At 55.9% G+C, this 66,436-nt stretch overlaps 7 protein-coding genes across 19 annotated transcripts in view; 4 read left to right on the top strand and 3 right to left on the bottom strand.

Annotated features, from left to right (window-relative positions):
* The first annotated feature begins 26,762 nt into the window (after window positions 1-26,762).
* LOC118174537 (TBC1 domain family member 24-like) lies at window positions 26,763-34,923 on the top strand. 5 transcript variants are annotated; one of them, XM_035339921.1, is made up of 3 exons: window positions 26,766-26,816; window positions 31,420-31,620; window positions 33,367-34,923. In XM_035339921.1, exon 3 carries the CDS (start codon window positions 33,444-33,446, stop codon window positions 34,401-34,403), a length of 960 nt encoding a protein of 319 aa, XP_035195812.1. In that variant the 5' UTR covers window positions 26,766-26,816; window positions 31,420-31,620; window positions 33,367-33,443; the 3' UTR covers window positions 34,404-34,923. The 5 variants fall into 5 exon arrangements, with proteins under 5 accessions (XP_035195813.1, XP_035195812.1, XP_035195809.1 ...); XM_035339918.1 differs by having other exon boundaries at window positions 31,420-31,647; window positions 33,370-34,923; XM_035339920.1 differs by lacking the exon at window positions 26,766-26,816 and adding an exon at window positions 30,496-30,612 and having other exon boundaries at window positions 31,420-31,647; window positions 33,370-34,923.
* Window positions 34,924-36,602: 1,679 nt separating this feature from the next.
* Window positions 36,603-39,702, bottom strand: NME3 (NME/NM23 nucleoside diphosphate kinase 3). 2 transcript variants are annotated; one of them, XM_035339542.1, is made up of 6 exons: window positions 39,617-39,702; window positions 39,234-39,364; window positions 39,041-39,142; window positions 38,619-38,731; window positions 37,618-37,753; window positions 36,603-37,111 (listed from the first exon to the last, which is right to left on the bottom strand). In XM_035339542.1, the coding sequence occupies exons 1-5, from the start codon at window positions 39,660-39,662 to the stop codon at window positions 37,636-37,638; spliced, it is 510 nt and encodes a 169-aa protein (XP_035195433.1). In that variant the 5' UTR covers window positions 39,663-39,702; the 3' UTR covers window positions 36,603-37,111; window positions 37,618-37,635. The 2 variants fall into 2 exon arrangements, with proteins under 2 accessions (XP_035195433.1, XP_035195432.1); XM_035339541.1 differs by having other exon boundaries at window positions 36,603-37,753.
* NUBP2 (nucleotide binding protein 2) lies at window positions 39,335-57,912 on the top strand. Of its 2 annotated transcripts, none has more exons than XM_035339536.1 (7): window positions 39,335-39,339; window positions 54,490-54,522; window positions 55,213-55,411; window positions 55,578-55,732; window positions 55,973-56,083; window positions 56,346-56,415; window positions 56,983-57,912. In XM_035339536.1, exons 3-7 carry the CDS (start codon window positions 55,258-55,260, stop codon window positions 57,126-57,128), a joined length of 636 nt encoding a protein of 211 aa, XP_035195427.1. In that variant the 5' UTR covers window positions 39,335-39,339; window positions 54,490-54,522; window positions 55,213-55,257; the 3' UTR covers window positions 57,129-57,912. The 2 variants fall into 2 exon arrangements, with proteins under 2 accessions (XP_035195427.1, XP_035195426.1); XM_035339535.1 differs by lacking the exon at window positions 39,335-39,339 and adding an exon at window positions 53,662-53,704 and having other exon boundaries at window positions 54,404-54,522.
* EME2 (essential meiotic structure-specific endonuclease subunit 2) lies at window positions 40,896-44,919 on the top strand. The gene is given in 9 exon segments (XM_035339816.1): window positions 40,896-40,914; window positions 41,031-41,084; window positions 41,191-41,290; window positions 41,922-41,994; window positions 41,996-42,028; window positions 42,718-42,772; window positions 42,775-42,826; window positions 43,257-43,446; window positions 44,573-44,919. Coding segments are annotated over 9 exon segments (750 nt in total). The 3' UTR covers window positions 44,747-44,919.
* On the bottom strand, window positions 47,107-54,110 carry SPSB3 (splA/ryanodine receptor domain and SOCS box containing 3). Of its 3 annotated transcripts, none has more exons than XM_035339528.1 (7): window positions 53,991-54,110; window positions 52,646-52,794; window positions 50,665-50,842; window positions 49,700-49,887; window positions 48,957-49,059; window positions 48,310-48,435; window positions 47,107-48,146 (listed from the first exon to the last, which is right to left on the bottom strand). In XM_035339528.1, exons 1-7 carry the CDS (start codon window positions 54,037-54,039, stop codon window positions 47,803-47,805), a joined length of 1,137 nt encoding a protein of 378 aa, XP_035195419.1. In that variant the 5' UTR covers window positions 54,040-54,110; the 3' UTR covers window positions 47,107-47,802. The 3 variants fall into 3 exon arrangements, with proteins under 3 accessions (XP_035195419.1, XP_035195418.1, XP_035195420.1); XM_035339527.1 differs by lacking the exon at window positions 53,991-54,110 and adding an exon at window positions 53,306-53,438; XM_035339529.1 differs by lacking the exon at window positions 53,991-54,110 and adding an exon at window positions 52,930-52,951 and having other exon boundaries at window positions 52,646-52,796.
* A 1,341-nt stretch (window positions 57,913-59,253) lies between the features above and the next one.
* On the bottom strand, window positions 59,254-61,833 carry IGFALS (insulin like growth factor binding protein acid labile subunit). The gene is made up of 2 exons (XM_035339517.1): window positions 61,705-61,833; window positions 59,254-61,133 (listed from the first exon to the last, which is right to left on the bottom strand). Exons 1-2 carry the CDS (start codon window positions 61,718-61,720, stop codon window positions 59,323-59,325), a joined length of 1,827 nt encoding a protein of 608 aa, XP_035195408.1. The 5' UTR covers window positions 61,721-61,833; the 3' UTR covers window positions 59,254-59,322.
* The window catches only part of CCDC78 (coiled-coil domain containing 78), a 17,428-nt gene continuing 12,819 nt past the window's right edge, over window positions 61,828-66,436 (top strand). For 4 of the 5 annotated variants that reach the window (XR_004754595.1, XM_035339519.1, XM_035339518.1 and 1 more), the window contains exons 1-2: window positions 61,833-61,951; window positions 66,310-66,436. The exon at window positions 66,310-66,436 is cut by the window's right edge and continues 163 nt beyond it. The gene's annotated coding sequence lies outside the window, so the exon portion shown is untranslated. Of the gene's footprint in view, window positions 61,952-66,309 lie in introns of all 5 variants that reach the window. The other variant, XM_035339520.1, reaches the window with a different exon arrangement.

Below are 66,436 nucleotides of genomic sequence, written 5' to 3'. Positions count from 1 at the left end.
TTTTCCTCTTCCATAAACATTTTCTGAGCCAATTCTACACTTTCCAGATACTGCTGAGACTTGTACCAGGTTCTGCAGGGGACTTTTGCCTTTTCGGTGGTTCTGGTGATCAAGATTGAAGCAGACAACACAATGCACCACGCACGTAGGGCAGCCGTGCTGGGCCTTCAGGGAGCAAAATGCTGAAGGAGAATGAGAGGAGGAAGAGGAGGCAGGGTGGTGTCCAGGCCATGAGAGCCAAGCATGAATCCAGGAACAAGGGTGCAAGGACACGGCAGACAGACACAGGGCTGCAGCAGGGGAGCAAGGGCTGGTGCAGTCCCTGTGCCCCCCTGCTCTTGCCCCATTTGGGCTGCGAGTGTGGGGGTCTCACCCACAGCCCCCTCCAGCAGGGTCCCCGTCCCCAGCCGAGCTCCGCACCCCTGGCCCGCAGGGCTCTGGCCCCTCCTGAGGATTCCCCCAGCCCCACTCCGATCCGAGCCAGCTCCAAGCAAGCTGCTCCCAAGCTGGCCTGGCCAAGACCTGAGTGTCCCCAAGGACAGAGGTTCCGACCCCTCTCCAGGCCCTTACTCCAATATTTGACCACCCTCACGATGTCCTCACAATTTATCCTTGCATTTACTGTGAATTTCCTTTGTTCCAGCTCATGCTGCTACCTCTCTCCCTCTCTCTTTTCCTCTCCTTCACCAGCTCCACCCCTGGGATCCCATGAATCTGCAGAGCCACGGCCTGGGCACTGCACTTGCTTGGTGCCCACAGATGGGGCATGCAGACGGAGCCAGCCCTGTGCTGCTCTCCTCTCAGACCAGATGTTTGCAGCTTTGTCCCCACATGGATGGACACATCCCGGGGACCGGGGCAGCCTGGGGGGGCTAGGTTTCCCGTGCTTCACCACAGCTGAGCAGGGGAGCATGCGACAAAGAGGAAAAGAGCCCCTGGCCCTCCCTGTTGTGCCACTGCAGGTTGCTCCCATACAAAGACAAAGGCAGGAGCTCAGGAGATCTGGGCAAGGAGCGACCCCCAGGCAGCCTCTGGTGCCCTTCAGCAGCTCGGGGCATGAGCTTGCGGGAATTGTTGCTAGAGCATCCCTGCTGACGGCAGGAGGACGGAGGGATTAAACCAATGTTTGTGTGGCCTTTTACTCCCAGCAGCCTCTTGGCAGCTCTCTCCATTGCTCGGGCCGATGAGTCCCATTTGTTTTGGAAGAGCTGTTTGTTTTCTAACCCTCTGCTGCAAACGGAACATTTTAGCTGCGAATGATCCGGCGCCTGCGTGTGCTGACACGGCGTCAGCTCCACGAGATGAGCGCAGAGGCAGCCACGGGGGCTGAGTGCTTTTGGGAAAAGACGCCAGCGCCAGCATGGCTCCTGCCCAGCCGGTGCCGTGGCCCCCAGGAGTCCACCCAAGCACACATACGGCAGCACCCTGGGACTGCAAGGGGCTGCTCTGTGCGCGGGGCTGTGCCAGGATGGACTGGGGGCAGCAGGATGTCCCCCACCGGCACCCAGCCTCCTCCCATCACTCATTCCCATGACATTCTCTGGGGCTCCGCTTGGCCCTGCCTCCCCCGGGGCTGGCCACCTGCACACACAGAGGTGCAGAATCCTACAGCCACCCCCAGCTCCCCCCCAGCACCCGGCAGGACTCCTGGCTGCCAAAGGCTTCATCCGGGAGGACCCAGGGAAGGCGCTGTCTTTCTCCTCCAGACAGCACTGAGGGCATGCCGTCCAACACCAGAGCACCTCACTGGCACACAGCACCACACGAGACTGGGCTGCTTCCATAGGATGCTTTCACCTCAGCTGTTCTTTTCCTTTTCTTTTGTCTTTCTCTCTTTTTTATCTTCTTCTCTTCTCTTCTCTTTTCTCTTCTCTTCCTCTTCCCCTTTTTCATTCTCTCCCTCCTTTCTGGTCCAGCTGCATGCAATCCATGCAAAGCACATTTGACTTTCACACACACGTTAATCATTTGCCAGCTCACTTTGTGAGCAGGGCTCCAGCACGTGAGCGGAGCACCACGGGGCTGGGGAGGAGGGGCAGCAGTACCAGCCTCAGCTCCTGGTACCTCACAGCTCTCGAAGCAACATTGAGGCTGGGACCTGTGGCTGGGAAATGCTGGCAGATGCCCCCATGTAATGAGCAAAAACCCTCCACAAAAGAAGCTCCTGCAGATAGCATCACAATGGGATGAATTCAACTGCCTTGTCAAAATGCTCTTTGCCGGGAGGGGGGCCACCAACAGCCACCGCCTTGGCAGTGCTGCTGAAGCAGCACCCAGCAGGCAGCTCTGCCCACACAGCTCTGCCCAGGATTGCTGCCCCCCAGCACAGCCCCGGCTCCCTGCCGGCAATCTTCACATCGCTGCGGATAAAACACCCTCGGAGCAAAAGAGGATTAACCTAGGAGAAAGGTGGCCCTAACTCTGGAGCTAGGAGATCGGAGGGGCTCTGGGTACAAGGGGAAAGGAGCCGTGAGGGTGCTCCCTGACCAGCCCTCCCTGAGCGGGGGCTGTGCCCTGCAGCCAGTGTGGGATGGGGAGACATCAGCGGGTCCTGCCCAGCCTGCATGAGCAGCGGCTTCTGGCAGCAAGCCCTGACCCTGAGAGCAGCACAGCAAGGGTCAGGCAGTATTTTCTAGAGTGTTTCTGGGCAAAGCTCCTGGGGTTCACAAAGGAGGAGGGCAGCTTGGTACCTGCATCACTGCAGAGGGCACATCTTTTCCCCAGGGAGGTCCAACAAGCGTTCAGGTCCCTCTTCCTTGGTCTCCATGAAGCCCCTTGTCTTTGCACAGCCTCTGCCCCGCTCACGTCAGTGCACCGCTCCGTGGCACCATGGGCAGCCTTTTGGGAAGCAGCAGAGCCCTGGGGAGGAGAACCTCTACCCCCGGACCGTGGCACCAGGGCAGCACCAGGCATAGGCATGGTGCTGCCAGCTCCCCTGGGCCCCAGCCCTCTCCGAAGGTCCCAGCCCTTGTCCTTCCTTCTCCCAGCACAAGGAGTCTTCAGAAATGGTGCAGAGCATCCACTTTGGAGAGGAGCTGCAGCCAGCAGCCTCGGGCGGGCCACGAGGATGCTGAGGCATTTCTGAGAGCGGGGGCAGGCCAGTGGGACCTGGCAGGCGATGAGACAGGAGGACAATACAACAGCCCATTTGTGCTCCCAGCTCCCAGCCCCCCCTGCCCTGCCCCATGCCATAGTAAGGCTGGTATTCAGGAATTAATTGATGTAATTAAAGTGTGGCACGACTTTGCCACGGTCTCCAAACAGAGTGGCGGCGGGCCAGGGTCTGTGGGTGGAGGAGGAGCCTCTTGCGTGCTATTCTCCATATAGAAACAGGGCAGATCCTGGGCAGATCCAAGGCATGAAATTGGTACAAAGAGATTGTTGGGGAAGCATAACGATGCTGGTCTTGCCACCACCAGCAGCTGCAGGGTGATAACTCATCCCAGCGAGCTGCTGTACCCCACCCTGCCACGGCAGCACCTCTGACAGGTGGTGCTGGGCCCTACACCAGGTCATGCCCAGCTGGCTGGGCTCTGCGGGTCCACACCACACCTCCTGAGCATGGGCAGGGCTCACGCATGGGGCTGAGGGCTGCACGTGCAGGACAGGGACCCCTCACCTCATCCCAGAGCACGCGTGGCAGGACAGGGGCACCCTCCGGACTTCCCCTCTTCCCCTGCCCATCGTGAGAGGCAATTTAAGCAGCGGCAGTAACAATATCCCGATACTGAGAGCACCCAGGGTGAGCGAACAGAGCCTGGCCCTGATTTCTGACTGCTTGCCCGTGTGGGAATAATTCTCCCACTGGGGTTCCAGTGTCAGAGGACTGCTGAGCCCTGGGCTAACTGCGGCACGCCAGCTGGAGCCCTCCCAGCTCAGTCCCGGCCTGGCAAAGTTATTAGCAGCCCCCCTGGTGTTTTCAGCAGGCGGGGGAGAACTGAGCGCTGCAGCCCGGGGGGAGTGGGATCCCACGCAGGGCTCTGTGGCAAGCTGGTGACAGGGGACGCCTTGTTGTTAATGAGGTGCAGAAGAGGATGCAGACATCCGCCCCCTGCCTCCCCAAGGGCGCTGGCTCCACAGCCGCCCCAGCAGCTTTCTCTGGGTATTGGAGCAGCAGCAGACTGGCCCAGGGCTCCTCCGTGGCTCGGAGCCACTGCCCGACAGCCAGCCGGAGGAACCAGGCACCTGAAGGGGACATGCTCCCAGCGGGGTGCCTGGGGTGTCCACCAGGCGGGGCGGCAGGGATGGTATCAGGTGCTGGCAGCACCGGAGCCCTCGCGCTTCCTCACAGCTCTGCGTGCTCAGCACATCAGTGCCTGCCAAAGGGGTGCAGGTAGGGTGCCCGTCCAGAGCAGGCCTCCATCCCCGCCTCCTCAGGACAAGGTCTGCGCTTTGCTTTCACCAGGGAAAGGAAGGTGGTGGCACATCGTCTCCTTCGAGGGAACCGCCAGGCTGGGCACGTGCAAGCTCATTTCCCGTGGGGACGCAGAGGGGTTAGTGCTGTCCACCTGCTGGCTTGGCTTCTCCAGCCGAGCAATCCATCCCACGCAGACCTTGGGGTCACAAGCAGGATCACTGAGCCAGCAAGGCTGCAGCCTCTGGGCTCTCTGAGCTGAGACAGCAGCACCTCCTCACACCCCCTGAGCCCTTGCCCGGAGCAGCAGGAGCCGCCAGGACAGGCTCCCACCACCACGGTACAGGAAAGAGAGTAGATGTGCGACCAACCTCCACAGCAGCCGATGGGAACCCAAACAGCCACAGAGGGCCGGGGCTCTCCCCATCTCCTCCATGCTGCCGCCAGAGCCGTGCACCAGCTCCACTGCCTGCAGAAACCACAGCTCCCATGTCCTGCGCGCTCCAGCCCCTCGCATTTGCTCGCCAGACACTGCGGCTTGGCCCATGCCCCACAGACTCCGCACGAGCGCGCCTGTGGCCCTGGGTAAACAAACAGCCTTTCCACGGGGGCCGTTGCCGCTTGCCACGGCAGCCGCCTCGGTTGGCCCGGCCACGCCAGCAGCACGGCTGCGAGGTTTAGCAAGGTCCACCCCTGTGGTCGCTGTGGGCTTGGCTGCAGGCGCTGCCTGCCACCACGGCTGGCGGAGTGTAGGGCTGAAACAACAAACAAACAAGAAACATGCACAACTTGGCTGAGCCCGCACATTGGAAACAGAGATAAGCTGCTCTGAAAGGCGAATCCCAGCAAGGCAGCAGAGCTGGGTGGAAAGGGCAGCAGGGCTGCCGCACGTGGGACAGGAGAGCGGCCAGCCCGGCACATCCCAGCTCCCACCCCTGGGTGCTGCGATGGTGAGGGTGGGAGAGAAGGAGATGGGGATGAAGAAGTAGAAGGAGGAGAAGGAGAAGGATCACGTCTCCAGTGCATTTCCCTAGGCAGCCCTGGCTGTCAGGCTTCAGCCCACAGCAGGGCGGCATGGCCAGATGCTGGGGGGCAGAGCAAGCTGCGCACCCCCAGGGCTGGCATGGACAGGGTGCAGGCAGGAGCTCTGCTGGCCTGGGCAGGCTTCGTCTGCTGGCTGTGCGGTGCAGAACCCAGCTGCAGTGCATCAGGGGGAGAGGATGAGCCTGGCTGGGCTGGAGGGAGCAGCCCCATCCCCTCTCACTGCAGCCAGCTGCACCAGAGGCTGTGCAGACGAGGGTGCACAGGGACAGTGGCAAAAGGAAGGGCAGTAAATCATTAAGCTGCTGTGGCTGAGCTGTTAGAACCCATGCTAGAAGTCCCTAGGCACCTCAGACTCACCTGAGACTGCACAGTCGCTGAAGCCAGGGTCTCTGTACCCAGCTCACTGCACTCTCCCTTGCCCAAATACCTTCGTGCTACACCCTGGCAGGAGCAGCAGCCTCGTTACTTGGGCTCATTATGTTTTTCTAAACAACTGATCTCACAAGTGCAGTTTGGAGCAGAGTTTCTGCTGAGAAGCTGGGACTGGATTATTTCCACAGCCCTGATTCTTTGGAAACTGCTGAAACAGGCGAGAGAATAGTTCATGGTCCCCTTGAACGCACCCGACCTCCCTGGAGGAGCTGGCTGAGTTCGTGGTTTGAGCAGGAGAAGACTTGTGCTTTATTCCCGGTCCTGCCACTGACTCACTGGGTGGCTTTGAGTGAATCACTTCCCTCCGCCTGTGCTCTCAGCTGGGAAGTGCCAGCTGGGGCAGCGGCCGCTCCCGAGCACCATGAGGATGTACCTGGCAGGCCATGACCCCTCACAGGGGGACAGGACGGCGGGCTGATGCCCTGCGCCGTACCCAGCCTGTCCGAAGTGCTGCCTGCTGCAGGCAGAGCAGGGACAACGCTGCAGGCACCACTTCTCTCCCCTGCATCCTGTGCACCCCTCTGCTGTCCCCATGGCCCCAGAGCTCACCTCTGCCTCCAGCAGCCTCATGTGCTCCATCAATCACAGGCAGCCTGGGCTCTCTTATCCCCTTCCCTGTGCCAGGTGCGTCAGGTGGAAGATTCGGGTCAGACTCAGCAGCGGTGTCTCCAGGACTACAGATGCTTTGGGAAAAAATAATAATAATAATAAATATTCTGGACCATCATAATGAGTATATGCTGCTACCACTGCACAAGCCCTTCATCTCCTGGGCTTACAACAGTGTGGATGCCCACCTGGCAGGGGGCTGCACCCACAGGCCTGGGGGGTGCTGCTCCTTGGCACCTTGTGGCACTGTGCTGGGCACATGCGGCCCTCGAGCATTTGGGATCGGGATCACAAGGTTCCCAGAAGAACTTCCAGAAGAGCGGCTGCTGGGGTGGTACAAGGAGATAGTGTGAATGTCAGAAATGGTGAGGCTGGGGGGCTGCTGTGGATGGGTGCCCCAGGCCTGGGAGGTCCCTTGCAGGTGTTTGGAGGAGTGTGAGGGCCCGTCTGTGGACAAGAACCCCCTTGACACTTTCCATTCAGGTGGCGTTACCCAGGGACGTGATGTACTCTGCATTTCACCGAAATTGTGGCAGTGAGGGGTGGAGGAGAACAACTCGATCCAGTACAGAGCTCAACAACAGGCTGAACGCAGAGAGCACACGCAGAGCACCCTGCCCAGCACCTCCGCCCTGCACAGCCATCCCAGCACAGCACTGCTCCCCTCGGCAGGGTGCAGGATGCCAAGGAACATGCTACACGTGAGCCCCTCCGTGGTGCAGGATGAATGGTCATGGAGCCAGAGAAGAGATGAGTACCTAGGTGTCCTCCCTGGGCTTTGTGGATCACAGAATCACAGAACCATCTAGGTTGGAAGAGACCTCCAAGATCACCTGGTCCAACTTCTGCCAGGGTCCCGGGTCCTGGGCGAGAAACAGAGAGAAAGGGACGAGGCCTGCCCAAGGGAACCCGCAGAAGCCCCCAGCAGCCAGGCATGTTCCCAAGGGCAGGGAGGTTTGAGATCAGCTCTCCTCTGCCACAGACTGCAGCGTGGTCCTGGGCACATCCCCACTCCCCAGGATGGTCCCGCAGGCCGTGGTGACCACGCTGTCCGCAGCGACCCTGCGGGCACTGCCAGCGCGGCTGGGAGGAGGTGCGGGGAGGCACGAGCAGCCTCCCCGAGCAGGGCTCCGTGGGCCTCCCCTGCTGCCTCCACCAGATCTGCTTGGGGAGCCCTGCCAGTTTGTTCCCGTCCACTTTCCAGCTGGCTCCGGGCACGGAGAGCTGCGTGTCTTCTGGGCAGGCAGTGCTGCCTGGCTGCCTGCGGCCAGCTCCGGGCTGGGGAAGAGCACCCTCTGCCGCTGCTCCGGCAGGCACCGCTGCAACGGCAGCACCCAGCTCCCAGTCTGGAAGACGAGGGGAACTCCAAGGCCCTGGCTTGTCACCGGTTTAATAGGCACAGCAAAAGGAAGTTTATAAATCCGGTTTGCATCTCTAAATGGATTTGCATTTGGCATCTCTTTCAGCAAGGGCAATGAAAACAAAGTTTGATATCATACGCTATCATATTACTAATAAAAACAGACCAGTTGCCAGATCCATCTGAGCATCTTAAATGCTCTTTGAATTAAAGAGGCATTGCCAAATGTAAAGTGCATGTTCTTAGTTTAGAAACTAGACTGCATCAAGTAAACACGAGTATACCAGCAGGGACGAAGGAGGCAGGCTGAGCACACCCCGTGAGTCCCTACGCACATCGATACGTGCACACAGCTGCCCACACACATCCGTGTCTGGCTCCTGCCCTGCTTCTCCAGAAGGAGCATCCCCGGTTTGCTGCTCACGCCGGGCTCAGCTGCAGCCAGGAACCTCCTGGGCTGCTCCCTCAGGCACCTGCCTGGGAGAACCTGGCTTGCACAGGAACCGGGAAGGCTGCAGGAGCTGGCGGCAGCACGGCAGGTCCCCGGGGGCTGCAGCCGGCTGCCTGTGGAGCATCACACCTCGCTGGGAGCCCGCTCCTCGCCGCCGTGCTCCCCACGGCCACGCTCTCTTCTGGGCTGCTCCCACCTGCAGAAAATGTGCCAGGTGAGATGGCCCCAGGGACCGGCCGGCAGCTGAGGAGAGCTCACAGCGCAGAGCTGGGAGCCCTCGCCGTTCGATCAGAGGGGACCCAGCACTTGGGTGGGAGCCAGCAGCTCCCCAGCCCCGCAGCAGCCCCTCCAGAAGAGCTCCCTGCCAGGAGCTCCCCGCAGCAGGAGCACGTGCGTGAGAGCAGCCCCCGGGCTGCCTGGTCCAGGGCTCAGCGTCCCCACAGGGTGATGGCCACAGGATGGGGGCCCCGCTCTTCAGAAGCGGGGATCAGCAGCTGGAATGGCTACAAAGCCTGCCTCTGCAGATTTCTGCCTCTGGGTCACCGGCTAATGCCAGCCAACAATACCGGGAGTTATCAAATCAGCAGTTCTCGACATGGATAAGTCTGACTGTTCTCGTCCCTCTTTGCCTAAACCTGTCTGCATACCTTCATGCCGTGTTGACACAGTCCCCAAGGCTTGGAAAGGCTCCCGCTTCCCCACACCAGCAGCTCAGACGGCCATCCGGAGGAGCCCCAGCCTCTCCTCAGCACCCCTGAGGATGCAGGTGGCCAGCTGCCAGCCCTGCAGGCTGCGTCCCCTGGGGAGCCAGGACCTCCACCGGCTCCCTTCTGGAGACGCCTGGCTCTCTCCATCCTAGGGCTCCCGGCCTCAGCTCCTCAAACAGTGGCCTAAACTCAGGAGAGGTGAGTCATCCCCTTTCTCACCCGTCGGGCAGAGCTGCTCAGGAATTTTCTGTCATTTTCCTTTTCCTAAAGAAAAACGCAGTTGTGCCCAGCCACGCTTCTCAGCTCTGTGACCTTTAAGGCTGACTGTCTGCTGGGAAAGCAGGAAACAAACAGATTTGTTTGGTTCAGTTTGATCCGACTCAAAATATTTTTGGTCGTGGTCCTGATCCAAAGTGTTTCATCTCAGATCAGTTCCACATTAATCCGTAATTCCCTGGCAGCCCGCGCTGCCAGCAGCGCGGTAGCTGGGATGCTGCTCCCTCCTGGGGCCCGGGAGCCCTGCAGCCGCTCCGAGCAGCTCGGGCCAGGTGTGCCACCAGGGACCCACAGCTCAGCAGGAGCATTTTTCAGTGCGTGTCGGGTCCTGGCTGTGTCGCAGAGCCGCTCAGCGCCCGCTCTCAGCCACCAGACAGCCCTTCGTGGCTCAGCAGGAGGCTCCTCTGAAGTAGCTCCTCGCTGCTTTCTCTGCAAGCTTTTACTCGCTTCTCTCTGCCCTGGGACCGTCCAATTTCTTTCCAGCAATTGATCCATCACCTTCTCAGCACTATGCCCCTGCCTGGCACATGTGCGAGCACAGTAGGACCCTGAGCCCTGCTTGAACAGACAAAAAAAAAAACCACTTTGCTGAGCCCGTCTCATCAGCACAAGGCAGTTCATTTATCAGAGCACGCAGGCACGGGGCTGGAGGCCAGTGCTGCCAGTAGCAAAGCAAGGGCACCGTGTCGGGGCCAGCATCAAAGCAGGGCTGCAGACGGGCGTTAGCTCTGTGTGCTTGTCCCCCTCTTCTCCCCGGGACCAGCCCGGCTCCAGGCAGCTGTGCTCCCAGCGCGGGAGGTGCCGACGGAGCCTGGAGCTGCGTGCGGGGCTGCTCCCAGCAGCTGTGGGTGGGACTGGGAAGGGCTGCTGTGACAAGGGGCAAGTGTGTTTTCTCCCTCTTTCAGCCGCGGATGCCCTTGGGCCCAAGTGGAAAGGGTCTGAGTAACATAAGGGTATCGTCCTTCCCTGTGGCAGGATGTGTGCGCAGGTGTGCAGAGAGCTGTCAAAAAACAAGGAAGGATCCCAGTGAGCACCACGAACCGATGTGGTCCAGCATGGCCACACGTGGGGCAGAGGGGAGGGGTTTCCTTCAGCAACACCTGCACCTCGGCAGGCACACCTCAGTGCCTCCATTTCCCACCGTCCTGCAAAATGTGCTCGTGCACGGATCACTGTCAGCCTCGGGAGGCAGGGGTGCGCACAGGCACCAAGACTTCCAGGTTGGTGCTGAGGCAAAAATCTTATGGTGTCCGGGTGTCTGGGCCTGCCCGGATGAGATAGCGAGCACAAACCATCACCTCCAGTGCGCCAAGATCCCAGGAGCAGCTTTATGAAAGCAAACATTTGGAGGCTCGATACTGTGCTGCACAGCCCCTGGGCACATCGCTGCTGTCCTGCCTGCTTCGGAACCGCCCCTGCTCTCCAGGCCAGCTCCTCCACGGGGGCACAAGCAGCAGCGTTATGCCCTTGAACAATTTGTCCCCTGAACACCACTGCCACCCTGCACGGTTATGCCCATGTCCTCAAAATCGCCTGCATTAATAACCGCTCCTCGGCGAGTTGTTACGGGCGGTCACACAGCCAAGGAGGGCTGCAGCCGTGAGCTGGCTTGCTTCTAACAAGCCGTGAGCTTGTTTTACAGCACCAGGGATGCTACGGGAGGGGTGAGAAGACAGGGCAGAAAGGCAAGGCGTGGATACAGAGGGTGGGAGAAGAGCTGGAAAGGTGAGACAGGTATTGTGACCGGTGATGACCAAAACCAGGGAGCCAGAAATGATACTGCTCGTAATCTGAAATAAGGCTTTCAGCTCGTCATCTTTGCCACCTTTGAGGGTTTCAGTGCTGAGGACTGATAGGCATGACACAGTGCAGAGAGGGAGTAACTGTGCCTGAGCTGCAGGACCCAGGAACCCCTTTCAGCACCAGCTGGAGGAGGGAATCAAGTCCCATCCCAGCTACACAGCAGCAATGACGGCACGGTCATCCATCCCTCCTGCTCCGGATGCCAAAGGGCAAGTCAAGGCAGCAGGAGCTGAGCTGAGTCCGTTCCCAGCCTCGTGCAGAGCTCCAAGCAGCTCAGCAGCGATACGCTGATATCTCAGCGTGCTGGGCAGATATTTCTGGAGTGTCAGGAAGGTGGAGATGATGTGCTGGGGAGCCATGCCTCCTTCAGGCTCCGTGGAGGTTACAGCCTGCTCACTTGCTCATGCTTTCTGTATTCTGATTCCCTTTTACAATTTTTGCAGTTCTTTGTCTCGAATCACCTTCACTGCTCTCAGCATTGAGCTTTCTTCCCAACTCAGCTGTAACTTGCTTTGTTTTGTTCTGTTTATCTTTCCAAGGACACTTTGCCTGGTTTTCCTTATCTCTCCTGTTCTTCTTAGAGAGCCTTGAATCACACCAGAGCAGCTCCGCTGCTCACTGTGTTTGTGGTTTATCGCACGTTATTTGTGCTAACCGTCACCCACGGCAGCTACAGACTGCTTGACCTGCCCTCTCCCTGCTGAGTGTTGTGGGAAGGGCAGCTGGGCACACGGGAGGGAACAGTGACATCGCCTAATCCCATAGACCAGGCACAGTTTATCGATGTAGGATGAAGAACCAAAGCATGGTACTGTGCTGCAGGACTAGGCTAGCCTTCATCTTCTCCTTCACTGCCACAAACAAAATTTCCATGTAGCCAGGAAAGCTGAACAGTCCAGAAACAGTTTGGGTCACCTCTCCCATCGTGTTTGGGTCACCTCTCCCACCTCTCCCAGCTGCTGGTTGGAGGCCAGTGGGAGGTGTGCTCTGCAGCCTCAGGCCAGCTGCTGCAAATCAGCATCTGCCGGCGGGTTCCAATGGCACAGAAATAGTTTACACCAAGAGAAGATCCTGCCCAGGAACCGGGAAGCATTGTTCTCATTACCTTGGCAATGCTTTTGGTTGCAAGCTATCCAACCAAGGAATGGTGGAGCAGGCTGTTTCGGTCTGGTTTGCAACAGAAAAGCTTTTGCAATCACACTATTTATCTCTGCTCATCCATCCCCAACAGCTCGGGAGCCCGCTGACCTGTTTCACCCCAATCTGACACAGAGTCCGAGAGCCGTAAAACACAGTGGTTAACACCGAGAAATGACTGAGAACACCAGGATGTGACACAGAGAAGTAGCCCCCTGTCTCGGGAGACCAGCGCCCAAGGAGGGCAGGTAGCATTAAGCACATCTAGGCCTCAAAACAGGAGGAAGGGCCACGATTTTCTCACCCTTTCAGGCAGGTTTCAAAGGTCTCTTTTCTCCACTCAGAACACAATCCAGGGGAAACAACTGATGTCAGTGACTGACACTGTAACGCTTGAGCAGCTCAGACTAAGAAGCACAAAAATAATACGCGGTCACTATTTATCTAACACTGGCCAAGGGCAAAGTCAACAAACAGCCTTGGGATCTCTCAGGAGACTCGAAGCCAACAGTCCCAGCCCGCTCAAAATGGACACAGGATGCATTGACTTTGGCAGTGCTGGCTGCTGCATGCTGTCGCATCAACAAACGTCCCCACGCGGATATCTGAAGGAGGTGAACAGTCATGGGATGTGGAGGGGAACGTTGTTTGCTAGGAAGAAGCAAAGGAGAGAGAAAAATCAGTCATAAATAATAACACTCCACCTCACAATGTGCCCATTAATAAAGAAAAGGAGGAGCACGGAGGGGGGAGGCTGTCCCAGATGCTGCCCGGGAGATGCAGCAGTGCTGACGGTGCTGTGCAGCTGTGCACAGCAAACGAGGTGGTGCTGCTGACGTGCTCCCACCACCCCTGTTACTGCTCTGCAACTCGCCACGCAGTGTGGATCTCGGCGGTTACTCCTCTCGCAGATCACGGTCCCCTTGCTGGCACAGAGAGGGATGCAGCTCCACGCCAGGCCGTGCCTGGAGAGCTAACCGGGGGCAGGGATCCTCCAAGAGCATGCCTCCTCTTAGACACAGCCGCCTTCCCACGTTATGGCCCATAGACAATCATCAGCAAAACACATTAGGCTGGTACAGTGGTTTACGTGTGGCTCCTGGCAATGCTGCTACTGCAGGAAATCCACAAGCATGAGACATGGGCTCGCAGTGCAAATTTCACTTGCTTTGAGATGTGAGAAGCCCGACACAGTCCCTTCAGCTGCTTACATTGAGAAAGGAAGCTTGTTTCCATCATCTCCAGAGAAAGGGGGCTGCCTGAAGTGCAATCAAGAAGCAAACGAGCAGCCCAGGCAGCAGGGAAAAGACAGGCCATCAGCCTTGAAATGCACATCACAGCATAAGACAGATGACAGCTTGTGAAGGTCCCTCTGAATAGCAGCTGTGCCCTCCAGCATATCAACTGTTTGCCCTCAATCTGGTATCAAACCATAAGCTTACTGAGAGTGCACTCTAAGTCATTAATAAAGACGCTAAATGTTATTGGTCCCAGCATCAAAGTAAGCGTCGAGTACCACTGCCTTTTCCACATCCTATTTCTAGGTCCTCTCCCCCAAGAAGTCCACACTTTGCTCAGCCTTCATTTAGCTGCTGAGATGCGCAGAGCCCCTTCTCTGCGCACTTCACATCTGCTAGCTCCAACACTGCTGAGCTTTGGCTCTCCTCACCCCATCCCCGCAAGCTCAGGCAATGCCTCAATGGTCAGTGCAGCCCCTGCTTCCCCCTCCTCTTCAGGGTTTCCCCGTCAGGTTCCTCCACAAAGCACTACTCTTACATCAAGGAAGCTGCTCCCTGCCCAAGATGCTGCTATTTCAGTGGATCCAGGGTGAAAAAGAAGGCAAAGCTGTGGCCCAATCCATTTGGGGGGAATCAAGGGTGAAATTCCACCCTTCCCCGAACTGCTAAGCGGTTCATATGCCACAGAACCATTTTAAGAGCAACAATGCCCCCTGCCTGTCTCCATCCCAGTGCTCTCTTTCCACTCCATTTTCTGGCTGCAAATTTAGACCTGATTTAGGTCTCTCCCTTGTCTCATACGACTGCCAGGACATGCAACTCCAGGTTTAGGGGTGATGGAATTTCCAGGACTGAATTCTGCTTCGATGTGGTATGGAGGAAATGTGGCTTCGGTGAATTTTCGTCTGTACAGCCCGAGCCAGGGCTCCCTCATGGACAAGCCGGGTCACTTTCAGAGGAGCATCCAAAAACTCATCTCCTTCTGTTTTGAGTTGAACAAACCATATTAGTAACTTCATCTTGCCTCTCCTTTAAACTCCTTCACCTCTTCCAAACTCCCACTGTGCCAGAGAGAGGATACTGCCCAGATCTTCCCATGGACCTGACTGGGGTGCTCAGCATCTTCTGGCTCTCTAGGGACTGCACCTTGTCTTGACTCACTGCTTTCTCCGAGAGGAGGGAAGAAGCAACGATGGAGAGGTGGGTCATGGTGCTGGAGGAGGCCTGCTGGGCAGGAAAAGGACAGACGTTTGTGGGGACGGGTGATATGTTCCAAGCCACGACCAGCACCCCCTGGAGGAGCTGGCTGCCCAAGTTCCCTTGAACATGAAGAGGATGAGGACAGCCTTCCTTGCAGGGCAGGGCACGAGATCTGCCACAACTACTCTCTGGAGATACAAGAGGCTGGGTAGGATCGCAGACATCCCCGACCCAGCGGAAGGCAGGCGCCGTAAACCTGGAACAAGAGGCTGAGAAGTGCCGCACAGGAAGAGTTTGGGGCGATGAGTCAGAGGCTGAAGGCACACACAGGAACAGGCTATCACGCGGTAACCACTTACTGCGTCAGCAGTGCAGTCCATGTGCATTCGCTTAGTCCGTGCAAATAAGGTCATTTCAGCCAGCTCAGTGCGGTTCTGTCGCGTTGGCGAACTCGAATTGGCTTGCAGGCGCCATGGATTAAGGGTGTGCACACGGATGCCCCCCGCCGTCTGCTGATGTACGGCAGCAGATTCCTCCGCGACAACTTGTCCAGTCTGTCCGCGCCTTCAGCTTCACGAGCAGCTTCATCAGCGGGACAGGGAAACCTGAACAAAAAGCACCGTGGGCTGTGGCAAGGTAGCTAAGGAGGTCAGGGAAATTGGTTTCCAGTGGGTTTGTGTTCAGCCACGACGAGGACACGCTCCGTGCCATTTCTGCCTTCCATCTTGGGCGTGCCTTCTCCAGCACCACAGCCTCCCATGTTCCTTTCCTAGGCTGGAGCCTGTTGGGCTTGGAAATGGCTGCTTGACAGAACTGCCTCGTTAGGAGGTTTCGCAACAAGCTCCCTGTGACTGCGTTAAGCGGCCTGCATCATCTGTTTTGACTTTGCTGGATTTGTCTGTGTTCAATATAGTTCTCGCAAGGGTCCCAGTTCAGCCCTCATTGACGTCAATGGGAGTCAGTCCATTCCCTTCAGTGAGAGCAAGAGCTGTCCCTTGGTGCTTGTATCTCGGCTGTTTCATTTCAATGCCCAGCTCCATACACCCTCCTACTTCAAACGATACCTTTCTCATCCCTTCAGCATGGCTGGCGGCTCTAGCCTGTCCCCTCCTGGCTGACTGATGGGTCCTGCCCCGGACTCGTTCCTCGTTCCGACACCACACCTCTCTCATCTGCTCTGCATCACTTACCTTGATTTTCTGAGCACCTCCAGCTCAGCTGGACCCTCAGCAATGTTTCCATTTCTTCAACGCAGACAAAGCATGTTTTCTTGGTTGGCCTCTCCAACTGGACGACTTCACCCTCCTACAGGTAAGGAAGGTTTTCACTCCAGTTAGTTTTAGTTCTGCATTGGCTCCTCAACAGGCAGCTCCCACCCTTAGATCTCTGCATGGGTGACTGTCAAAGAGGAAGGCTGAACAGTCACCAGAACTCCAAGCATCTGGTTTCAACACCTCACTCTGCTAAGGATCCCCACTGAGATTTCAGACAAGCCGTTTCAATTCTTTGCTCTCTCCTGTAAGAGGGAATCATGCTCTCCTCTCTCCAGCGGTTTTTCGTGGTGTGATGTCCTCGCGGTACTTTTGAGAGCACTACTAAAATCGCACGCAGAGAACTTCACATCCCCAAGCCTTTCTGAGTTAGCACCATCACTGCTTCTAAAACACTTCAAAAATGGGCAAACAAAGATGCAAAATATTAGCTGATCATTCACTAGATAAACCTTTCATCACATCCGTGGGCTGCCAGGAAAGAGCAGGAGAAAGCACGCCATGCATGCATTATTTCAAGCCTTTTCCTAGAGCACTCACTCCAGCAATGCTGGGGAGAGGATCCCGCGCTCAGCAGCTCCATGGTGTGATCCAGTGTAGCCTCGCTTACATTCCCATGTTCATCCTGGAGCCAAACTGTCTGCCTGATTTACGTTATCCTAAGGGAGATCTTGAGTTAGTGGCAGTAAAGTTCTTCAAAGAAGACGCAGCTCATGGAACAAGGAAAAATACAAGGAAAAATGGAACAACGGGAACTTTTCTCCATCCGCATCCCAGCTGGGGTTGGCTGGAGGTGGCTCCAAGTACGCCGGTGGAGCCCGATGCTGCGTGCATTGCCGAGGCTGCCACCATATCTCCCAGTGCCAGAGACGCGCTCTCAGGCAAAGTGGGAGGCAGAGGGGCTGAACGCAGCACCCCCACCCCCTCACGGCAGGCACGGTTTGAGAGCAGGGGATCGGTTTTATCAGTAACAGATATTCTGCTAGGAGGGGGTAGGCTTCCTGCGAGCTTCAGCAGTGAGGAAGGAACATGGCAAAGCATTCAAACAGCAGCCTGCCGCAGCTCCAGGGGAACGGCTTCAAGATGTGGCTCCGTCCCACTGACAGGCAACCGTGGCACCTTCAGCTCTAGGAGCAATCGTAAATCCTGCTGGATTTAGAGACAAGAAAGAGGAGAGACAACATTTCAAAGCTGACAAGTGTCCAGGGCACCCCTGCACATCATTTCCCCAGGGGCCTGTTACCTCTGCCCTGGGAAAAGCTGCTCTGACTGCAGCACGGTGTGCTACAAAACTGGAGCTCAGGGCAGCCCCTGGGCAAACTGCAGGGAAGGAAGTGTCAAAGCCAAGGCCAGCAAGCATCGCCCTCCCCCAGCACCCCACCTGCACAGCACACCAGAGGCGGGCAGGGCCTGCAGACATGCCACAACGCGGCTGTCCGGCTAAGGAGGAACCAGGGAAGGGAGGAAGTGGAAGGAGGAGGGATGGAAAAGGTGAACGTGGGCTGCCAGAGCCTTCCTCAGGTGGGAGCTGGGCAGCAATGGCAGCGAACCCACTATTTACGAGGAGTAAAGTGTTACAGAGCACAGCTGGGCCTGGACTACCTTCACCAACACCACGGCCTGCCAAGCTCCTAATAAAACCCAACGCAGGTTGACTTGGGCTCTCCTGGTGCTCCAGAGCAGCAGCCGCCCCCTCCCAGCCCGGGGCCCACATGTGCAGTGAAGCAAGCACCTCTCCGGGGCCTCCGGGGCTTCCCACCCACGGCCACGGCCCAGCGGGGCAGCCCAGGAGCGGGTCCGTGTCCCCACGGCTTACCCTGCCCTCGGCAGCCCCACCTCGCCACACACACCTCCCTGCCCCGAACGGGGCCGGAGTACGCCCGCAGTCTGTTGTTGTTGGTTTTGGCTCGGCGGTAGCAGGCTGCTTCCAGCAAGAGTGGTATGAATAATTGCCCAATTAACTGGAGGAACTTCCAGATGTGTGTTTGCTTTCATACCCATCCAGCCCCCCTCAATCCCACGTGCCTAATGCTGCGGAGAGCGGTGGGGGCGGGAGAGCCGAGGCGCTGCGGCAGCGCGGGCAGGGTGAGCCCGCTGCCTGGCTCGGCTCCCCTTTCCATCCCCACCTCCCTCCCTCTCCTTAAATGGGGAAATGGTCTTTTTTAACGACCCTGGGGAGAAGGAAATTTGCCCTGCCTGCCAGAGCTTGGTTATGCATGCCAAAAGCCAAGCAAGCAGAGAAGAAAGCTGATCCCATGTTATGATTTTTATCAGGTGCACACACAGTGAACCCTCTTAACACAGGTATTTTTTGCATCCCTCCCACCTCCCTTTCCCATCGAATAATCTCACACTCAGCAAAGGTTTTATCAGCCAAGCTGTTTTCACCCTGTGGGACATGCTGAAACATTTCAGGACGGCGGTTCTTCTCTGCTGCCTGTGGAATCCAGTCCCAGCACTGCCACCAACCCCCTTCTTGCCGTGTCAGAAAGGGGGATCTCCAGGATTTCGGGGGAGATTTGATCAAAAATGGTAAACAGAACCAGGCCAAAAGGTGTCTCAGACCCTACAGGTGATGGGAGCTTCCCACCATCCCTCGCTCATACAAAAAGCCCAAAGGGTGGCTTTCCCCTTCCTCCAACTTTAGCACCCAGTTTGGCACCTGAAGAGCAAAGCTCCGGCGAGCAGCTCCGGAGCAAGCTGCTCCACCCAGCAGCGCTCAGAACAAAGGGGCTGATTCACTCTTGAGGCTTGGGTCTCTCCCCTCTGCATAGTGCAGACGGAGATTAAAGGGCAAAATTACACCAGATGGCAAACTTCTAGACAGCTACTGTTTGGGGAAATGAATGCCATCCAAAACACGCGCTCTGCCCAACCACAGCTCCAGCTCAAGGCGTTCTCCCAGCCCAAAACCTCAGCCCCGGAACCCTTCGGACAGGGTGGCCAGAAATAACAGCAGGAAGGTGATAACTGGAGTTGGAAGAGGCATGAGCCTCATTGCGGGCATCATGCAGACTCCTTGCATCACCAGACTCCCAAGGCTTTATCTTACAAAGCTTTGGATGCAGTTAGCAGAGAGTGCCTGATAGCCACGCACCTCCCCAGCCGCAGCCAGAACATCCCCTTAACACCAGCACACAGAAGCACTGCCGTAGCCAAAGGCTCATAAAAGCTGCTTTTTCTCCCAGCAGGCAAAGACTAAAGAAAGAAGACAAACTCACGTATGTTTGCTCTATGCAGTGTACTGAGAGCCTGGCTCACTGCAGGCCAAGCACATCCCTCTCTGACCACACAGGTTCAAAGAAAACATCCTCCTGAAGCTGGCGAAACGATGCGGGCAATGTTCTGATTCGCCGTCCTTTGGACCAGGACACCTGAGCAGGGCAGATAGCCAGTCTCCAAACACTTTTAAATGATGAACGATGACGTTTTCTCAAGAAGAAGTTCAACAGGCAACATTCACTTTTTGTTAATCAGCAAATAGCCTGGTGTCAAAACCACATTTCCGTGCTGAATCTCCGTGGCACACATCGCAGGACCGGGGTGTAAGCTCCCGCTCCTGCCAAGTCACTGAAAAGTCACTGCTGCTGGGAATGGCTTTCCCCTTGCCCTCCTAGTTTGCTATTCGAATCCAGCCCACGTGCAGCTGATTGTCTCCTCTTCACAGCACCTTGCCTGGTCAAATCCAGACTTGGTGAAGCAAATACCGGAGTGTTTGCTTCCGAGTATGAACCTGGCTGCTAGAGAGCAGCTAACTTACTGCAGCACCGTCCTTCAGGAGTTATTCATGGCTCCTCTGCCTGACCTGCTGCATGTTGGGCAGCTTGAACAGGCTGGCATTTTCAGTTCCACAAGAGGACAAGGCGTTGGAGCCCAGAGGGCAAGGAGGAGGTGCCAGGTGCGTTATGAAGATAAGGAAGGCAGGGCCTGGGAGTCCGGCTGTGTGACCGCACAGGGCCAGAGAGCGTAAAGACGGGGAATTGGATAAGTGCCCAAAGGGAGACAAAATTGGTTTTAGCTAAGGACAGCAAGGCCTTAGGTCTGTCCTGAGCGCTGGCGTCTCAGCCAGGTCCAACATCCACAGGGCAGGGGTGCTGGGCCAGCCCGCAGGATGCCTGTCAGAGGGCAGAGGAGGCTTTCAGGCTGTGCAGGATTTTGGAAAGGAGGAACAGCAGGCTTCCCCTCCGCAGCCATCTCCCTCCCACCGCCCCGCAGGGCTCTAAGTGGGCCATAAATGTTTTCAGCATGGCACTTTACCAAGCATACGCCATAAATTACAGTCCCGTGCCGATAATAAGTCAGGTAATAGCACCACTTTTTTGTCCTGCCAACTGCACAAAAGGTGGCAGAGGGGAGCAGGAAGGCGGGGGGGACGGGACGGGGGCGGGGGGGGGACGCCTATTAGCACCAGGCTGGATTTTACATGCAATGGAAAGTGTTTGTTCAGCTGGAAGTGAAAACGGTCCTTAACCCAAGAGCACACGCTAATGAAAACAGAGTGTGCAGAGGGGGAGAGGGGCACCAGCACAGAGTGGCGATTCACGCTCCAGCACAGGTGCGAGGGCCATGAGGACCAGGCCCGGGGTCAGAGCACCCACCGAGCCTGCTTTTGCTCTGGCTTCATTTCACACCTTTTCGAAACGCTAATTGCAGGTTCTGCTTTGCCCTCGGGGGGAACAGAGACAGGCCTGAGAGCACCCAGCGCCGTGGGTTTCGGGGTGAAGCCCACTTGCCAGGCAGAGTTAGGGACCTGCCCTGGCTGCCTGGCTGGGACTGGGGGGTGCCTGCTCCAGGCTGGGCAATGCACCGTCTCCTCTTTCTTCCCCAGCGTGGCCCCAGCCTGTTCTCAGCTCTCCAGAAAGCAAAGCCACAGGATCACAGCCTGGTTTTGCACTTGCTTGCCCAGTGAAGTCTGCCAGCCCCTCGCCGCTCCCGCTCCATCATGCTGGTGGCAATGTCCCCCAGGGCCGGGCACAGCCCAGCCGGATGCTCGGGCCTGGGCAGAGCTCTGCAAGGGACGTCAGCACCCAAGGAGCCTGGTGAACACCACTAAGTTCCCCAGGAAGCAGCAGAGGGGGCTGGTGCAGAGGGGTACGAGGCGAAGAAAGGGACCAAGACAACATCAAAGCCAGTGAGGGGCCTAAATCCACCCAACACACATTTATCCATCTAGGTCTGCAGCATGTGCATCACCAACAGCCCCCGGACACGTCTGTGATATAACCCGCTTCTCAGAAAGAACCAAACTCCTTCAAGATCATCCTCTCAGGGCAAACCCTGAGAAAACAGACAAGGAATTCCCTGAGACCCCACAGGTCAGCAGGCAGGCACCCCACGGGTGGCAGCAAGCTACCACTTGCAAGATCCCTCTGCAATGAATGTTCCTCCGCCAGATACTAGAGGCTGGCAAGAGTGCCCAGCAGCTGGAGGCATCTGCAATAGCAACACCTGTGGACAAAGCTACATGCTTAAGAGGCAATCGCAATCGTCAGGCATTTTGGAATACCTGATGCAATACGCTAAGAGCATACCGTACTTGCCACCCGCAGCTATGTCCTGGTCCTCTCTTGGAGGGTGATTAAGGCCATCCAGGAGGGAGGCTGCTGAGTCCTTCCTAATGAATCCCCTGTGCATACCAGAAGGATCGCCTAGGACCAAAAGCTAGCACTTCCCACGGCGTCTGTCCCTGGAAGGCAGGAGGTACCATAGCTGGGGAGAGGGAGGTGACAAAGAGTCAGGAAAAGCCAGTTGCAATCTGTCCAGCTAAACGCGAAGTATAGGGTCTGCACATCACTTCCCTGAGCCAGAGAAATGGGCGGCCGCCCTCAGAACAGTTCCCCTGGACTTCTTGCTGAAACGTCCACCGGCACGCTCCTAATTTTGGTAGGTTTGTGTCTTTGCCAGGAAGAACAGCAGCAGATCGTCCAGGGGGAGGGATCCAGATCTGGCTGCTGCAGGTGGCTAAGGAGGCGATCCACGCCGCTGGGCAAGCACCCCAGCACCCTTAGCATGTGACACATGCAGGATTCACTTACTTATCCCACGGCAATTCCCAGTTTTACCCACAGGAGGTCACACTTTGCCAGGCTCATCAGCTTTTGATGCAGCCAGCCCTGTGCAAACAGCATCGCTGGGGGACCAGCAAAGCCAGAGTTTTAGCAGCCCAGCTCAGGGTTTGGCCGAATCCCTTCTGCACATCCTGCACTTCTCTGACAAGGCTCCAGCCACTCTCCTGTAAAGGTGCCAGCCCCTCTCCAAAGCTGCTGAACGCCCCCGGGGACAGCTTTCCCACCCGAAGGCCCATTCCACCTCCTCAGCGTTTCCTTGCTTTTTTATTTTCCTTTTCCTTTTCTCTTCTCCCCATCCAGCCATCCAGCCCCTCTGTTGCCGCTGGCAAAAAGGCCCCGTTACATCCACGCATGCCCAGACCGTAACTCTCGCACGGTTTCATAAGAAAATGAGGTCTGTCCAGCTGCATGCATTTCTGTTCAAATACATTGCAGGAAAACGAGTGGTGAGGTGGAAGAGCATCGCCACGCAGATAAAGGGTTCGGCATCAGCTCACCCATTTTTAGTTTTCAGAAACAGAGACAAAAAACACAAGACACAAACCCACAGGAAACCAGGTTTCACTGAACGCTGTACTTGTGGAACTATTCGTTTTGCACCATGTGGAAGTTCTCCAGAGCTCAGGGGAGTTGTTGGCTGGCAGTCCTATAACCCAGTATCTTTCCTTCATCCCCAGAAAGCCTTTGCAGGCTCATTGCCCTTGGTGCCTGGCAGTCAGTGGACCTTGCTCTTTACTTGAGTTGCTGCAGTACTTGGAGCCCGAGCATTCCTCGGGTTCTGTAAAAAGCTGCCAGCAATGAACATCTTCCTCCAGGAACAAAAGTCGACTCGCTCAAACATGCTTCCCATCAGCACTCAACCAGTCGAGCGTGGCCTTCACCCACTCTCACGTAGTCACAGACAGCACAACAGCTGGAGAACAGGGCGCTGAAGGTCATTCCCATGGCCATGCAGTCCCCACGGCTTTAGGACAGCACACAGCATCCACTCTGTCCTCACCACGGCCATTTCTGCACCGCCTACCGCTCCACAGGCTGCTCTCCTTTACGCACGCAGCCCTCCCCTTCTGACAGGTCTCCCTGCGCTGGCCTGAGCCCTGTGCCGGGCTCTGTCTCCCTGAATACAGCCCCCTGTGGCACCTGGGTTACTGGAACGGCAAAACTACCGGGCAACGCACAGACTGGGTGACAAAAGTGTCCTCGTTACACTCCTAAAACCTCTCGGAAATCGCCATGGAACATCAGTAGGTAAATCCGAAGAGAGCCTTCGATTACTTCTGCTTTTTGAACGCTGAGAGCAATTGTTTGTCTAAAGGGTGCGTTCCGCTCAAATCGTCGTTTGTGCTTCAGCAGAGAAATTCCTCAGGTCCGGTGCCTTTCCCTGCGCCGTGCTCCTCCGAGGCCTGCCGGTCCCAGCTGGGAGCACCCCACGAGAGCACCGTCCCTCTCCCTGCCTCGGTTTCCCCCGAGAAGCACGGGAACACGAGCGCCTTCGCCTCAGAGGGGTGCTGTGAGCCCGCGTACACAGGCTGCGCAGGACACGCGCTGCTGGGAAAAGATGCTATAAATACTGGGGACAGATGGAAGCTTTGCATCCTCCTACAGAACCTCTCCAAACACTGCCCACGCGCCGCTGCTCCCACCCCTCTCCGTCCAGCTCCGTCCTCTTTCCTTCAGGCGGCTGGGGACGGGCACGTGGCCTGCCCCGGCCTGCCTGCCGCCGGAGGCTGTGGGTGAGCAGGGGCAGCCCTCCCTCGGGGCCCCGCTCACAACCCAGCCGCCGTCGATGCGGCTCCTCCGTGCCTGACACGGCGGCACCGCGCCTCGTGCCGTCCTCGCAGCCCCTCGTGCCTCCCGTCGGGCCGTAACCCTCCCACGGAAGGGATTTGTTATCTGGGGTTACAACGCTGTGCACATTTACAACACCGTGTAAAAGGTCAGAACTTTATTGGTCACTTCGGTGTGCCTAGTGAACAATCTTCAACGTGGCAGCTATTTATCCAGCCGTAAACAGCACGCTGCTGCCCAGGCAAGCCAAATAAACGCCGCGGCAGCCCTCCGGCCTTGAAACGAGCCGGTTTCTGCCCCGGCCGTCGCAGCCTGGGTAAGAAAACAACCGCTTTGCGACCGGGCGCAGAGCCTCGCCGCTCCTGAAGCGCCCCGAGAGGAGCCCCGGGGCCGCGCTCCCTCACGGCCGCCTCCCCGCGGCCCCCTCACGGCGCTCCCGCCTCGCGCCCCTCGCCTCGGGGCGGCCGCTGCCGCGCACGTGCCACGCCGCCTCCCGCCCGGCCGCGCGCATGCGCACGGCGCCCCCCGCCGCCCTTCAGGGCCGATGCGGCTGAAGGGAGCCGCGGCCGGGCCTCAGCGCCCAGCCCCGCGGCGGTGCCAAGCCGAGTGGGATCGTCAGCGTCTGGGAACACTCAGGGAATGAAAACAACACGGATCGCATCTGGGTGTTACCAGAAAAAATAATTCCTTGTTAGAATCTCCTAGTTACACCATCACTGGTAGTTGGGGGGTGTTGCTATAGCTTAAGGCGGTTGCTTTGCAGAAGCAGCACTGGGACCTTGACTCTAAGGACTCCAGCCACAGTTTGTATTAGCTCTTTGTTGCTTCCAAGCCATGCGTTACACTTCTGCCCTTTGTAACTTGTACAATAGCTGTGGATAATACTGCACGATAGCTAGCCAGTGAGAGCCTTTGTACTGGGTGTCTTTCATTAATATTTGAAAAAATGGCAGGTGTTTCTTCTGCTAGTTTCAACGCTAGGGGAAGAGCTTTCTGCTTCTCTTTCTTGCTGTTAATAATTAAACGTTGCCAAGTGAAGTTTGTAACAAGCTATCTGTGGGCCTTCCACATTCAAGTGCCTCTGCTCATCCTAACCCTCCTGTTGCAGCCCTTTGTTTCTCCCCTTGGTTGTTTTTGCTTCTTCTTTTTGTTAATTTGAACTCTTGAAACAGCCTCCCCAGTCCCTTGGTCAGCTGTGTCCTTCGGGTTGTTAAATAAACCCAAAGAAGTTAACACCTGCACTGAAACTTCTGTGTCCATAAATTCAAGGCAGGCAAGCGTTAAAGCGAACCAGTCCACGCTGCTTGTGTCTCTTGCTGCCTCCAGCACCAAGGTTATTGCAATCTGATAATACTGCCCTGGCGCTTGTTTGGGCTGTAAGGGCCTCTGCTCCAGTGCTGAAGCTGGATGGAGTTAGTAACAGGCAAGTTGTTGGCGACAGACCATAGATCTTGGTCCTTGGTGTTCTAGCTCTCTAAATTGCATTCTGCTCTGCCCATGTTAAAGGTGCTTGTGTTGGGCTGTGTGGATACGTGCTCCGAAGCAGGTAGGTGTACGGTAACACTTGGAAGAGATGAGCTGTGTTAATGGCCTGAAAGAAACATTGCTGGTCTCCACTGATAGCTTTGAATTGTGACTGAGAGTTAAAGAGCTAAAATTTCTTTTAGAAGTCTGGGGGTGCCTTTATCTTCAGATATAAGTGGAATATTTGGATATGTTTGCATAGCGTGTAGCTTGGGGATGAGGGCTTGCAGCAGAGCTCACCTAAGGAACGCTGGTCGTCAGCCATTTGGTTCCCTTGTGCCTGACCAGGCAGTCACGGGACCTTTCTGATATAAAAATAGGCAGAGCTAATTGCACTGTATTAATGATTGACTTGCTTGGATTCCGTGTGTATGGGTGGGAGCACGTGCTGGAGGCGTCCAGCTGTGGAATTAGCTGTTTCTCTGAACTAAGCACTCTTATCTGTGTTGTTCCTGCACTTAGGCTTCTCCGTATCTCATTTGTGCTCCTCTTGCTGAAACTTCCTCAGTTCAAGGACAGCTACCTGAGCTTTCAAACGCTGCAAAAGCCCCAGTGTTGATTCCCATTGTCCTGGGGAAGGAGTTTGATAGACTGTGTGTTTTATCGTGCTTGGTAGGGACACAGCTCTGTTCTGTTACCAGATAGGTGTAACACCTGTGTGGCTACACCAGCACTGGGTTATTTTGTTCGAGTTTTCCAGGAGAAAACAAGTGAAGGAAGAAATAACTCACATAAAAAGGTGCTCTCATGATCGGATTTTGCAGTTGTTAAAACTGTGTTACTTCAAAGTCTGCTGGGCTGAATATAATTCATTTGAAAAGAAGACTGATGTGTACCAGATTCGTTCAAACTTTCTTACCTAACAGGACAAGAGCCTGGTCCAGTGACTGGTATCAAGTAAGCTGATTTGAACCTGTACTGCACTACGTATCTCCAGAATATAGGTATTTTTGTTTCAGAACTGGGGATCTTAAACCTAAAAAGATAAATACTGCAAGCTGTAGAGCTAGTACTCTCAAGTCCCCTGCCTATGCAGAAACTACCTGTGCCCTTTGGGGAGAGATGCTCTTCAGAGATTACAGGAAGGACACCAAATTGTATGTTAAACAGGCAATTTCATAGATCAAAACACTGGGGAGCACTGCGGAAGAGCTGGGGCAGAGGAGAACCAGCAGTAAACTACAAAGGGAACACTGGCTAAAAATATTTATTACAAAGGTGCCACGAGCAGTAATCCTGCTTGTGGTTTGAGAGACTGAAATGAGTTGTTTATGCTGTAAGCACTTTAATAGTATGGTTAATTAGCCACTCTTCTCCATTGTGAGGGTATTTGCCCCCTTGTTCTCTCTACTCCAGAGGCAAATACGAAGGTTGGAAGCCATGCAGAAGTGCAGGCAGATAGCTTTTAGAAGTTACAGAGGTCATTGGTGTACCTAATGCGTGTGAGTGCTGCCCAGCACGTTCTTCTTAAATGGTCTGATTTTTTTTTCTCCTCATCAACAGACCTGGCAGAAGGGAGCAAGTCAGAAGATCTATGCGAAGATAAGTTCTGCGGTAAGGACTAATAAAATCCCTTCAGTCTGGGGGAAGGAGGGGTGTTACGGGTGCTGTTTTTTTGTTTTTTTTTCCTTGTTTCCTTGTTTGTTTTTGTTATAATATCCCACTGTATAGAGGGAATGCTTGCTTTCTAATGTAATTCCCCAGGGGGACAAGATTCCTGCTTTACATCTCAGTGTGCCTGTAAGCCCTCCCCTCCAACTGAGAGACTGGCATCTGTGGATCCATGCAGTGACATTTGACAGAGCAGACATCAGATATTTTAAGTCCCTTGAAATTTACTCAGAATGAGCATGTGGATAAGGAACACCATCTACTGCAAGGCAACTCCTCCATCCTGTGCTCTGAGCTACCTTAATGGTCCTCTGACAAGGCAAGTCTTCCCAAAATTTTGCCCCACTAGTAAGACTAGAGATTAGCAATCTACAATAATAGTAAGATTAAAATCTCAGCAACCAGTCTGTGGCTATAAATGCCGTTTGATTTTTAATGAAATAAGGTAGCGCTAGCTTGGGATTGTGCAGTGATTGCTTTTACAGTATGAAATGCTGTTCCTGTCCCTTTGCTGCTCCAGGACAAGTGTTTGGGCTACTCTTGGGATTTTGGTACTGCGTAACTTTTGGAAGACTACAGAAATAAGAACAATATATTGCTTTATTCTAAGTTCCCTGAAATGTAATTGTGGGCATTCTGCCCGAGATTAGATCCTCCTTTAATTCTAAAGTGGTTTTGGAGCTGGTTTGGTGTTGGTGTCTAAGTTTTCTCTTGTGTGCAGGATAATCTACCTTTTGTTGTTTCCAAAGAGGGGTAATCCATAACCAGAGATGCTAGATTATGGAAGCTTTTCTTTTTGGCAGTCTTGGGAAGAAGGAGAAGATACGGAGTTTTACAGAGCTGGAGGAGATTAGATTTGTTATAAATTGTCAGCTTGAACTTTGTAATTTTCAAAATGCTTATGTTACTGTAAATCAGATTTTCTTTTCCAAGAGAAAACCTCTATACCTTTAGCACTTGGTGCAGAAGATAATAAAATAGTCTGATATGATCATGATTTCCTACTCCCTTTTCAGCTGCCAGCTGAAATCATGGGGCTGCAAAACTTACCTTGGAATAAACAAGTCATTGATCTATTACCTCCATATACTTTATATGGCATGCTTCATATTTTGAAACTTCTGGTTTCAAAGTATTTTTTTTTTAATGGGTAACACTTCGTTAATTGTATAAAATAGATTTGCTGCTTAAATTCATTTTTGTTTGTTTGTTTTTGTTTTAAAGGAAAATTCTCCCCGTAGTTGGTCCTCCTATCTGTAACGACATAGGCAGGACAGAAGCTCCTGATCTATATCTTTGATAACATTCACTCTCCAGTACCCTCGTACAATGCTCTCTTTTTTATCATTTTGCGCCCTTTGTGGAACCATTCATCTTTTCTTCTGTTCCTTTTTTTTTTTTTGCACAAGTTTTCTTTTCCAGACCTTTATGTTGTTTGTTTTGGGAGTGTTTGGGTTTTCTCCCTCCTATGGCATCTTCTAATAAGTACAGCTCATGGAATCAACAGTGAATGAGTATTAGAAGTGCTCGTGTTGTCCCAGGACAGGAGATGGGAACGAGGGGTTGCTGTTTTCTGTTGAAATGTTTGTAGATATAAGGCCTACACATTCTCTTAAGTATAAGCTACTGTCATTTACCAGACCAGCATAGATCATTGCGTTTCTGAACTTTTTATTGTAATAAAATACATGATTGATTAATCACAGATAATTAAAAGTCCCTGTTTAAGAAGAGAACATTACTCGTGCTTTCATTTATAAATGAAAGCACAAGATTCTCAGGCAAGCCTTCAGTGACTGTGCTTCATATGCAGTGGTGACATCCACAGAGAAATCATCCAGATGCTTAAAATGCTTTGCCCTGCAGTGTGCTCTTACCAGTACCGTCAGACACTGTCGGGTCTTCTGCAGTTTCTTAGGGAAGTCAGTTGTCTTTTCTTCGGCAGCGTTACTTTCTTGCTGCGTTGCTTTGTCCTTCTATCAGATTCGTTGGTATATAAAGCAAAAATCTCAGGTGTGATTCAGCATTGTTCAAGGATGGGGAATCTTCTACTTAGGGCTTGGGGGTTAATTTTCTTCAGCTGGAGTGAGGACTAATAGCTAGAAATCTTGAGGAAGAAGATTTCATCTGTTAATGTGCCTTCTGTGTGGGTTAGTTTAATGAAGTTGTATATATATGTGAAGTATCCTGACAAGCTGTTAATCTGTCGTACAACTTTCAGAAGGCAAAATTGTAAGATCCTTGAAATAGGATAAGGAACAAGGTTTTCCCGATTATAATGTTTTAAGGAACTGTGTTTATTAAAATCAGTACCAAGTAGTTTAATCTCAGGTTTTAATCAAAGCTGGAATCTATTTTTAAAAATTTTAGAACATAAATATTTCACTACTGTGGCTATATGTACTCTGGAGTTGGAAGAAATATTGCTACTCCACATTAGTTCTAGTTCAGGTATTTCAGTTTGCTGATTCTTGCATTTTGGAAAGCAAAAAATGATTATTTTAATGAACTGGAAGTAGAGTTGGTTAATTTTGTGATTGAAATAGTGAAATGCATCTTGCAAAACTTTCTAGGTTGCTTTTGTAATGAAAAGTATTAAAGTTGTCCCTAGCCATGTTAGCTTTAGTAAAATTGTGACCTTATATTCCCTTTGAAGGGAAGTCCTAAATCAAATTGTTTATTTTCTGACTGATGTGTTTTTAGATGCTTTCATAGATTTTTTTATTATTATTATTTTTCCAAAGGCAGTATCAGGCTTCTGACTGCCACAATTTGCTTCATTGCTCTATAACATTCAGTGCAGTTTTCAGACATCTTCTGAAAGTAGCCTACACAACAATGGGAAGAATTAAGGGATGGAATGGAAAAATGTGGCTGGATTGGCAAGCTTATTTCTTAAAAATGTAGTCATTGACTTGAAATCGTGCCAGTCCCAGTTCAGTGGTCATTGCCTGGTTTTGAATTATAATGATTATTTGCTTCATAGTTTTAGACTTAACCTCGGAAAATCTTTTGTCTTTACTGCAGCCATTTTTGGTGTATTTTCAATATGCTTTTTTCCTACTTCTCACTTGTTTTTAATTTGCACTTAACTGAAGAGCGAGAAGCTCCATAATACACCAATAGATCCAACAATCTCAAACTTGTGTGGTGGTTGCTACTAAAAAAGTGTGTTGTTCTGTGTTAATCTTACTGTTTTGCAGAAATCAGTCGAATTAGAAAGGAGAATGAGGGCTTCTCGTTAAAGGAGGTGTATGGAACTTTCAAGCTTTGCCATTGTCATGAGTAGTGTAATTGGCTTTGCTAATTTTTAAAACCCTATTACAACTTTGCCTGAAGAGGTACTTGAAAGCATTGCAGTTCTCCGCAGTTGAGGTGCTGTTATCTAGAGATGCAGGCGGAGGATACTGCTGCAACGTGGTGCTAACTTTTCTAATGTTACTTTACCAAGAGGGAAAGAGTTGTGTTGTAATAAGGAGATGTAAGCGAGTCTCAGTACCTGCGAGAAGCGGGTGGGACGCAGCCCCTGACCAGCTTGCTCCTTGCTACTGAAAATGAGACAGCTTTTGTCTGCTTTCACCATCAACTCAGAGTTAAACTTTGCTCTATATGTGTTTGCCAGAAGAGAAAACTTGTACAGAAGGATGGATGGAGGAAGATTCAGAAGGAGTGGGAGAAGGAGACGACAAAGGCTGCCCAGAATTTTTCTGAATTTTCTTGGGCTCTTCTCCTTTGGCAAGTAAATACTCCCAGTTTGAGGCCTGCTGCCTTGCAGTAGCTTTTGGCACAGTGTCAGGAGCTATGCACCATTACGCTGAAGCACGCTAATTCTGTTGGTTTTGCAAGCAGTTAAGAGCTGGTCATGCTTTAGCGGCCTCGACAATGCCTGTTTGCTTTGCTGTCATTTTTTTTCTTGCAGCATTTAGAGCTTTGAGAAGCACAAGGAGCCAGACCTACTTGCACAGCCAGCGGATTTCTCCCAGCCAAAGTGTGCTCAAAAGTTCTGTCAGTCGGATTTCCATCCCCTAGCCACTGACTTCAGTGAGCTTGCTGAGGAGCATGCGCTCACCAAATTCATTAGTTTCTGGAGAAACTTCCAGAGGGAAAGATGACATGCAACCTTTAAACATGCCTGTGACTGTGAATGATAGAAAACAGATATGAATTCATATGAATACATGACATGAGGTATGTGAATGATAGCAAAAAAGCAAAGAGTAAGGACAGAGAAGAAAGTTTATAGGAAAAAGGACAGAAAAGTTGTAACTCTGAGTATCTTGTAAGTTCTCTCATAAGATAGATATTTTAATTAACCCTCCCTAATGTAAACATAAGTGGTTCCCAAAAAGTGATGGCAGAAAGGGGAAGCTATTTCATAGTGGAGACTCCAGCAAGTACAGGGTTGTAATAGTTTCTGTGCTGAAGCGACCGTGAATTGTATGGTTCAACTTTCTGTACTTTGCTCCCTCCTACATAGAAATATAATTTTTCTCCACAAGGATATTGTAGAATTTCAATTAAATATAAATTTCCCTGTCTTTCCCAGGTGGAGAATGACAGAAAAATGTTAACAGAGCTACGTTGACTCTGCAGTGGGCTGGTATCCCACCCTTACTCCTTTGCAGATCCCGAAGACGTGCTCTCAAGGAAGCATTGTTTCTAAATGCCATAAAATAGCCTGCTTTCAGGTCTGAAGTGGGGACAACATGTTGCCTCCTTTAATTACAGCCTGAGAATTAATTTCATATGTGGAAGAACACAACAAAAAGAAAAGGTGAGCATTTCTTTATTGTTCTTACGTTCTACAGTGTAAAAGATGACCCCCAAAAAATCTGTTTTCATAAAATCTGAGAAAATATTTGGAAGGAAGGAGCCATCCAAAAGGCTCCTGTGTGTTGCTGACAACCTTATTAAAGAGAAATTAAATTTCAGTGTCCCACTATGTGGTTCCAAAAAAAAAAAAAAAGGTAATTATTTTTTAGCCATACTTTAACACTATCTGAATTAAATGTATGGCTGTCCAAGCTAATGCTCATTGTATGTTTATGAACTTCTCTGAATTTGAACCAAAATGTTTGTTTTATTTTACTGTAGTAAAGTAGGAAGGATGAATCATGTCTTGATGGTGTGTCTGCCTTGAGCTTCAAATCCTTTTAATGCACCTGTTATAAAAAAGACCATGGTAGTGCTAGTAAACGTCAGGTTCTATGCATCGTCCAGTCTGTTGATACAGGAATGGCAAAAGGTTTTCTGGAAGCATTTCAATAACTGTTTTTGTTGCTTTGGCCTTTGCACATAATGTCACAATCATACAAATCAGTTCCATGGGCCTGTTGCATTTTATAGAGCTTATCTGCTGCTGCAGAGTCTGGGGGCGTGCTCCCCAGCTTTAACCTGGTGCTGAGGCGCATTGATAGAGATGTTCCTGCAGTGGACTAACTTGTTGCCTGCTGTCACTGCTGTGTTTTAGTGGCAAACTGGAAGGGGAGATGCAGTAAATTAAAGCTAATTCACGTATGGGCATTAGTGGTTGCAGTCATGCTGGCTGCTGGGACACAGGTGTGCTTTGAAGCTGGAGTCAGCTGGTAGATCATGTTAACACGTGCTTTGAGGAGCTAGAGGCTAGGACTTGATCTTTCGGCTCTCGCTGCGCTTACAGGCTAGTGTGTTTTTAAAATGGTCTAATGTTGGTGACAGCAGGCCCTCTAGAGGGTGGTGTGATCATAGAAATGCATACAAAATCAGAACCAGCAGTCCAGTGCGGTGCTCAAGAGGATTGAGAATCAGTGTCGTGAAGCTGTTTTAAGCTGATGTGAGCCCGTATTGCCATCCAAAAGGGTGGTTCTGCCTTGTCATCTTTGCACTGGCACTGACGTTGGCCTAGTTGACCCTACAGCTGCACATCTTGCTTACCAAATGGAAGAATTGTACATCAACAAACTAGTCTCTGCAACTGTGTGACCACGAGAGCCAGTACCAGCATAAAGGAGCACCTAGGAGCGTGTGGTTGTGTCTACCAGGAGGTCAGCGTCTCTTTCTACTGGCTTCACAGTCTTGGAACAGTTTACACTGCTCATGAAACTGCATAATTTTAGGATAAATAACAGTTACTCCCCCAGAGAGTTAGGAATAGAGACTGCAAACTGGACAAGCTGTGGATATTTCTGAGTGGGATGTTTCTCTTCTGCAAGTGAGAAGTTAATTTACAGGTCTTTGCCTCTGCTCGGTCCTTCAGTTAGGAAGTTCACTTGATGTGCAGATGTGCTCAGAATCAGTCTGTGGGCTGGCCATTGATAAATAACTTTGATATGAGTTACTGACAAGTATGTAATGAGAATGGCAGTGATGTTTGGCTTAAAAATAAAAAGTGCTTATATACTTTATGCTTTGGAGAACAGCTTTGGCAGTGCAGGAACAAGTTGAATGTATGTATGTGTGTTCCTAAGGAAAATGGGAGATCATCTGTTGCACAAACTCTTTTTTTTACTTCTTTCAGGAAAATCTGCAAGACATTTAATGATGAAATAGTCTCAGTTCTCATTATTTTTCTCATATGCTTCTCCTCAAGCCATGGATGAATACAGCTGCTTTGTGGATTGGGACAAAATGGATGTTACTGTCCAGAGCCAGGATGCAAAGGACCTGACCTGCACGGAGTTCCAGGAACTCAAGCAGCTGGCCCGACAAGGCTACTGGGCCAAGAACCATTCTCTGAGAGCCAAAGTGTACCACAAGCTGATTAGCAACATCCCATGCCGCACGGTGACCCCGGACGCAAATGTTTACCGCGACATTGTTGTGAAGATTGTTGGAAAACGTAACAGTAGCTCCCTACCACTGCCAGAGTTTGACGACAGCCTGGTCCCTACGTACTGCTTGAATGCTGAAGGCATTGGGGCAGTCAGGAAGATTATTTTGTGCATTGCAAATCAGTTCCCAGACATATCGTTTTGCCCAGCACTGCCTTCAGTGATAGCTTTGCTCCTTCACTACAGCAAGGATGAGGCAGAGTGCTTTGAACAGGTTTGCCGCATCCTTGCTTGCAACGACCCTTCGAAGCGGCTCATTGATCAGACGTTCCTAGCCTTTGAGTCCTCGTGCATGACTTTCGGGGACCTGGTTAACAAGTACTGCCAGGCAGCACACAAGCTGATGGTGGCAGTGTCCGAGGATGTGTTAGAGGTGTACTCTGACTGGCAGCGGTGGCTCTTCGGAGAGCTGCCCATGGTATACATCGCTCGGGTCTTTGATGTGTTTCTGGTGGAGGGCTACAAAGTTCTCTATCGCGTTGCACTGGCTATTCTGAAATCTTTTCACAAAGTCAGGGCTGGGCAGCCCATGGAGTCTGACAGCATACAGCAGGATATTCGAGCTTTTGTGAGAGACATTGCGAAGTCAGTGTCTCCAGAGAGGCTTCTGGAAAAGGCCCTTGCTATCCGCCTTTTCTCACGGAAGGAGATCCAGCTGCTGCAGATGGCCAACGAGAAGGCTTTACAGCAGAAGGGCATCACAGTCAAACAGAAAAGGTAGGGGTCTCCCCACAGGTAGTCCGAGTGATCTCCACTCCTGAGATCCTGAGCTTTTCTCAGTCTGATGAACAGTCCGCTAGTCTTGCGTGCCTGGTGGGGGAGAAGAGCTCTGCTGGTGCATGCTGATACCTCTGCTGACTTTTTCTGTGTGGACTTGGTTAGAAAAAGTCAGCAGCCCAAAACTTCAGAGTTGCTGGGACTGAGCTGAGAAGTGTGATGAATTCATAATTACTTTTTATGGGTATATGTTGATTGCAAATACTGCATCTCAAAAGTGTCTATCACAGGCTGATTTTAAACCAAAAGGCATGTTATTAAAGCTGGAAAAACACTGGTAACTTACTGGGAAGAGAAGTACCCAAATAAATACGAAGAATCTTAAGATGAGATTATTAGTATAAAACATGAATTTCGTGCCGTCCAGTACTGTGAACCCAGGTGCTTCATTACTGCAAGTAGGCAAACAGTGTCTGAGGTGGGCATGTTTTCCTCACCTAGGGAGTTGATTTTGTAATAGGGAAGAAATAAGTCTTATTTACAGGTTACTTTTAAAAGTAGTTTGACTGCAAAACTGAAAATCAAGGGCATAGTAACCTTAGGTGGGAGATGGCTGGTTTTGTGACAGGTACAGGCGCTATTTGAAATAATGACTTTGAAAGAACAATGAAAAACGTAAGTGAGGATACCAATCCAGAAGATGATTGCGTTATCTCTTTTTCAGAAACAAGAGGAGGTTAAAAGCCCGCTGGGAGCAATGGACCAACGAAATCTTGGTCCAGCAGTAATTACCTCACCAGGCAGAGTTGTTAATGAAAAACTTTTATCATCTTTACTTTTCCAAGCATCCTTCTCATTCTCCATTGTCTCGGTGCTGCTGTGAACTAGGCTCAGTTTGGATCCGGGTTCAGCTGGTACTTTTTTTCTAATCCTGTCATCATTGCTAATGCTGGGGCAAGAGAAGCAAGGCAGCAATTACAGCATCAGATTGCTGCGTAACACCTACTGAATGCACTCTTGCAAAGTTAGTTCAGAGCACCTGCAGAGTCCTACGAGCAGGGGGGAATGGGCACAGCTGGGCAACACAGCGTTTTTGTACAGCAATACGAGTGTATTTTCCAGGACGGAAAAGCTTGATGTTAATGATGGGATTTAAGTTGTCTCTGCACTGGAAGAAAAATTGTGTGGGTGTTTTGTTTGGTTAAAAAAAAAAAAAAAAAGCAACATCCTCAGAGGTCTTAGGTCCTGTTCCACGTCCAAGCCTGGTGGGTGCTGTTGCAGTTTACGTACGACGTGCTCAATTATTTCCTACTTTGCAAGCTTTCCGCAACTAATTGGAAAGATGTTGGACCGAACCCAATTTGGCACACTCCTGCAAGTGACTTGTCTCAATTTATACCACATTGTATTTACTTTTACGTGGTAGCTTTTTGAAAGAGGCAAGATGACTTTTTGCTTGTGTGTCAAGGAGGTCAGAGTTACTCAGCCATATAGCATTAGTGGTTAATTCAGTCATTCATCAACTCTTGGCCTGAAAAGCATTTCTTAAAGAACAAGAACTAGTGGATTGTAACACCTGATAAGCAGAGAAAGAATAGCGACTGCCCTGTGATTAGTACCACGGATGGATGGGTCTAAATTAATGCTTTAGAGACTTTTTTTTGGCCTTGTTGCAGGTGCCATGGGTTAACTTTAGTGCGAGATGCACACAAAGGCTTCCGTTGGGAGCACTTTTTGATGGGAGAAAGTGGCGCCGTGCATGTTTTTTAGGGTCCTACTTAGGGTTAGGCTCAGTGAACCTACTGGTTAGGGTTACGTTTAGGGTTGTTTGGAAAGAGAAGGTACAGAGTCCTCTCACCTGCTGCCTGACTGCAGCCATCATCGCAGGGTCCCCCTCACATCAGGTACCAGAGCAGCTGTTTGTCCTGGTCCCAGAAGCGTTTAACTCCATCACACAGGTTCCCTTACAATCACCTTCCTAAATGATTTCAGTATCTTGACAAACCGCGGCTCCTTCCCCATTAGCTGTTCCACCTGCACATCTCCGGGGCATGGAAGAATTGCCCCTAGCAGCACATTTCTGCCAGTGAAAGTGAAGCTGTGTAGCACAAGGAACAAGCTCACGTCCCTGCCGGCACCAGCCTAGAGCCACCCTCTCGCCACCCTCCACATCCCCTGGAAAACAACTAGCGGAAGAGGTGAGGGGATTCTCCGGAGTTTATTATTTAAAAAAAAAAAAAAAAAAAAAAAAACATGGATGATGTTTGGGAACAAACAATCTCTCAGATGTTTAGAGCTGTGACCTACTGCTTGGAGGAGGCCCTGAAGGCAGGAGGAGCTCTGCCAGAAATGCTGCGTGCTGCAGTCAGGCAGCTCAGAACGTCTCAGCCCACACGCAGCAAAGCCCTGGGAACCTCACTCCTTCAGGTTTCACCACGGCTGTTCCACAGCAGAACACCCCACCACTGTCCCTGCCCCTACACTCCAGCAGGAGGCTCAGGGGGCTCAGAGCGTAAAGAAACAGGTGGTGGTGTGAAATCAAAAGGAACAGTGAGAAAAGACGGGACCCAGGAGCACAGGACAGAGGAATGCATTCACACGGGTGGCTCTGAGGCTCTCCTGCAGCAGGTCCTGCCGTCGCAGGAAGCCTCCAGCCACTCACAGCAGGAGCCTGGCTGAGTCCTCGGAGCCTCTTCCTCCTCCAGAGGCCACCTATGCCCTGCAGGTGGGGGACACATGAAATGAGGAGGGTCACCGAGCTGGATCAGCCTTGGTCACCAGTCCCTGCACTGATCCCATAGCAGCTCAGTTCTTTAAAACCCTGTGCTGGGGAACCTCACGGATGCAGGTGAGGACAGGGATCACACCTCTCCCTGTGGTCAGGAGCACACGTCCTGCGCCAGGCAGTGACAGGAACAGGGCCCAGCTTTTGCTTTCCATCAGTAAATCACTTTGAGCCTGGGATTTTAGGATGCCGTAGCAAGCAGAGCAGCTACACTAACCGCTTACTACAGCAGATGGGAGGAAAAAAAAAAAAAAAAAAAGCTACTATTTCAGTCAGCTGAAGTACTGAGTTCCAGTCAGAGAGCAGCTCCCGGAACCCTCCACACACACAAGAGAAAACCCCACAACGACACCACAGCAGAGCCCCCAGTCAGCCCCAGGGCCAGAATGAAACAGATGGAAACGTCCTGTGCCCGAGTGAGGAAGACCCACGCTTCCCTCGGGCTCTCTCATCACTCATAGATCCAGCGCTCGGCTGCGTCCTCCCAGCACATCAGCTCCTCGGGGCGAAACCAGAGGGAGATCTCCTGCCGGGCACTCTCGACCGAGTCGCTGCCGTGAATCACATTCCTGTGCAGGAAGAGAAAGGGGTGAGCCAGCACCACGCAGAGGGGCTGGGGAGGGAAGCTGCAGGTGGGAAGATTTCACCCTGCCCAATTTAACTGAGCCTGCTGAGCCGGTCACGTCACACAGGGCTCCTTGCCACCCCACAGCCCTCCTCCTTCCAGCTCAGCGGCTGCTCGTGAGCTGGGTTAGGCCACGTATGTGTAGGAGCTGCCAGTTTCCAGCAGTCCTCTCTTCTGTAGTAAATTATTTATGTGCTGCAAGTGGCTGTCGGTCTGGGGTTCGCCTTGTTTTTATGTTAGCAATTGAAATTCTGCCTCCAGGTCTCCCCCTTCTTTCAGGGGGAGTAGGTCCCGTGAAGCAGGTTTGGTATCAGACACCAGGGAGCAGGAACCTGACAGGAGGGGGAGATAAAAACTTCATCGACCACGGGCCAGGCTCAGCCGCAGCCACCAGAGGTCACCACTGGTGACTCTCCAGTGATGAAAACAGGCCTGCACAACTCCTGCTTGGCTTTGGGTCCAGGCTCAGGTGCCGGGTAGAGCTCGGAGCCCTCGGTGTGCCCTGCTCCCCTGGGAGAGGACCGACAGGGCTCCTCCCTTCCTCTTCTCAGCCTGGCAGTCCTGGTTGCTGCAGCAAACACCAAGCAAACCCCTCCTAGTGCAGGCAGATGAGGCCTCAGGAAGCACTGAAGACCCAAACCCAGACTCCTCCCTTCTGGCACAGCCAGCCCGGGAGGCAGAGGTCAGCGTGTCCTGGCCGGTGTCCCTCTGCAAGCAGTCACGGGGGTGACGGCGGTGATCTGAGCACAGAATGGGAGCGTTGTACCGGCGTGCACCAAAACACCCAGGGAACAAGAAGCCAGACTCACCTCCCAACATCGATGCAGAAGTCTCCTCGGATGGTGCCGGGCAGGGATTCAGCTGGGTTAGTCTCCCCGATCATCATCCGAGCCATCTTGACCACATCCAGGCCCTGCCAGACCTACGTGACAACAAACACCGTCAGCGTGCGCAGCTCCCCCGGCAGCTCCAACCACCCGCTCCCAAAACGTGCCGTCTGATCCCCGGGGGGACGGCCCACGGGGGGTCTCTCAGTGAGCAGCTTTCCCAGATCGCTTCTTGAAGACCACCAGCGTTGCCTGCGGGTTCAGCTCGCCGCAGAGAACATCCCGTCAGGATCTGCAAGGCTCCCTGAGGCCCTTTGAAGGCAGAGCCCTTCTCGATCCTGGCAGAGCCAACGCTGCCTGCTCCTTCTGCCACCACGCTCAGGAAGAATCCGGCCAGCACTCACCATGGCGACCACGGGCCCCGAGCTCATGTACTTCACCAGCCGCCCGTAGAAGGGCCGGTCCCGCAGGGCGATGTAGTGCTCCTTCAGCAGCTCCTCCGAGGCCTGGGCACGGGGAGCCGGCGGTCAGCGCCCGGGCCGAGGCAGAGCCCGGTGTGCCCAGGGGCACGCCGCGGGGCACCGGGACCGCGCTCACCTGCAGCAGCTTCAGCCCCAGCAGCCTGAAGCCCTTCCTCTCGAACCGCCGGATGATCTCCCCGACCAGCTGCCGCTGCACGCCGTCCGGCTTGATGGCCACGAAGGTGCGCTCCGAGGCACCGGGACGGGCTGCGGGTGGCCGGGGCGTCAGGTGCCACCGGGACCGGCACCGGGACCGGGACCCGGCCTCTTCCCCTCCCCTCGCCATCCCCTTCCCCTCCCCTCACCCTTCCCTTCCCCACCCTCTTCCCTTTCCCCTCCCCTCGCTCTCCTCATCCCCGCGGCCCCGGTCCCGGTCCCGGTCCCGGCCCCCGCCCCGGCCCCGGCCCCGGCCCCGGCCCCGGCCCCGGCCCCGGCCCCGGCCCCGGCCCCGGCCCGCACCGCAGTGCAGGACGCTGGCGAACACGGCCAGCACCAGGCAGATCATGGCGGCGGCGCCGCTCTCCCCGGAGCCGCTGCCGGTCCCGGTCCCGCCCCGCCCCGGCCGTGTCCCCGCCGCTCCCCTTCCCCTCGCGGAACGTTCGTGCTGCGGCTGCGGGGCGCCGCCGGGGCCCTCCGGGCGGGCAAAGCCGTGTCCCCTGCGGGAACCAGGCAGTTCGAGGTCGTGTTTCGGGGCTGGCGGTGTGGGGTTTGCCTCAAGCCCTGTGGTTCTTCACCCGACGGGGGGAGTCCCCCTGTGCTCGGCAGTCCTGCGGTGCTGGTCGTTGGGCTGCACGAGGTGTCCTGGTGGGATGAGTGCTGCCAGGTGGGGGGATCCAGGCGGTGCAGGGGGCGTGGGGGAGGCTGCGCTGCTCCCCGTGCTCCCCGAGGGCATTTCCGTGGCCTCTCTGCTGGGGGAAAGGCCGCTCTCTCCATGGGAGCGGGGTCAGCCCAGGGAGGCAGGCTGGCGGTGTAACAGAATCACAGAACCATCTAGGTTGGAAGAGACCTCCAAGATCACCGAGTCCAGCCTCTGACCTAACCCTAACAAGTCCTCCACTAAACCATATCCCTAAGCTCTACATCTAAACGTCTTTTAAAGACCTCCAGGGATGGGGACTCAACCACTTCCCTGGGCAGCCTATTCCAGTGACTAACGACCCGTTCAGTAAAGAAGTTCTTCCTAATATCCAACCTAAACCTCCCCTGGCACAACTTTAGCCCATTCCCCCTCGTCCTGTCACCAGGCACATGGGAGAACAGACCGACCCCCATCTCGCTACAGCCTCCTTTAACACTGCCATGGCACCTACACAGCACCTGCTGCCTCCCCAGTGCTGGTGGGTCCCAGATCCACAGGCTGGGGCTTCGCTGCCTCGTGGGGCTCGGTGGGAGCACCAGGGACAGCTCTGGGCCCTCCTGCTGGGGAGAGGCTGGGTGGGTGCTGGGGAGGATTGGGATCAACCCCAGAGAGCGACTTGGGGATGCTTAGCTGCAACATTCTGCCTTTTAAATATGGACGTGGGAGATGGGGACTATTGATGGTTTGGGGGTTGTTGGTTTTTTTTGGCACTGTTAACCTCCAAACAGCATGTTATTAACCCTTCCCTTGCACTCTTAGAATCAGTTGTGCTGTTGTCTTGAAACATCTCAAATTCAGTCTAGGGCAGGCATCTGTCCAAGAAAACAGTGCAAGCAATTAGTTTGGTGAGGTCACAGGCGGCTGTAAGGAAGGCAGGCAATGGATGGTGCCGACTCAGGTTAGCCACATTCGACACTCCTCATAGAGCTGGTAATTAGGAGCACGTTCTCCATGCTCGTTAAGTATCTCTTTTCCTCATGTCAGGGTTGTTGATTGTTCTTACCTTCTCCACAGGTCTCAAAGATCCTGGCTCAGACATTGGGATCAAGGCTTTAAGTTCCTCGGACTGTAAATATTCTTTTGAGCCTCAGGCAATTCCCTGCAGCATAACCTGGAGGAGAAGCATGCCAAGCACTCCGTCTGCTCCGGTGAGTCTCTCCCGTCTTCTTGGCAGTAAATGCAATCTGGCAACAGATGTGCTGTGGGGAAAAGGCTTTGACTTGGCTTTCTAGGCTGGATGCTGGCATCGTCAGCCTCAGAAATGCTGATCGCTGGTGATCACAGTTAGCTCGGGGAGCGGAGATGGGACTGATTCTCATTCAGGTCATTCCAAAGCCGATGGCTTTTCAGCATCTACACCTGATTGTTTCAGGCAGGTCTGGGGAATCTGTAGCAAGCAAGAATGAGTCCTCTACAAGTCATTCATACGGAGGTTTATTTAGGAGGGCAGCAGCTTTTCCAGAGCAGATGCTGTGCATGGCATGCTGCCACAGGCAGCAGCTGCGCGGCTGGAAAAGGCTGGGCAAATTTGCTGCAGGGCCCCCAGTTTAGAAAGCCTTGTGACTGTTTCCTGAATCCTGCTCGCTGGGAACCTGAAAGCTGGCAGGTGCCTTCTGGCACCAATTACGGTGCCCGTTTCAGCTCGGTTTTGGCAGGTACCGTGTAAAACAATATCCACGTGGCAGCAGAGGCAGAGGTGGGCTGTTCTTGTCCTCACCCCCACTACAAGAAATTCAGGCAGAGGCAGAACTGTATTTTGGCTGTTTGTTGCTGGTTGTCTCCACCTTTAAGTCAGGTTGGGAGGTGGCAAACGTGGGCGCGTTATGTCTGGCCTCTTCCTCTTTGTCAGCAGCCTGAGGCATGAGCACGCAGCACGTGTCCGTGAGCTGTGTGTCCTGCTTACAGGTGTAACCGGGAGCAGGGCAGGCAGCAGGCACGGAGCCCTGCAAAGCAACGTCCCGGATCCCAGCCTGGCCCTGGAGCTGTCCATGACTCAGCGGGAAGAACTGGAGGTAAAACTCATGCTCTTGACGTTTTGTGTTACTCGTGGTTGAACTGTACGGAAAAGGCTCCCACTGGGGTGCCCTTCTGTGTAATGAATGCTTTGGCAGGGGGAGGTGGTGGCTGGCTTGGATCATCCACGTGCATCCTCAGAGCCCATCGTTCCTGAGCTCCTGGTTCAGACCTGACCCAGCCTCCCCTCCCCAGTCCCACCAACAGCTGCCAGGTTCGCTGGGGGTTCTCACTCAGGTCTCTGCCTTGCAAAACTTGTGTCCCACAGCAGAGCAGAAGCGCTCCTTGTGATGCCACAGCAGTCACAAACTAGGTCAGATAGGATCTAACTCCTGCTGGATATCCCTTGAGCTAAAATCCCGCCCTGCCTGAGTATGCCCCAAAAGGGGCCATGACCCGCTGGCTTACTGAAAGCTAAGAAGGATGAGCAGGCTTTGCTGTGCTGTGTAAACAGCTCACGCACTCAGCCCTGCCTCCCTCCCCTTCCAGCCCTGCTGAGGGACGTGATGCTACCCTGTGCTTCCCTTGCTTCTGCCTCGGGGTCCCTTGGGTGGCCAGGGCCATGCCAGCACTGCTGGCTGGAGTTTCAGTGTGCATTTGGAGGAGGCTGAGGGCCTCAGGTTGTCCTGGCCCACCTGAGCCTGTCTTTTTCCCATTGCTTGGTCTTACGGTGTCACTTCTCCTCCAGGTGCTGGTGGTGCTCCAGCTGTGGGGTAACATTGATGTACGCTTCCTAGACACGTGGAAGGCAAACACATTTCTGCACTGAGGAAGGCGATAGCAAAATGCCCGTACAAGTGAGTCGTGTCGCTGGATTTGGTCGAGTCCCAGGCCCGGAGCTTTGGAAGATGTCAGCAGAAGCTACAGAAACACTCACCTGTGACTGGCAGTGTGTCCTGGTCAGGGTAAGGGTTTGGACTAGATCATTTTCTGTCCTCTGTGCTGATGAAAATCACTCAGCTCTCACAGCAAATGTAGTTGTGATTCAGCATTAAGAATGGAGGGAAAAGGAGAGCCTCAGGAAAACCTTTTCACCCAAGTGTTCTGGAGCTTTTCAGGGAAGGAAGGAAATGGTGAGGAATAAATATTAGTCCTGAACAGAGGGAGGGGTTAGAAGGAAGCCAGCTGCCTAATGCTAGGGGATGGCTGCAGCACTGGGGATCTGCAGGCGTGTTCTCAGCACACGCTGTCCCCTGGTCTGGCTCTCAGCAGTCCGTTTTTCTGCAGGAGGCAGCAGGCGATGCGCGAGTTGCCTGTCTTCACTGCGGGGACCTCAGGCAGCAGGGTGCGAGTGGAGAAGGATGGCACGGGCCTGTGGCAGGTGGGGAAGAGACAAATCCAGCAGTTTTATAGGGTCAGCCCTGCAACGGCAGCAGTGGTAGCAGAAGCATATCCCTCCCCAAGCCTCCTGGTACAGGTAAGCCCTCAGCCCCCTTGGTGTCCTGTTAAAGATTGCTGCGTGGAAGATGATGGTAGGGAGGGGTGCCACACGTTTCCTGGCTTAAAGGTCTTTGTGGATGGAGCAAGCAAGTCCTGAGTCAGCTCTCCAGAAAAGAGAGAATTGTGTCCAGAAAGGTGTTCGACTTAAGCCATAGTTTTGCTTCAGCGGTAGCTGAAACAAAAGCTATGTGTTAGCTGCTCGTTAGCCCTTCCAGGCCTCTTTCTGCCTTCACCTTGCCTAGAAGGACCAGCTTCACGCATCTTTGTGTTTTTGCTTGGCTATCTATCTGGCTGCATATCCCAGCCAGTGCAGCTGAGGGTCTGCTGTATAAGTCCCATTGCCCTTGCCCAGCATGGTCTGTCCGTCGGCTTTTCTTGCTTTTATTTGAAATGGGCGATGTCGCAGGTGGCTGCTGTTAGTTGGACAGCTCCAAACCCCTCCCTAGCAGAACACGTGTGTTGCCCCTAAGGACCACAAGACATCTGAGCTGTCACCAGCAGCGTACCCACACTTCCCTTGCTCTTCTGTTCATCTGATTCTTCAGGGAGCTGATTTAGCTCTCCAAATTCTCCCTCTCCCTACCGCCCTTAGCTTTCTACTGGTTTGTGAGATACTTGTCAGTGAGGTGCTGGGGGAGCAGGATTAGACAAGGATGTTGTGTGACCCTTCCAACAGCAACTTAGCCAATTTATAAAGACATTTCTTTTGTCAACGCGTGCTTGTTTCCATTTTGTGTGAGCATTAATCACTTAAGCTCTTTCCATTAGATCAGGAACTGTGGCAGAACTTATTTTTTTTAAGTCTCACATAGTCAAATATCCTCTTCTACTTTCCTTCCCAGAGCTTTGATCTCTGTCCCCAGCATACCCTCTTCAGAAGTGGCTTTACAGCAATCTCACTGTACACCGGGGGGCACCACACAACTCTGTGCACGAGGCCTGTTTGCAGGTCTTGATTCTTCTGAGTTTTATCCCCAGACCCTTGGCTGAACGCTCAGTCGGGGATCCTCAGTGCAGTGACGGGACTGAGCCTGGAGGTGGGTGGTTGGAGTATTCTCTTAGAACATCCTCGTTAACTGCTTCCCTCTCTTGCGCACTTGAAGGCCTACAACAAAGAGTGCAGCAGAGATGATGCGAGACTACTTCAGCTGAGTGACATCCCAGTGAAATCGGACGTCGGTGGGCAGGACCGCCGCGTTGGGCCAGACTTATCCCGCCACGTCTACCTCTTGATGGTATCCACCGACCCAGACCTTGTCCTGGACCTGACGGCGTAGTGGGGCCGTGCGCTGCCTTGGTCAGCCCCGTCCTTTTTATCTGCCAACACTCAGCGGTCGCGAAGCTGCTGCTGGCATGGCCGTGCAGCTGGGAGCCCAGCCAGTGGAAGCAGCTGATTCTGTTTCAGAACAGAGACTTGCACATCAGTAAATGTCTTGTTACAAAGGCTTTCTTCAGTCTCTTGGCTCTCCTTTCCTCTTTTAGCTGCCCTAGCTTCAATATCCCTCTGGCTGGAAAGCAGGCTGACTCCTTAGAGAGTAGCGGCATGTTTGGAGCAGGAGCTGGGTATGGAAGTGGTGGTGAGCTGTCCCCGAGCAGCGCAGGGTCAGCTCCTCTGCTGAGACAGCCATGCGGTAAGTCTGACCCATGCTGCCCATCAGGTGTGGTGCTGAACAAGCTAAATATTTTGTGCACTGTCTCCTGACTTTTAATGCCCTGCTCCCTTCTGGTTCTTTGGCAAGGCCGGACCTGTTACTCTAGGCCCTTCTTGCGGCTTCCCCAGGCAGGTGGATCCTGCTGGACTTGCTTTTAGGAAAATGTTCACCAGCCATCAGAGCCAGCTGGCCAGAGAGGAACCACATCCTAGGGTAACACGGAGCTTGAAGCGGGGCAGGGAAATTTGTTGGCTGAGCTCCCAACATAAGGAAATACCACATAAGCTCCAGAAAACTCCACACAAACTGGTGGGCTACGATGGGATTCTCTTTTCCCAAAGCAAAAATTCTGCTTCTCACTCAGAAATAGCTGCAGCTGCGATGGGGGACCCCATACTGAGGTTTTGGTAATGCTGACTGGGGCCTTCCATGGTGACACGGAACCCCCCCGAGCTTCTTCCCGTGAAGCACAGCTTTGCCAGCTCAAACCAACAGCAACCGGTGCTGTGAAAGTGGGAGGGCACCCTCAGAATAAAGTTCCTCCTTGCCAGTGATTCTTCTGTCTCCATCTGCTAAGGCTTGAATTAGTTCCTGTGAGGAGAAATCCAGCAAGGCTGTTTTTTCTGGCTGGAGCACGACTACAGATGGATTGACAGAGAGCCTGTCCTACTTAATTACAGCTCTCGTTCAAAGCCCGTAACCAGAGACGCCGGAGCCATCTTTGTTTAAAGATTCATGATGCGGGAAGGAAAGGCACGGTCGTGGGGAATAAATGCAGGTGGAGCAAAAGGCTTTGCACGAGGCTTTTGCAGGTCTACAATGACCAGGAGAAAAGGCAGCAGGTGGCTACTTGTGTTCACAGCAGCAACGCTGGGAGGAAACCTGCAGAGCGTGCAAGTTGAAAGCCTTTTCTCATTGCATTTACTTCAACCTTCTTCCACTTTCCAATAACCTTTGCACTTGGCTGATGCCGCCAGCTTAGCCCTAAATCGTCCGTAAATGCTCTACTCACCGGAAGAGAGGGCAAAGGGCACTGAGAAGCACCTCAGACAGCACTGCGTGCTCACCTAAGGACCCGCAGAACTGCGATCACGCTGGCTTCCAGCACCGCAGGAGCGGCAGGCTGCGTGCGACCAGACGGCTGCGGGGCTGCGCTCCTCCCTGTCCCGGCGGTGCCTGCCCTCGCCTCTCAGCAGCTGCCTCAGCTTTGTGGGGTGCAGCAGGAGGCAGCTGACCTGCCGAACGCGGCTGTGCGACGGGCCTCCAGCTGCAGCACCACCGCGATGGGTGCCTGGAGCCCGGCTGTCCTGACAGCGCGACAGAAGCCTGGCAAGAACCACTCGAGTACCTGACCCCTCGCCACACCGCTTGCTCCCAGCCAGTGCTCGTGGCCTAATCTGCCAGGAGCAGCTAAAGCGCCTTTCCCTCCTCTTTCCTGTCTCAAATCTTAAGAACAGCTGAAATGCAAAAAGAAAGCAGGAAGGCTCTGCTGCGTGCCACTTGCTGGCAGCGGTACCAGGCCACTACTGGATTATTCTGTTCCAGGCTCCGATCCAGCATTTCTCCCCAGCACGTAGAAGGGGCCTGCCGCAGGCAGCACGCAGGTCCTGGTCAGCGCCTGTCCTGCACACACAAGCTGCTCTGATTTTCAGGCTCTGGGGTGGGCATTCGGGGTTGTTTGTCTGGCCGTAATCTGTCAGAACACACTTCTTACAAAACGCTGCAGCCCTCCCTTCCTGTTTGCAGCCACAGGCGTCAGCATGGCTCTGCTGGGGCTCCATCGAGGCCAGGCTGTGGTTGTCCAGTGAGAAGTGCAAGAACCCTCAACAGGGCAGAGGCAGGGTAATCTCCACTTCCTTCACCTCGTCTAGACCTCACAAACAAATGTTGCATTTAAAATATCCCCTCCGGGCTATTGGCTTTGCTAGCGTGGCTATTTTTGTCAACCACATTCAGAATCGTGCCTTTAAGGGCCGTAAGAGGAATGAAAGGCAGTTTATACTTTTTTTATTACAGTTTAATACAGTCTTTGATACAGAAGCAGCAGTAGCCAACATGCAAAGCAATTAAAGTCATGGGGGGGGAGGGGGGGCTCAAGAATGATCACTAACAGCTCAACTCTTTTAAGTAATTGCTCTTTCACAAGTGGCGTAGCATCATCCCTAGGAGCCCGTTTCCCTAAGTGCTGCCGTTCGATCATGCCCCACAGTGTGATGAACTCATGGCGGATACCAAACCAACACACAACAGTTAGGAGGAGGGGGACTGGTCTTTGATTTCGTCTTTTGATGAATCAAGTCAGTTATTTGACTAGAGTTTGCTAGAAGTACGCTTTGAGACCGGGAGGCCACCTTCAATCTCATCTCTGCTGACAGCCCGCGGCGAGGAGGCTTTCTGCAGGAAGAGGTGATGGCTTTGATGCCGAGCCAGGGGATTAACCTCAGGTACTTGGCTGCAGCTTACCCGTTCCGCAGAGCTGAGACCTCTTAGTCAGCAGGTATTTTCAACGCAAGTGATGGATGTTTAGGCTAAAGATTTCAACCGGAGTAAGAGAAATCTTCACAGACAAGTAGAAACGGATGTCCCCGTGAAGAAAGAGGTGCGTCAGGCCTGGCCTGCCCTTGCAGGCGGCGGAACAAAACGCCACCCGACTCCCTCAAAGCAGTTCGTCTGAAGAGACATTATGTCCTCCTGCACCTCTTCCTTTGGCAGGCCTCTGCATCCGAGCCACAGGAGCTATCTGAGTCGCTTCCTGACGATGAGGAGGAAGGCTTTGATGTGCTATAGTTCATGCTTAAGACCCACCCCAGTTTGTTGTGTAGCACTTGCTTGAGTCCTGGTGGCAACGGCAGCACCTCCAGCGTGTCCACATAGTTGGGCAGGAGCTGGCGCAGGCGGTAACAGCAGAGGTACTGGAGAGATGTGCAGCTGGCGCAGGAGCGGATCACCTTCATGCTGCTCTTGGCTGCCGTCGAGCACACCATGGGGTAAAACTTCTTGTTCTGCAGCTTCGTAGCTGCAACCCCTGCAGGGGACAGCGTCAGGGAGGTTTCACGTTAGTTTTGCCTAACTTTGCCGGTATTTTCCCTTGCAGCCCAGCTGCAGCCAAACTGAGTTCAGCTAAAGCTGCAGCGCTGCCCCATTCTCCTCTTGCACCTGAAGGCCACCACGTCTGCCCTTGCTCTTACCTATGCACTTGCGGTTTTTGAAGAACGTGAGTGTCCCATGCCACGTGTCCAAATGCACCCCGATGATAGAGCCCTGGCCAAACCTCGAGGAGAAGTTTGTCTTGTCACCCTTGTGATGCAGCAGTCCTTAAAACAACACACCTTGCATTCAATAGGAAGTCTGCGCTCCACAAATCCACCCCAATTCTCACATGCTTCACTGCAAGTTCCCTCTGGTACAGCCTGTCAGAGCCTACAAAAGCCCTCCGTCCCCTAAGCACCCACCGACCGCCCTCCTCCTCGGGGCGCGTGATGGCAAGAGGGAAGCTGAGGTTCTGGGCAGCAACGCTGAAACCCCGAATCAGTGATATTCAACCTGCAGCCCAGAGGCCCTGGAAATTCACACGCTGGTTCTAAGGGGCCTGCAAAGCGCAGGTCCAGTTTGCTGCTCCAAGAGCTGAGAGCAGGAAGCAGTCTGTCCTACGCCATGGGATGCTTAGGCAAGCCCCACAGGCGTGTAGTGGCACTGGGGAAGTGAACAGGCAGCAGCTCTCATTATGGTTAACTGCGTGATTCACAGGCTAGGTGGCCTTTTGGGCTGCAATCCCATTCGGGCCATTGAATTCCTAAACCTGCTGCTGGCTTTCCGGCTGCCCTGCCCGTGTCACCTGTGTAGGAGAGTCCCCAGCTGTCCTCGTCCTTGCCCAGCAGGCTGCAGAAGGTGTGGCGGTACTTGTCCAAGTTCACATCCGATGTCCCAATTCCCACCATCTGGGAGGAAGAACACAGGGTTACTGTCTGCAGGGGCACCTGGTCTCCCCTCCTTTGCTTGGCCCAGCCCCACAGGTTGGAAATCTGGGTGAAGCCAAGCCGGGGCTGTCAGATCTCCCCTGAAGGGTTTGGCTGGCCCTGGGTTCAGCGCTCGGGGGCCGGCGCGTGAGGTGCTGCCTGAGGAGGGCAGGGGGAGCTAACGGGGCTGTGGCCCTGCATTAATGGTGGGGAGCGAGGTCGGGCCCTGGTCACAAGCCACACGAGCGGTGGTCACAGCAGGGCACCCATCGCAGCCCCGCGGGAGGCAAGTTCCAGTCCTGGGGGCAGGAAGTGACTCAGCAGCGCACGCCCCAGTGCTCGGCAGAGCCCTGCTGCTAACCACAGCCCGCCCGGACGCTGCCCTGCGCTGATGCCTGACCTTAGTCTTCTCTGAGTTTATCAGTGGTGATCTACCAGGAGCGTGAAAGGGAAGCGAGAAAATCAGGTTCTGGTCCTAATTACCGTGGTCTCACCTAAAACCACTAACCCTCCCACCCTCAATTTCCTTACTGCCCAGGTGAACTGCTGGAGGAAGCCTGCTGACCTGGTCAGGGAACACCGGGCTTTTCTGCACGCCTGTGAGCAACTTGGCTCCACGTACCATGTCCGTGCCGTACACCGGAGAGGTCATCTTGATCTCCCAGAAGTGCTGCCCGTCCGCCAGCTCCTTGTTGCCCCGGATGGCCGCGGTGCCGCAGCTGTACTCCATGTGGAAGTTCACCTTGCGGTTATCGCAGGTCAGCAGGGTGGCCGTCGACTTATTGAGGTCATCCCACACCCAGTCAAAATCTGTTCGGGAAGGACACGAGACAAGGATGGCCAAAGGCATTCAGGGAGCCACTTCCAAGCCAGAGCACAGACGGACCGTTGTTTTGAGGGCCTGTCAAGATTTACTTGTTTTAAAACCACTTAAGAGGCTAAATCCTAAGCTGTGCACATGGGAGAGTTATTTGAGGGCTGAACTGTTCTGCAGCGTCCCAGTGGGGACGGTTCAATGCTGTCTCCTGCCCGACACCGTCAGATCCTGTTCTGGCTAACACAAAGCTCCACAGACCTCCTTTCCTCCGAGGGAATCACACTCACGTCGTGTTGGCTCAAGGGGCTAGAGTCAAAGCGTGAGTCCTACAGCTCTGCTGTGCCACGGACTTCCTCGGCCAGCCCGGGCCCACCCTCTGCCTACCTTTCTGCCTGCTCTGAGAATGCCCCGCGGGGCACTGGGCGCCCTGCCAGCTGCAATGATCAGCATTAACAGGGCTGTAACCACAGGAGCTGACTTCACTGGTGACCTCGGCTGGATTTGAAAGCCTCCAGAGGTGAACCCCGACGCGTTAACAAGTTCGGCGCTCAGCTCTTGGAACGCCGCGGGATGCACGCGCCCGTAATCTTCCTAAAGACTACGTGGCCTTGAGATGTAAACAAAGGAGCACCGGGTGCTGGAACAGAGATAAGGGCCTCGTGGAAAAGTAAAGATCCATGCAGAGGCGCAGTCCGTGCCCCCAGGCCAGGACTGCACCCACCTCGAACCCCAAAGGACTCCAGCGGGTGGTTTGGGCCCCCCTCCCTTACACTCATCCTCCTCGCCGCACTGGCAGTCCTTGACGCGGTGCAGGGCGTGCAGGCTGGAGCAGTAGGGAGCCTCGCTCTGGTTCTCGCAGTTGCAGTAGGACTCTCCCGTCACGGGGATGGCGCTCGGGATGGAGGGCGAGAGGGAGGAAAACTCTGGCTCCGAATCCGAGTCGCTGTGCTGCGGGGACAGGCAGAGGAACGTCACTGCCCGGCGCCCCCGGGTCGGAGCGCTGGGCTCGCAGCCCGCGGCTGCTCTCCCTGCAGCCAGGCTGCTCGGGGAGGTCTCGCACGCTGCCGAGCTGCGTGGGGACGTCCCCGGGCTCGTGGCAGCACGGCTGCATCGTGCCCCCGCCTGGCCCCCCAGGAGGGAGGCAAAGGGCTGAGGCACCCTGCTCACACTGCTTCGGGACCTGCTGCTTTGTGCCTCCGCAGCTTCCAGGGGTGGGCAGGCGAGCAACAGTCCAAACACATTTTGAAGCGAATCGTGCTAAAGCTTTTCAGCGTGCAGGTTACAGGCAGCTGCAGATGGCAGCCAAGGAACCCCACAAAAAGAGCAGACGCGTAACGCACGGCTGTGCCTCTCCACAGGGCTCTGCACCTGCGCTGCCAAACCAGGGAAGAGCCACGCTGCTGGGAACTGCTGCCCCGGAGAGACGAGGAGGGAAGGGGACAGGAGGCCAGGCAGGGGAGGGGGCAGAGCAGAGGAGAAGCAGTCAGGCAGTGAGGCTGCAGCTCCTCACGCCAGCGCTGCAAGGAACCTAGCGAAGGATTAAAAGGCTTTTTGTTTACTTTCACACACGAACACAAGGACTTGATTCACCGTTCCTCCGTGCCAAGAGACCCAAGCGTCCTGGCACCGGGCAACGTAAGAGCAAGAGCCCCGTCTCGCCCCGCGGGTTACAAGAGGCTTGGTGTCACCTAACGGGGTCTCTTACTGCAGATCTCAGCAAGTTCCGCTGGGCTTACGAACCTGTCAGACATCCCTGCTCGTTAGTCCTCCCTTAGCAGATGGCGATACCCACGGCGGGTTTCGGCATCAGTATTTAGAGACAACAGCCCCTTAAACTCAGGGTGTTGTAGCTGTGTAAGACAGTGGGGCTTGAAATGACTCGAGGTTAATTATCTGCTGCTCATCCCCTCCTTCTCTGGCCTGCAGATTAGAAAGCTTGATTGCTGTTTTTCACTGGCCTGTCCTGACTCTGCTATTAGAAGCCCGGCTGCAGGAACACGAAGCTGCGCTGACATTTTCTGGGAGCGCGGTGCCTGGATTTGGGCCCCGTGCTCTAGCGGCGGCCTTGTAGTGCTTTGGCCTGCCTTAGGAGCTTCACGAGCAGCTCCCTGTATTCCCACTGCTGCACAGGCTGCGTGGGGACCTGAGCTCACACGCTCCAGAACTGGAGAAAAGCGTGAAGGACTGGTAAAAAACGTGAAGGACAGCTGAGGCAAATCCACCTCACTCTGAGGCCGTGATTGCTCAGACTGAAGCAGCTCGCAGTCCCCCAGCACCAGCTGGGCAACGACCAGAAGGTAGAACAGCCGTACAGGGAGCCAGAGTGGAGAACGGATGCAGTTTAAAAGCATGTTGAGATCGCTAATTAAAATTAATATTTTAAGAATACTGTATATACCCTTTATTTCCTCACACACATGCTTTACGTGCTTTTAAGAAGTATTTAGTTTGGCAGGAATCAGTTCCCTGGCCTGACCAGCCAGAAGGCACAGAGCTGTGGCGCAGAACGGCGGGGCAGACCATGGGCAGAGCAGCGAGCGCTGCCCTGGGGACAGGCGCTGGGAGCCCCACGCTACAGCTTGGAGGCAGCAACCGCCTCCATCTCAGCAGGCTGCCGGTGTAATCCATAAAGAGTATTTCCTGATTTCGGCCTGCTGCGGTGCCAGCTGCCCGGTTACGCACCCCCGGGGCTGCAGGGGGAGAGGGAAGCTGCCCCTTGTGTGATGTGCCACGGCCCCAGCACCCTCCTACCTGCCCGTCGGAGTCGTAGCCCCAGCCTCTCGCTCCGGTGGCCAAAGCGACCGCTCGGCTGTCGGCCTCGTGGCGCACCCCGCTCAGCACGAAGTGCCAGGCCCGGCTGCTCCGCGTGCGGCGTGCCATGGCGTTCCGGGACAGGTAAGCTGCGGGGGGAACAGGGGGGGGAAGGGACAGCAGGTCAGGTGCGGCGTCTGCACCCCTCTGCCACCCACCGCCCTCTGAGGGGGGCCTCCCCCACGGACGCAGCCCCCAGGACTCCCACCTCGTCCTCCCCGCGGCGGGCAGCCCCCGCTGACAGCTCCCGGGCAGCGGGGCCGAGCCGGGAACCGCTCGGGGACCGTTCTCAGCACGGGGCTGCGGGAAGAGGCCGCTGAGGGAAGCGGAGCCCCCACCCCCCTCACGGCCCTGCCCTGCCGGCAGCGCGGCGGCCGCTCCGGGCCCTGCCCCGGCCCTAAGCCGGGCCCCCCCCCCCCCGGCCCCCTGCAGCCGCTGGGCCTCGGGGCCTGGAGCCCGGCCGGGGCCTTGGGGCTCGCTCCTGCGGCCCCGGGGCTCTGCCAGCGGGGGGCCAACGCCGCCGGGCCCCGCTCCCGCAGCGCCCCGGGCCCGGCCCCACGCAGGACCCGGACCCCCGGGACCCCCCCGGCCCCGACCTACTTTCCCCTCCCGGCACATAAACAATCCGCTCCCGGTCCCGCCCCTCCCCCGCTCTCATTGGCTCAGCCCCCCGCCTCGCCGCCTCGCGGTTGGCTCGCAGCTCCGTCGCTCACGGCGCTGGGGAAGGGGAGGTGGGAGGAGCTCGCTTGGAGCTCGGCGCTACTGGCTGAGCCCGCCCGTCAATCGCCGCGGAGGAGAGCCATTGGGTGGAAGCCGCCGTTGGGAAAGCGCGAAGCCTATTGGTCGAGTGACGGGTGAGGGGGCGGGGCGAGGCTGAAAACGCGGCTCGCCATTGGGGGAGGAGCCTGCCAGTCGGAGCAGGGCGGGGCTTGCGCGGCGGAAGGCGGAAGCGGGTGGCGCCGCGGGGCAGCGGCAGCATGGAGGAGGCGGCGGCGGGCGGTGAGCGGCGGCGGGGCCAAGGCCGGGGCCGGGGCTCCCCTTTCCCCTCCCCGGGCCTGGCGCCCGGCCCCGACTCCCAGTCCCCCGGGGCCTGGCTCCCCGCGTACCGGAGCCTGGAGGGGCCCGGTGCCCCGGTGCGGCCCGGCCCCGCGCCCCTTCTTCCTCCCGATTCCGGCCCGCCCCGGCCCGGTGTGGGGCTGCCGGTGGCACCCGGCCCCGCGCCGCCTCTCCCGGTGCTCCCCCACCCCCGGTCCCCTCACGGCCTCCCCCGTTCCCCCGCCGTTACCCTCGGTGCAGGCGCGGATGAGCTCCGCCGTGCTCCCCGTGGGCTCCATGGCGGCGGGACCTCAGCGGCTGCCGGTGGCGGAGCTGCCTCCGGTGCTCGGGGCTCTGTTCCCCGTGCCGTTGCGGTGACCGGCCCCGGCAGGAAGCGCCGAGGGGCTGAGCTCACCCCCGGCCCCCTCCCGGCCGTGACGAGGCCCCGCGGGCTCTCGTGGCTGCGCTGCCGCAGCGCTGAGGTCATCGGGGCCGGGCCCTTGCTCCCAGCCCCGCACCCCAAGGCCCGGCCCCGAGCCCGGTCCCTCTCCAAACGCGCCCCCCTGCCCCGCTCCCGCTGGGCCCCGCTCCTTCAGCACTGTGGGGACGGCACCTGCGGCCCCAAAATGCTGCTTCTGACCCCTCTGTTCCTTCTCTCCCCAGATCAAAGCAACCTGTCCGGCGTGCAGCACGTCATGCTGGTGCTCTCCGGGAAGGGCGGCGTTGGGAAGAGCACCATCACCACCGAGCTGGCCCTGTCGCTGCGGCACGCCGGCAAGAAGGTGAGCGAGTGGCTGGGCGGCGGAGCTCTGACTTCTCCTTCCTGACATCCAGCCAGGCCTGGGTTTCCTCATCCTTTCTGTACGCCTGTGTGTGGGCAGCACAAGGATGCTCTGCTAAGGGTCTGGGTCTTCTTGATCCTGAAAAGCCCGGCAGAGGTTAGCAGCGCAGCTCTTTTTGCCTTTGTCCAAGAGACTGCCAAGATCCAAGGCTTTATTTTTGTTTTTTTTCAGTGTTGTTTTCCAAACTGGGGTACTGGGAAATGATTTCCTTGTTTGTGGTGCGACACAAACCTTGTGGAATGAGGCAGGCTAGTTTTCAGCACAGCAGGGACAAAGGGGAGCTGCGCACACAAGGCAGCTTGTTCCAGGAGGACTTCTTAAACGCTACATGGAGCCACTGCCTTTTAGCTTCTGGCAGGTCCCTGCGATAAATACGTCTCCAAAGCGCCTGTAAATATCCAGGAGATGCTTCCTTGGAGGGAAGGAGACCGGGATGGCAGTCGAAACTCAAAGGAGCCCTTTGAAACTTAGCTCCAAACCTGCTGCTTTGGCTCCTGAGCTGCAGAGTCCTGTCTGCAGGCTGCTGCGAGCTGCAAAAAATCCGGGTGCTGCTTCCCCTCGGCCAGAGCAGGGCTGGGAGCCGGGGCCGTGCTCAGGCCTGTCTGAACGGCTCCGCCTCGTCGCCCGCAGGTGGGGATCCTGGACGTGGACCTGTGCGGCCCCAGCATACCGCGCATGTTCAAGGTGCAGGACAGCGACGTGCACCAGTGCGACAGCGGCTGGGTGCCGGTTTTCGTGGACCAGGAGAGGAGCATCTCGCTCATGTCCATCGGCTTCCTGCTGGAGAAGCCGGACGACGCTGTGGTGTGGAGAGGACCCAAGAAAAACGGTACGGTCAGCTCTGGCTGCTGGCAGCCACCTTCCAGAGCTCGGTGCGGTCAGCAAACCCTCTCCGAGGTGCTGCGGGCTCCTGCTCGGAGCGGGGCTCCTGTTCTGCAGGGCTGCACTCCCGGGTGAGTTCCGTCTCTCAGACGGGGCGCCCTTTATTCCTGCAGCTCTGATAAAACAGTTCGTTGCCGACGTGGCCTGGGGGGAACTGGACTTCCTCATTGTGGACACGCCGCCGGGCACCTCTGACGAGCACATCTCCACGGTGGAGGCCCTGCGGCCCTACAAGCCTCTTGGAGCAATCCTAGTCACAACGCCCCAGGTAGGGCAACCCGCTGGTGCTGAGCTGGAGCCCCCGGGCACGGCTGATGGGGGAGGTTTGCACCCCAAATAACGCTGTCACCCGTCCTCCAGCACGGCCCCTGTGTGCAGCTCCTGTAGCGAAGGGGAGAGAGCATCTCCCAGCTCCCCTCCTCGCTTGTGCCGCAAACCACGCGCGTGCCTGTTCCGGCCCCACCTCTGCAGGGACAGACACCCCTAACCTCCCCCGCTGTTCCCGCAGGCGGTGGCCGTGGGAGACGTGAGGCGAGAGCTGACCTTCTGTAAGAAGATGGGCCTGCGAGTTCTGGGCATCGTGGAGAACATGAGCGGCTTCGTCTGCCCGCACTGCTCGGTGAGCCTGGGGGGTTCCCGGGTGTTTCTGGGCATCCCACGCTGCGGTGCCTCAGGTGGGAAATCAGTGAAACGCCCCGGGGGTGATGCTGTGAACCTGGGGGACAAGAAGCTGCTGTGGGAGCCCTGCAAGAAGCCACGGGCTCTGCTGTCCTGGAAGGAGCTGGGGGAGGGCAGGGGCAAGGGCAGCGCCCTGTGGCAGGAAGGCAGAGGGGAGCTGGTGCCGCTGGGCGCGTGACTCGCTGCTGTTCCTCCTCCTGCAGGAGTGCACAAACATCTTTTCCAAAGGGGGAGGCGAGGAGCTGGCCAAGTACGCTGGAGTCCCCTTTCTAGGTGAGTGGCCCCTGGAGCAGAGCCTTTCTCCTCGGGGGTGATGTCCACGTGGTGCTGTGGGAGTGCTCGGGCAGGGACAGACTCACTGGAGCGGGCGGGCTGGGCCCCCGGGAGCCCCTGGGGCTGGTCAGAGATGAGCTGCAGTTCTTGGTTGTCTTTTCTGCCACCCACTCAGCTCGCAGTGGGCATCTGGCCCCGCGGGAGCAGAGGCGGTGATGGTCAGCAGCCAGCTCTGGCTGCTCAGATCCCGGTGTCTGAGCAGCTGGGCCTGACGCCACTCAGCCGTCCTGGAAGGTCTTGGTGCCTCCCCGTGACGTGTGGGCAGAGGACAGCGCTGGGGTCAGGGTCGGGGTAGGAGAGAGTCCCTTGTGAAGCCCTGTAGTCTGGTGGTGGCTCAGAGCCAGAGGGAGGTGAGAAGGAGCTGCTGAAGGGCTTGGTGCGGGCAGTGGCTGTCCTTTTTCCTGCTGCCCCGGAGATGCCTCTGGCAGGGCTATTTCTCCATCCTGACTCCAGGCCTTTGCTCTGGGGCGAGCAAGCAGTCACTCTCCCCTTCCCTTCTCTCGACAGGCTCCGTTCCCCTGGACCCCCAGCTTGGCCAGAGCTTGGAGGAAGGCAGAGACTTCATCCGGGAGTTTCCCCAGAGCTCTGCCTTCCCCGCCTTGGCTCACATCGCCCAGCAGGTCTTGGACAGCGCATCGCAGCGGAGCTCCTGAGGAGGGTTTGGGGCTGGGCTCTCACCTTGCCATCGGCCGCCCTTGCTGGCGGGGAAGAGAAGAGGATGCAGGAGCTGTTTAATTAACCATGAGGCTGTTTCAGGGGAGATGACGGAGGGAGGGGGGATCACAGCATCGGTGCCGCTTACGGCAACCCAAAAAGGGACGTGATCCTCCGCCTCCCCGCGTCCGAAGAGACTCAGCGTGGGTGTTTGTGCTCACGCAGGGGGTGCACAGCCTGGTTCTTGCCTTCTCCATGTGGCAGCGCTCTGCCCACCCGGTACAGCTGCTCCTCCCCTGCTCACATGCCGCCTTCCTCTGCAACCAGCTGTTGTCCAGGTACTTGTGGGGCCGTGGCCTCTTCCCACAGCATCTCACACGCTGCAGTGCTGCTGACGGTGACTGAACATCCCAGCTGGGATGGCTGCTCCCTTGCCGAGCCCGAATGGCACAAATAATCTGCGTTGTAGCTCCGCGTGCTGCTGCCTTCCGCTTTCCTTGCGTGACACGCCATGGTACTTGGCTCAGTGGCTGGCCGTTTGGTGTTGGACGCTCTGATGTGGGCCCCAGCCCAGGCAGCCTGCTCTGAAATCTCCCGTTGTTGGTACGTGAAATGCCTCTGAGGGCACGGGATGTGCTTCTCGTGAGGCGTCCTTAGGAGATCTAGAACCCTTTTGAAGCCTGCATCCTACCGTACTGGAAACAATGTCTTTTTTGGGGGGTTATCGTGACTCAGGAATATTTTTTAAAGTTCCAGACAGTAAACAGTTTCCTTAAAATTCAAGTCTGTGACTTCTGTTTTTCTACAGCTTTGGGCCTCGCCATAGCCGAGTCTTGGTGTTAAGAGCACTTCAGGTATACCTGGGTATTTCCTCCTGCGGTTCCTTGGTGGGGTTCAGCTACGACTTTCCTCCTCCATGCCAGCTGCTGGGTCTCTCCAGTTCCTTGTCTGGTTGAAAACTGGCCCCTGCAGTCCTCTGCAGCATCCTTTGCCACAGCCGTTCTCTACACCCTTGGCACACGTGGGGCTCCTCTGGCTCCTGGCTCGCTGCTCTGGCCGTGCTGCCTCCCGAGCATCTGTCCCTGCTCGTGCTGCACCCACCATTAGGACTCGCACCTCGTTAGGCTTCCCCACTTGCAGCTTTCCTGGAAGCCTTGCCTGACCTTTGCTCGCCGCTCCGGGATTTGGAGAGCGGGGCTGTTCCCTCGGCAGGACACCTCTCCTGGCCCTCAGCACCCGTCTGCCCCTGCCCCGTCCTGCGCTAAACCCACCGCGTCCTCGCTGCGGCCACCTCCGTGCACGCCGCCGTCAGCCGGAGCCGCTCTTTGCGTGTGGGGAGCTGGTGGCAGCGATCCTCAGCGGACACAGTCAGGGATTCTGGGCCACTGAGCCCGGTCCCGGTCCTTCCCTCAGGGCCGCTCATCTTGTAGAAAGCTCGCTGCAAGCTCCGCTGGTCTCTGGGGACGTGGGGAGCCTGCAGCGCCCGCGTTCCCAGGCTGAGCTGGGCTGGGTGCGAGCCCTGAGGGGCTCTGATAAGAAGCCCTGGCTGGGTGCGGCACGTGCTTTCGAAAAAACATACTTACAAGACGGGTTGCGATAGCTCCAAAGGTTTATTTGTCTGCTTGCGATTTATCGGGTAAGTGACGTCTGTGTGGCTTTCTGCACCCTGCCTGCATCGGCCGTGGCGAGGGGCTCTTAAAGCGAGCCCTCCGCCCCCCTCCCCAAGCCGACAGGAGAGCTCAACGGGGAATTTGGGGGTTCTCTTTTTCCCTTAAACCTACCCAGGGCGGAGGTGACCCCGTGTGCTGGGTTCCAGTGCTGCTTTTCTGGCGCCCGGGGTCCTGCTGGTGGATGGGGCTGGAGGGGGAGATGCTGGGGGCCCTGGGTGAGGTGTGGGGGCTCGGAGAGGCTGGGTGCCGCCCACCGGTGCGACAGGGTGAAGCCACCCGACCTCCTGCTTTGTGTCAGGAACCTGCTTCGCTCCGTCCTGGTGATGGGTGCTGGTCTTTAAACACTGCCAGACTCAGAGGCTTGGGTTCGTGGAGCCGGTGCCTGTCCCCCCCCCCTCGCCTTCCCCAGGTCCCCGTCCAGGACACACGGACGAGGCCGGGCTGACCGCGGGCAGCGGTGGAGCCGTCGCTCCCGGCACTGCCGCGGTGAGCCTGGCACGGCGGGGACGGGGACAGGCGCGTGTCAGCAGTGAGCAAAGCTGTCCTCACTGGCGTCGCGGAGGTCCAGGCCTGCGAGGCTGGGGGGATGGTGGCAGGTGAGGTTGTTGTAGGTGTAGACGGGGACGTGGGAGTCGTCCCCCTCGGCCACGGACTGCACGAAGCGCGGGACCACCGCGGGGTGCCGCAGGGAGAAGTCCCGCAGCCCCTTCAGCGAGCAGTTGCAATGCCAGTTGTTCCCCCCCAGCCACAGCTGCTCCAGGGCGAAGGAAGGGCAGAGGAAGCCCACCGAGAAGGTCTCCAGGGAGTTGTTCCTCAGGCTGAGGTACCGCAGGTTGGCCAGGGGGGAGATGACGGCGTTGTCCAGCGTCTCCAGCTGGTTATGGGAGAGGTCGAGCCAGAAAAGTCTCTGGAGCGGGCCGAAGGCGTCCTGGGAGATGTCCAGGAGCTGGTTGGAGGTGAGGAAGAGGTACTCCAGGTTGCTCAGACCCACAAAGAGCTGGGACGAGAGGTGGCTCAGCCTGTTGTGCTTCAGGTCGAGCTCCAGGAGCTCGTGCAGTTCGCTGAAGCTCCGGTCCTCGATGGCGGAGACGGCGTTATGCTGCAGGAAGAGGCGCCGCAGGCTGGAGAGGCCGGAGAAGGTGCCAGCCCTGATCCTGCCGAGGCAGCTGTGCTCCAGGTGGAGGCTGTGCAGCTTGGTGACCCCCTTGAAGACGAAGTCGGGGAGGGCCTTGATGCAGTTGGCAGACAAGTGCATCACGGCCACGTTGTACAGCCCGAGGAACGCCCCAACCCTGATGTCCTGCAGCTGGTTGTTGTTGAGGCTGAGCACCTCCAGCTGGCCCAGCCCCTCGAAGGTCCTTTCCGCCAGGCTCCGGATCCTGTTGTGCCCCAGCTGCAGCTCCTCCAGGAACTGCAGGTCTTTGAAAGTCCTGGGCCTCAGGCTGCTGATGGAGTTGGTGGACAAGCGGAGGACGTGCAGGCTGAGGAGGCCCAGAAACGTGTCCTCAAAGAGCGAGACGAGGCGGTTGTGGGACAGATCCAGCCACCGGAGGGACTTCATGCCCATGAACGCGCGGGGCGCGATGGCGTTGATCTGGTTGTGGTTCAGGTAAAGCTTCTGCAGCTTCTGCAGCTTGACAAAGATGTTGATTTTGATGCCCTTGAGCGCGTTGCCGCTCAGGTCCAGCTCCTTCAGCTCCGTAAGGCTGCAGAAGAGCTGGTGCTGGAGGTAGGGGAGCTTGTTCCCCGCCAGGATCAGCTCCCTCAGGTTGGGCAGGTCGTGGAACACCTTGTCGGGCAGGACAACCAGCGAGTTCCAGCCCAGGTTGAGGTACCACAGGTTGGAGAGCCCGGCAAACAGCCCTTCCTCCACCTTGCTGAAGAAGTTGTTGTTGAGGCTGAGGGACACGAGGTTCTGGGTGTGCAGGAAGGTGTGGGGCGCCAGGTACTTGAGGCGGTTGCGCTCGAGGTGGAGGTGGTAGAGGCTGCGCAGGCCGTGGAAGGCGTGCTGCTCCACGGCGGCCAGCTGGCTGCTCTGCAGGTCCAGGAAGTCCAGCCCCGAGAGGTTCCTGAAGGCCGCGGCCGGCAGCTGGGTGAAGTTGTTGCCGTCCAGCCAGAGGGCTTTGGCGTTGGCGGGGACGTCCTCGGGGAGCTGCGTCAGGTTGCGGCCGCTGCAGAAGACGTTGAGCTCCTCGCTGTAGTCGTCGAAGCTGCAGGCGCAGGGGCTGGGGCAGCGCAGGGGCTCCGCGGGCTCCTTGGGGACGTCCCCATCGTGGGGCTGGGACGCGGTGGCCAACAGCAGGGCCAGGGGCAGCAGGAGCGGGGCCCTGCCCGCTGCGGGGCACGGAGGAAAAGGAGACCGTGAGCGGGGCGAGCGTGGGGTGGCGACCCCCGTGTGCAGGGCGATGGCTGCCGGAGGGGACAGCGCAGGGCTGGGGGACCTGAGCGCCTTGGTCACCCGTGGGGCAAACGGCAGTGCCACCATGGTGTGGCACACGTCACCTACCAGCACCACGGGGCAGGGATGCCTGCTGCCACCCCAGGTGTCCCCCTGCCCAGGGGCTGGCTCGTCCCAGCCCATGTGCGCGCGCTGCTGCGTCCTGAGTCCCCCTGTGCCCCCCTGGGTCTCTGTCCCTATGTCACAGCAGTGGCTTCTTCCTTCCCCCAGAAAGGCCAGCAACAGCGCCGCTCGTCCCCTCGCCTCCTTCCTCCCCACGGAGCGGGGAACCGAGGGCTCTGCGTCACCGTGCCCGAGAAGGCGCAGGAGCTCCCCGCCTGACTCTTTAGCAGCAGAAAGCAGGGGGGCGGAAAAAAAGTTACCGGCAGCCACACGGCAAAGTCCCGGCAGGGTTTGGCCTCTCCCCCCCCCGCGCCCCCTCGCCCTGCCCGGCTCTCTGTGCCTTACCTCTGCCTGCGCTCATGGTGGCGGGCGGCTCCGTGCGCGCTCCCGGCCCCGCGCAGGGATGGAGCAACCACCTTGACGCCTGTCCAGCGCCCGCCGCTGGCCTTAACCCTGCCGCTGCTGGGCTCGGCCACAGCCAGCGGGAGCAGGGACGGGCGAGGGGCTTCTCCCCCCCGCTCCGTGGCAGTGTTTGTCCTGGCTGCAGGGGCACACGGAGACGTCTGCGGGAGCGCCGAGCCCGGGAGCAGAGGTGAAGTGCCGGGAGCTGGTCTTGGGGGACGATGCTCCCGCTGGAGAGGGGGTTTGGGTGGGCAGTGAGGAGAGACAGACGGGCGAGGGCACCTCGTGGGGTCGCCGTGCCCCAGGCTCCCGCAGGGTCCCCACGTGGTGGCACCGGCCCTTCGCTGAGGATGCTGGTGGGGTGAGCACGGCGTCAGACCCGCGTCCCGGTGGCACAAAGTGGCCGTGCTGGGGACACAAAGGGCAGTCAGCACGGGCTGTCCCCACAGCCCGGGCACTGCGGGGTGGTGCAGCGCCTGCAGAGGCCGGCAGAAGGGCTCGCTCCTTCCTTCATGTAGGGGTTTTCGTGCTGGGGGCTTCCCATCAGTGTCCCTTCCCCGTAGTGCTGGAGGGATTGGAAGATGCTCTGATGTGAGCTTTTCTCCCCCTCGGGGTCCTGGTTTGCACCCCCGTGATGCCCGAACTGCCCAGCTCTGCGTGTCCGTGCCGAGAGCCGAGGGCTGGCAGCGGGAAGCCAAGACAGCCCCGAGCCCGCGAGGTCCCTGTGGGCGCTGGTGCCAGCGCTCCCCTGCTGGAGCCGCCTGGCAGCTCCCCAAAGCCGTGGGGAAGCTCTGACCCCATCCTGTGTCCCAGGTCATTTTCCCCACTTGCCTGCGTCCATTGTGGCTTCTGAAGAATTCTTTACCAATTTCCAGGAAAAAAAAAGTCACTGGTGCCCAAGCTGGAGGAGCCCTGTTGGCTCCCTGGTGTCAACCGCCTGATGAACCTAGGGAAAAGCCACCACTTGCCCCACGCCAGTCCCCGGGGACGATGCGGGGACAGCGATGCTGCGCAGCCGGGCTGGCAGGGGGTCTGTCCCTGCTGCCACCTCCTCGTCCCCACAGAGCCCAGCTTGTCCTCCCCTGACTCGCAGGGGACTTCTCAGGTCTCCGTTCTTTAATTTTGGCAGAGGTTTTGAGCGGTGGAGAAGCGGGGAGCGTGCCCATGGGAACAAGTGTCAGGGTGAGCGAGGGATGCCGGCGGTTCTTTGCTCAGCGTGATTGAACTTTGCGGCCCGGCTAAATAAGAAATGTTTTTCCAGTTTCTCTTTGGCCCGAAGCAGCGCTCTCCTCCCCCCCTCTATTTTAATCTTCTATTCTGGGAAATTATAGATCCAAAGGGGGAAGCGGGCGATGGAGACCAGCGCGCCCTCCGCCAGGCGCTAAGCACATATTGACACAAGGCGTAATCCATGGGGGGAGCCGCAAAAAGCTGAACCAGCAGGGCCCTGCCGGCCAAAACCCACACAGCCCCGTGGGTCAGTTCGAAAAGCGAGCGACCCGCAGCCGCGGGGCAGGTAACGGGGCACACGGAAAGCCTCTCGCTAGGGAAACAGCAAGCCAGCGGCCGTGGGGAAATAAGCAGCCCCTTTCCCACGCTGCCCTCGAGTCGTCACCTCCCAACGCGTCCCGGGATGCGCGGGCCCCCGGGACCGGAGCGGTGTCACCGCGGGGACTTTGCCGCTGTGGGTCCCTGCTGCCGTGGCCTCCTCCTGCCGGCACCGCGGCCCTCGGTGTGCTCGGCCGGGACCAAAGTCTGCGCCGTCTGCCCTGGTTGCCATGGAGAAGGCTGTAAGGGTATTAGGGAGAGCAGCGAAATCATCAAAAAACCCATTTCGGACCTATTTCAGCTCTCGGGAATCGCTGCCCCTCTTCCCTGCCCGCCAGAGCCAGCTCAGCTCGAGGGTCCCAGCCCGCGGTGGGACGCTGCAGCCTGGGACGTGCAGACCCATACTGGTGGCACTGGTGGAGCTGGAAGGTCCCGGGGGTGGCAGCCACGCGGGTGGCACAGGAGGGACGGTGCGACTGTGTCACCTTCCTCGTGTCACCCATCACGCTCCTGGCTCCCGGTCCCCAGGGGTGAGCGTGGCCCCGGCCGGCACCCCCTGGGCGCCTTGTCCTCGCCCTGTCCCCACCACCCGGGGGAGCAGGGGACGGCCCCGAGGCCCCGTGGCGGCGAGGCCGGGCCCGTGGCACCGGGACGTCCCCGGGGACGGTGGCAGCCCCTGGTGGCACCGCCACCCCGCGCGGAGGCGCCGCGCAGCCTCCGGCCGCCAGGGGGCGCAACGCCAACGCCGCCTCCACCCGGAAGTGCCCGCGCCCGTTGCCATGGAGACGGAGCGCGGCTGTGCGGCCTGGCCGGGCCTGGCCCGCGGGGAGGCCCCGGTGCCCGGAGCCCTCCCGGCGCACCCCGTGCTGCCAGGGCCGCCCGGGGTGGGAAGGGCACTGTGGGCACCGGTGCTGTGGTGTCCGAGTCCTGGCCCAGTTTCCTCCTGAGCTGTTTTAGAGCTACGTCCAGGTGCAGGCTTGCTGGTGACCCAGCCACTGCGTCGTCCGCATACCTCGGACTCTGGAGCGAAGGGAAAACTCAGTGCAGAGTTACCATTTCTGCCCTTTGTGGGTTAATAAAGCACGTTTGGGTTTTGTGGATTTGTTGTCATTGTTTGTTTGTCGGTTGGTTTTCGCTGGACAGAGGCTTTGGGTTGCAAGGACAGACCGGAGCCATCCGTGCCTGCCTGGCCTGCCGTTGGTGCAGTGCACCAGGACAGCGTTTGTCCTTCGTGTTTCCAGACCAGGGAAAAAGCAGTCACTGCAGTGTCTGGTGCGGGCACAGCACCCGGCACTGCGGTGGCTGTGCTCCGAGCTGGGCCTGCCAGGCAGCGTGGTTCCATAAATAACACCACGTGTATCAATGAGCCTTACAGTGCTGTGACGAGCACAGCGAAGGCTGGCAGGAGAAGCAGGAGCCCCTCGGGAGCCGGCCTGCTGCGTGTCCCTGTGCCCGCGTGGGCTCCGGCCATACGGGGCTGGGAGCGCCAGGAGCCTGCCTGTGCCGGGGCAGCGTGGCTCCGCTCCTCTCCCCGGCGTGCCCGAGCACCCGCTGCCTGCTTCCGAGCGCTCTGGCGCTGTGGGCGTGTGTGAATTTGGCTTTCTGCTCGGCAGTGGGTGTGAAGAGACTGTGAATTCTCATCAGCGCTTTCATTACCTTAATAAAATTACTTCAGGGCTATTATGTTCTTTTGCAGAAAAAATAAGATGTTAGCTGCATGTTTCATTAGCTTCTCCTTCCCCTGAGCCCCCAAAGAGCTCTGCTGCTGGGTCACACATCCGTGGCCATTTATGAAATCCATTTTGAGGTGCTAGAGGATCTTTGACAGCAGCCGGGACCAGATGCCACTGGTGAGGAGCTGGTGAACGATGCTTGGCATGGTGCTTGTATCAGGATGGGCCCTCTCCCTCAGCCATAAATTTAGCTTAGCTACTAACAAGATATTCAGAGCTATGGTCTTTATAAGCGTTGCATCATCAACACTTTTCTTAAGAGACAAATTCTTACCTAAACTCGCCTGCTCTACAGAAATAGAGATAATAAGCCTGAAATTAGATGATAAAACAGCATTTGTTTTACCCCATGACTGCCATTCCCCAAGTTTTTCCAGCATTACCGCTGTGCCTTACACTCTCTGTAACCCTCACTTGTGTGTCAGGGGCTCTGTTCAAGCACCTGTAGCTTCCTGCACCCTTGGGGGTTATCCCAGTTGTGTCTGGAAGGTTGCCAGTTGGATTCGGCGATGCAGTGCAGACCGGCACGGTCCAGGTTTAGCCCTGTCTGGGCCCATCAGGATTCAGCACGCCTCTAACCATGAGCGAACGTTGACAAATGGGCTGCTGCAAATTCCTCTGAGTCTGCAGCAAGTCAAAGTTCAGCTGCGGCTGTAAGGGAAGCAGCTCCTCCTCGGGGAGCTGCTAGCACCACTCAATTTAAGGAACTTCTTCCTGGGCTGCCATTCTCAGCACACAGCTAGCTGTTGTAGCAGTTTCTTTCGGTGTGTGTTTTGCTTTTAAATTTACATTTTTCCACATAGCATCTTGTATGCTAGCTGATAAATTTGGGAAGGTCTTCCCTGTCACCAGCTGTAGCTCGGTCAGAGCTGAAAGATCCTGATCCCCTCTGGGCAACTCATTGGCCTTTCATAATTGTGTGCTGTCACGAGAGATACAAGTACTGTACAGATAAGAAAAAAATGCAGGGAAGCAAGCTGATGCTAGATGCTACAGGACAGTCTTGGGACAGATGGCTAGATTGAAGGCCTGATTTGTGAAATTGAGATCCAGATCTGAAACCCTGTAAAGACCCCTGTGGTAGAATGGAAGCCACCCCTGCAGGGTGACTTTGGGTTTGGAACGAACGCAAACGGAGCAGCACCTCCTCACTGGCAGCATTACCTCGCTGGTGGTGTCTGCGAAGCTTCTCACTTGGGTACCCGATCCGTGCTGTCTTAGGAACACGGTTACCTCCTGACCCATGTCATTTCTTTTGCTCTAACAGCCCCAGGGCTGGCTGCAATACTTGGCTCCACCTCGGATCGAGGTGGATGCTGCACCCTCTAGCAACCAAAGTTGATAGCAACATCGCTTGTGCTGTGCCTAGAGGGGAAAGTCACTGCCGCAGAGAT

The sequence above is a fragment of the Oxyura jamaicensis genome, chromosome 14 (genome assembly GCF_011077185.1).
Source record: "Oxyura jamaicensis isolate SHBP4307 breed ruddy duck chromosome 14, BPBGC_Ojam_1.0, whole genome shotgun sequence".
Lineage (NCBI taxonomy): Eukaryota > Metazoa > Chordata > Aves > Anseriformes > Anatidae > Oxyura > Oxyura jamaicensis.
This window is presented reverse-complemented; position numbering and strand designations above follow the sequence as displayed.

Bases quoted from the DNA above. Each gene is read 5' to 3' on its own strand.
- LOC118174537 (XM_035339922.1), top strand. From the start codon at position 33,444: ATGGATGAATACAGCTGCTTTGTGGATTGGGACAAAATGGATGTTACT.
- NME3 (XM_035339541.1), bottom strand. From the start codon at position 39,662: ATGATCTGCCTGGTGCTGGCCGTGTTCGCCAGCGTCCTGCACTGCG. The intron at 39,365-39,616 runs GTGCGGGCCGGG...GGCCACCCGCAG, and splicing joins CGCCAGCGTCCTGCACTGCG to CCCGTCCCGGTGCCTCGGAG. The intron at 38,732-39,040 runs GTGAGTGCTGGC...GTTGTCACGTAG, and splicing joins CGGGGCCCGTGGTCGCCATG to GTCTGGCAGGGCCTGGATGT.
- SPSB3 (XM_035339527.1), bottom strand. From the start codon at position 53,363: ATGAGAGCGGGGGAGGGGCGGGACCGGGAGCGGATTGTTTATGTGCCG. The intron at 52,795-53,305 runs GTAGGTCGGGGC...TTCCCCCCGCAG, and splicing joins TTATGTGCCGGGAGGGGAAA to CTTACCTGTCCCGGAACGCC. The intron at 49,060-49,699 runs GTACGTGGAGCC...TCTTCCTCCCAG, and splicing joins CGGTGTACGGCACGGACATG to ATGGTGGGAATTGGGACATC.
- NUBP2 (XM_035339535.1), top strand. From the start codon at position 53,683: ATGGAGGAGGCGGCGGCGGGCG. The intron at 55,733-55,972 runs GTAGGGCAACCC...CTGTTCCCGCAG, and splicing joins TCCTAGTCACAACGCCCCAG to GCGGTGGCCGTGGGAGACGT. The intron at 56,416-56,982 runs GTGAGTGGCCCC...TTCTCTCGACAG, and splicing joins CGCTGGAGTCCCCTTTCTAG to GCTCCGTTCCCCTGGACCCC.